At 39.6% G+C, this 72,089-nt stretch overlaps 1 protein-coding gene and 1 pseudogene across 6 annotated transcripts; one reads left to right on the top strand and one right to left on the bottom strand.

The window, feature by feature from the left end:
- Positions 1–1,778: 1,778 nt before the first annotated feature.
- Positions 1,779–1,879, bottom strand: LOC112813046 (U6 spliceosomal RNA; annotated as a pseudogene).
- Positions 1,880–13,548: 11,669 nt separating this feature from the next.
- Positions 13,549–70,424, top strand: ZFX (zinc finger protein X-linked). 6 transcript variants are annotated; one of them, XM_025857587.2, is made up of 8 exons: positions 13,549–13,570; positions 36,353–36,441; positions 39,384–39,953; positions 62,300–62,449; positions 62,669–62,812; positions 63,188–63,340; positions 63,875–64,015; positions 64,838–70,424. In XM_025857587.2, exons 2-8 carry the CDS (start codon positions 36,381–36,383, stop codon positions 66,019–66,021), a joined length of 2,403 nt encoding a protein of 800 aa, XP_025713372.1. In that variant the 5' UTR covers positions 13,549–13,570; positions 36,353–36,380; the 3' UTR covers positions 66,022–70,424. The 6 variants fall into 6 exon arrangements, with proteins under 6 accessions (XP_025713372.1, XP_025713370.1, XP_025713371.1 ...); XM_025857585.2 differs by lacking the exon at positions 13,549–13,570 and adding an exon at positions 13,642–14,129; XM_025857586.2 differs by lacking the exon at positions 13,549–13,570 and adding an exon at positions 14,394–14,502.
- The last annotated feature ends 1,665 nt before the right edge of the window (positions 70,425–72,089 follow it).

Raw genomic sequence — 72,089 nt, 5'->3', positions numbered from 1 at the left:
TAAAAAAAGAAAAACTGGTGTTTTGACTACATATTATAAAGCTAACAATAAAAAGAACTGTACATAAATGTACTCTAGTTGGTAGATACATACAGAAATATAGATATGTACATATAGGGTAGTATACTTAGATATATTTTCTGGCTCTGGCTTCTGAAATGTTCTAGAAGCAGTGCTACCCCAGCAGCAATGAGCACACCTAGCACCCAGATCTTTGTTCCTAAATATCATTTTCCAATAAATGGAACCAGTGCTCCTTAAGGAAATGGCTGCTTCTAGGCTTAGGGCAGGGAAGATATGAGTACAGAACATCACTAGGACCAGAAGAAGAGGACAATAGGAGCCTGCACCTGGCCTCTCCAGACCCCTGTGATGAATCATATACTGTGATGTATATTCTGACTTTTGTGCTGTTGCTATCGCATGTCCTTTCCCTATAAGAAACTGTACATTTGTAAGCCATGTCATTTTGGGTCCTGTGAGTCTTCTTTAGGATTTGAACCCTGCTTACATGCCACTGTTAGTACAGCTATATATTCAGTTTTTGTAAATGCTACATGACACTAGGAAAAAAAAAACCAGTATATTATCTAGTATTCAATACATGTTTCTTTCCAGGAAGCTATTAAATAACACTTATTAATCATATTATTAAGTGATATTCTATCTTTCTTCATATTTTGGCTTTATAAATTCCAGTGTCATTTTTTAAATGTCAAATTGTACTAATGTAAGGATTTTCATCTTTGATTTCTCTTCATTTGCATTTCTTTTATATATTTCCCTGTCCTTTACATTAATCTTTTTGTTTCATTCTGTTTCATTTAAATAACATAAAATAGAATTTTTTAATCCAATTTGGGAATCCTAATTTTTATTTATTTTTATCTTTTTTTTAAGATTTTATTTTTAAGTAATCTCTACAACCCATGTGGGGCTTGAACTTACAACCCTGAGATCAAGAGTCACATGCTCTACCAACTGAGCCAGCCAGGCACCCCTGTGAATCTTGTTTTCTTTTTGAATCTTAATTTTTAATAGGGGGATCGATTCCAATATATTTATTATGATGACTAATACTTTTTTTATTATTCATGTCATATTTTTTATGCTATCTTTTTTAAAAAAAGATTTATTTATTTGAGAGAAAAAGAGAGTGTGAGCAGAAGGGGCAGAGAGAACCCCAAACAGACTCCATGCTGAGCGCAAAGTCAACTCGGAGCTCGATCTCATGACCCTGAGATCACCACCTGAGCCAAAACCAAGAGTCGGATGCTTAACTGGCTGTGCCACCCAGGCATCCCTTTTTATTCTATCTTTAATGTTTCCTTATTTTTAAAATTTGTTTTATGATTTTTTAATCTGTTTTTCCCTTTTGAGTGTTTGCTTTTATCTTCATTTCTTTGGAAGCCATATATACTCCTTTTGGTACTGGTAAGTGTGACCTTTCTGTTTTTCAAAAGCATTCTGTGGGTAATGTATACAGTATGTATATGTGTATGTATTATTTTAATTCCAGTGTAGTTAACATAGTGTTATATTAGTTTCAGGTGTACAAAATAGTGATTCAATTCTGTACATTACTGAGTACTCATCAAGATAAGCGTACTCTTAATCCCCTTCACCTATTTTACCCATCTCCCTACCCACCTCCCCTCTAGTAACCATCAGTGTGTTCTCTGTAGTTAAAAGGCTGTTTTTTTGCCTTGTCTCTTTTTTCTCCTTGTTCATTTGTTTCGTTTCTTAAGTTTTACACATGAGTGAAATCTATGGTATGTAAAAATATGGAACGCTTCACGAATCTGTGTGTCATCCTTGCACAGGGACCATGCTAATCTCTGTATCATTCCAATTTCAGTATTTGTAACTGCCAAAGCAAGTAGAATGTACACAGTATTTTAATAGCAAGAAAGCTGTCAACAACTGTTAGGATCATGTCAAAAGGACTTAGGAGCCAACCTAAAGAAGTTTCCCCTAGTCACAGTTGGGATAATTTGAGCATCAATAAGAATAATTGCAGTGGATTGAAACACATGGAATATGTTTGAATCATGAGTTTATAATACTATCAAACAAACTTATTTTTCACCTTTAAAAAAAAAAAACTTGAAGTATTAACTTCCAAAATGGTGGGGTGAGGTCGGAAGACACTTTCCCTAGTGAAACAACCATTTAACTGGTGAAAATTATTTTAAAAACCCAACCATTTAAAGTCTCTGGGATTGTCCTAAGAACATGCAGCAAATAGAGAAACATTTATCCAAGAAAATCTACTGGTAAACCTTAGTAAGAGTAATGAACTTGTTACTTAAATGGGAGTCTGTGATATTTGAGCCACAAACTGCTTCCCACTTCCCAGCTCAGTCTGATGGAATCTCTACTTTTGTAAGATGCAGCCAAAGAGATGGGACTCCATTTCCTCCCAGTTCCCAGTCTAGGGCTATGGTTTCACGCCAGGAAGGGCAGGCCATCAGCATCTCTCATCACCCCAACTCTGTGTTGCAGAAGCCATATCCAGGCAGGTTCAAGGCAGAGGATTGGCGGTCCCATCCCTGTCCAGCCTCCACTGTGGGACAGAAGTTCTCCTGCACGTGCAGCAGGCTGTACTACTGGGACCCGATCACTACCGCTCCAGCTTGCTCACAGGGCAGAGGTTCCATATCCTGAGGAGCAGGACAAGGCTGGGGGCCGCTATCCCCAGAAGAGAGACTCTCTCCTTCTTCCAGAGGGACTGGGCTGCGATGACCTGAGCCCGGAGCTGCGTGTGCCCACGTGGAAGGAGCCTGTCTGCTACAGCCTGGGATGGAAGAGAGCTGAGGCAGCTGGAGAGCAAAGGCGTCCTGACCAAATCGATGGAGTTCTTGAATCCAGTCAACAACCTGAAGGCCGGCACCACGGCTTTACTGGAATGCCGTGAGCTTCAGATGAGAGAATTCATGGAAAGCACCAAGGAGCGTGCAGAACACAAGGGCAGCCCTCAATAAATGATGAGTTTCCTCCTGTCTTAAGGACTGCAGGGGTTTCTGTGGTGAAAAGTTGGCGTTAAAAACTGTGGCCCAGCTGTGCCGGTGTGTAGGGAGGTAATTTTCCCCGAGGTGGGGTGAGTTCTTTCAGTCTGCAGATAGAGATGTTCCTCGAGCTCAGGAAAACCTTTTCCCAGAAGATCTTGCACGACTGCATCTCTTGGCTAGCAACAGCGAGCACCTGTCCGTCTCGGCGTTGGTCGTCAGATCTCCGTGTCTGCCGTCTCTCTCCTCCACCTGTGAAGGCTGAGTCCCCGGGGGCGTGGACGCGGGTGACCGTATTCAGCTCCACAGCGGTTGCCCCCCTGCTCTTCCCGCAACCTTCCTGGGCCACGTGAGGCCCCGCGAAGGACTCTGAGCCACTGGCTGCCCCCAGCCCGGCGGCGCGGGCAATGGGTTCCTGCCCCTTCCCGGCCCCACCGTCCTTCTAGCGCAGCTGCGTGCGTGTGAGGCGTGGCTTCTCGGCCACCGGCTGGGAGCAAAGTCAGCGGGCGGAGCCGCCGCGCTGCCCACGGAGCCCGGGAACCCCTGCTGCTCCGCGCAGAGACCTGGCCCGGGAGCTGGTTGGAAATGCAGAGTCTCGGGCCGTCCTGGCCCCCGCCGCAGCAGAAGAGCAGGTTCACGGCACACACACACACACACACACACACACACACACACACACACACACCCTGCCCCGGGAGTGGGTGGGTGGGGGCGGGGGGCGTTGTGTGCCCGTTAAGTTCCAGAAGCTCTGCTCCAGAGCCCAGGTTACGGCTCTGTAACCCTTTTATTCCGAATCCAGCGGTTCTGGCTACGCGCGGGGTCACTCTACAGCGAAGACCGTCCCAGACTCCTCACCAGACCGCATCATGGCATGCTCTGACTCGACTTCTGACTTCGTTTTCTTTTCTTTTCAAGATTCTGTGTATTTATTTGTCAGAGAGAGAGAGAGAGCGCGCGAGAGAGAGCATGAGCGGGGGAGGGGCAGAGGGAGAAGCCGGCTCCCCGCTGAGCAGGGAGCCTGACTCGGGGCTCGATCCCAGGACCCCGGGATCATGATCTGAGCTAAAGGCAGTCGCTTAACCGACTGAGCCACCCAGGCTTCCCCTGACTTCATTTTCATGTGAATTTGCCCTCAACGTAGTGTCATTACCGTAAAGTGGGGACTCCGCTGCCGGCCACTGGAGTCTTACACGCACAATTCACACTTTACCGAAACCTTAATTTCACTCAGATTCCTGCTGTGTCCTCGGCTTCCTTCACCTTTGAGAGAATTACGAAACGTTCCACATTTCTGCCAGCTGCTCCTTCCTGTTCTCAATCTGGGGTGTTTGTTTCTGTTTGCTTTATGTCTGTGTGCAAAAATAAGCAAAAAACATTTGTGGTTCATGTAAACATAGAGCACAATTCAAATTTGTTCCATATGAGATTCTCTGATGAGGAATTCTTACGTTCTGTAATTGGTGAGGATATTTTTGCTTTTAAACTGTAATGTTGAATTATCACTTCTTTTGGCATATTTATTTAATGTATTTTGGGGTGAAAAGTTATTATGTCATTAAAAAGGAGTCTTTGTTCAAAATGTGACAGATTTTTCAAGAGCTGTTTTAGCAAATGTTGCTAACTGAAAGATCATTCTGTAAGGTAGTTATGTTCTTGGCAAAAATTAAAAAGTATGAGCACATCAAAAGTTAGCCAAGAAATGGGGATTTGGGAATTCTCTTCTTCTGCTGGAAGGAATATATATTCGTATAGTCATTTTGGAGAGTAATATTGAAAATGTGCCATATCCAGCAATTTTACTTCTTTATACTCCAAGAGAGACTGTTATAAATGTGGGCAAAGAGGCATTTACCAGGATATACTAATGTTTCTTAAAGTATATTGGTGTGTGGCCCAGTTGTCTATGTATCACCTGGGCTCCTGGTTAAACTGTAGATCCCTTAGCTCTATCCCATACCAACTAAAGATTATGGTCAACTAATCTTCGACAAAGCAGGAAAGAATGTCCAATGGAAAAAAGAAAGTCTCTTCAACAAATGGTGTTGGGAAAATTGGACAGCCACATGCAGAAGAATGAAACTGGACCATTTCCTTACACCACACACAAAGATAGACTCAAAATGGTTGAAAGACCTAAATGTGAGACAGGAGTCCATCAAAATCCTAAAAGAGAACACGGGCAGCAACCTCTTCGACCTCAGCCACAGCAACTTCTTGCTAGACACATCGCCAAAGGCAAGGGAAGCAAGGGCAAAAATGAACTATTGGGATTTCATCAAGATAAAAAGCTTTTGCACAGCAAAAAAAAACAGTCCACAAAACCAAAAGACAACCGACAGAATGGGGGAAGATATTTGCAAATGACATATCAGATAAAGGGCTAGTATCCAAAGTCTATAAAGAACTTATCAAACTCAACACCCAAAGAACAAATAATCCAATCAAGAAATGGGCAGAAGACACAAACACATTTTTGCAAAGAAGACATCCAAATGGCCAACAGACACATGAAAAAGTGCTCAACATTGCTCAGCATCAGGGAAATCCAAATCAAAACCTCAATGAGATACCACCTAACACTAGTCAGAATGGCTAAAATTAACAAGTCAGGAAACAACATATGTTGGCGGGGTTGCAGAGAAAGGGGAACCCTCCTACACTGTTGGTGGGAATACAAGCTGGTGCAGCCACCCTGGAAAACAGTATGGAGGTTCCTCAAAAAGTTGAAAATAGAGCTACCCTACAACCCAGCAATTTCACTACTGGGTATTTACCCCAAAGATACAAATGTAGGGATCTGAAGGGGTACGTGCACCCAGATGTTTATAGCAGCAATGTCCCTAATAGCCAAACTATGGAAAGAGGCAAGATGTCCATCGACAGATGAATGGATAAAGAAGAGGTGGTATATATACACAATGGAATATTATGCAGTCATCAAAAGGAATGAAATCTTGCCATTTGCAACAATGTGGATGGAACTGGAGGGTATTATGCTGAGTGAAATAAGTCAATCAGAGAAAGACATGTATCACATGATGTCACTGATATGAAGAATTCTTAATCTCGGGAAACAAACTGAGTGTTGCTGGAGTGGTGGGGGGTGGGAGGGATGGGGTGGCTGGGTGATAGACATTGGGGAGGGTATGTGCTATGGTGAGCGCTGTGAATTGTGTAAGACTGATGAATCACAGACCTGTACCTCTGAAACAAATAATACATTATATGTTAAAAAAAAGAAGAAGATAGTAGGAAGGGTAAAATGATGGGGGGGAAATCGGAGGGGGAGACGAACCATGGGAGACTTTGGACTCTGAGAAACAAACTGAGGGTTCTAGAGGGGAGGGGGTGGGGGGATGGGTTAGCCTGGTGATGGGTATTAAAGAGGGCACGTATTGAATGGAGCACTGGGTGTTATACGCAAACAATGAATCATGGAACACTACATCAAAAACTAATGATGTAATGTATGGTGATTAATAACATAATAAAATTTAAAAAAAAGGAAGTAAAAAAGAGTAGCTAGTAACCAGGGACATAGGTAAATCTCTGACTATCCATAGTTATTTTCTAGAATTTAGTCAAGTTCTCTTAAAGTTTACAGTGGAAAATCACCAGTTCTTTTTGGTGAAAACTAATCACCATTTCTTTCATACCCACATTAATAATTTTCCTGTGTATGTTTTAATTTTAATCAATCTTACTAATATTTACATTAAATGCATATTTTAAGTGTAAAAAAATTAAAACTTCTAGGAAGTGAGAGCCAGCAAGCTGCATCTTTAGCAAGATATTCCCTTGCAAATTTGAAAACCATTGCTGTTTTCTTAATCATAAGTGGTCTAGTTTTATTTATTTCATTTTTTAATTATGCTAATTCTTTTGAAAATAAGTGTTGTTATATGGTCCACAGAAAAGTGAGAAGGGAGGCAATTGAATATCTGTAATGCTTGCCCCACTCCAAAGATTATGTGAAATGTGAAGGTGATTTTTTCTTTGTATGTTTATTTTTGTTTGTTTTTTAAACTTGCTATGGAAAATTTCAGATATATACACAATGAGAATAATGCATCAAACCCCAATGTGCCCATCATCCAGAGTCAACATTTGTCCTTTCATGGCCAATTATGGTTCATTTATATCCCCTACCCACTTCACCCTCAACCCCTATACTTCCCTCAACCTCCCTTATTATTTTGAAGGCCATCTCTGATAGCATATCATTCTCTTTATTGAAGTATAGTTGACATACAGTATTACATTAGTTTTAGGTGTACAACATAGTGATTCAACAATTCTATACATTACGAAATGCTCACCACAGTAAGTGTAGTCACCACCTGTCTCCTTACCATGTTATTATAGTATTATTGACTATATTCCCTGTGTTATACTTTTCATCTCTGTGACTTATTTATTTTATAACTGGAAGTTTTACCTCTTAATCCCCTTCACTTATTATGCCCATGTCCCTGCCCAATTCCTCTCTGGCAACTACCAGTTTGTTCTCTGTTATTTAGGAGTCTCTTTATGTTTTTTGTTTGTTCATTTGTTTTGTTTTTTAGATTCCACCTATAAGTGAAATCATGTGGTATTTATTTTTCTCTGACTTATTTCACTTAACACAATACCCTCTAGGTCCCATCCATGTTGCTACAATGGTAAGATCGCATTCTTTTTTATGGCTGAGTAATAGTCCATTATATATATATTTATCTCCTACGTCCTACATCTATATATAGATGATATATATATCCTGAATTTTCTTTATACTTTGATCTATCAATAGACACTTAGGTTGCTTCCCTATCTTGACTATTATAAATAATGTTGCAGGAGCTCCTGGCTGGCTCAGTCAGTGGAGCATGAGACTCTTGATTTTGGGGTCAGGAGTTCGAGTCGCATATTGGGTGTAGAGCTTACTTTAAATAAATAAGTACAATGTTAAAAAAATTAAATAAATAAATAATGCTGTAATAAATATAGAGGTGCATGTATCTTTTCAAATTAGTGTTTTTGTTTCCTTTAGGTAAATATCCAGAAGTGGTATTACTGGATCATTTGGCATTTCTATTTTTAATTTTTTGAGAAACCTCCATAACTGTTTGTCACAGTGGTTGCACTAATTCACATTCCCACCAACAGGGCACAAAAGGGTTCCCTTTTCTCCACGTACTTGCCAACATTTGTTGTTTTTTGTCTTTTTGACACTAGCCATGCTGAATAGATATAAGGTATCTCACTGTGGTTTTGATTTGCATTTCCCTGAGGGTTAGAGATGTGGAGCATCTTTTCATGTGGCTGTTGGCTATCTATATGTCTTCTTTGGGAAAATGTCTGTTCAGGTCCTCTGTCTGTTTTTAGCCGGATTGTTTGTTTTTTTGGTGTTGAGTTATATAAGTTCTTTATATATTTTGGATATTAACCCTTTATCAGATATGTCATTTGAAAATATCTTCTTCCATTCATTTGGATGCCTTTTTGTTTTGTTGAAGGTTTCCTTTGCTGTGCAAAATCTTTTTATTTTGTTGTAGTCCCAATAGTTTATTTTTTATTTTGTTTCCCTTGCCTCAGAAGATATATTTACAAATATGTTGCTAAGGCTGATGTTGAAGAGATTATTGCCTATATATTCTTTTAAGAGTTTTATTGTTTTAGGTCTTACATTTAGGTCTTTGGTCCATTTTGAGTTTATTTTTGTGTATGGCATAAAAAAGTGGTCCAGTTTCATTCTTTCGCATGTAGCTTTCCAGTTTTCCCAACACCATTTATTGAAAAGATTGTCTTTTCCCCATTTTATATGCTTGCCTCCTTTGTCTTTGATTAATTGACCGTATAAGCCCAGGTTTATTTCTGGGCTCTCTAACCTGTTGCATTGATCTATGTGTCTTTTTTTGGTGCCAGTACCATACTGTTTTGATTACTATAGCTTTGTAGTACAGTTTGAAATCTGGGATTATGATACCTCCAGCTTTGTTCTTCTTTCTCAGAACTGGTTTGGCTACTCAGGATCTTTGGTGGTTCCATACAAATTTTAGGATTATTTGTTCTAGTTCTGTGAAAAATGCTATTGGTATTTTGATAGAGAGTGCATTGAATCTCTAGATTGCTTTGGGTAGTATCAAAATTTTAACAATATTAATTCTTCCAATCCATAAGTACAATATATCTTTCCATTTGTGTCATCTTCAGTTTCTTTTATCAGTGTTTTATAGTTTTCAGAGTATAGGTCTTTCATCAGTAGCATATCATTTTATCTGTAAATATTTTGATAATGTATCTCTAAAAGATAAAGACTCTTTTTAAGATATAATCAAATCATCATTACACCTAAACCAAATTAACAATAAATTGTTTATATCAGTATATATCCAGTTCATGTTGACAACAATCCAATGTTCATATTTCTCTATCTCATTTTTTTTACACTTGTTTGAATCAAGATGGAAATAAAGTTCATACAGTGCATTTGATTAATAATATCTTTTAAGTCTTTTCTTATTTATTGATTTCCCCTCAAATTTTTTGCTATAGTTTATTTGTTGAAGAAAGCAGGTCCTATAGTATTTACCACCATCTGAGTTTTGTTGATTGCATCCCTGTGATTTCATTGATATGTTTCTCTGTTCCCTGTGTTTCCTGTAAATTGGCAGTTAGAGCTGAGTTGATCAGGTTCAAGTTTGATTTTTTTTTAAAGATTTTATTTATTTATTAGACAGAGAGAGACAGAGAGACAGCACAAGCAGGGGGAGAAGCAGGCTCCCGGCTGAGCAAGGAGCCCGACACAGTACTTGATCCCAGGACCCTGGGATCATGACCTGAGCCGAAGGCAGCAGCTTAACCAACTGAGCCACCCAGGCATCCCAAGGTTTGATTTTTTTAGTTGATGGCTCTGTGTACTTTTGTCATGAGGCATATGTGTAGTTGTCGCTCTGGTTAGCAGCCATTGCTGATCATTGCTTAGATCCATTAATTCACCTGGGGTTGCAAAATGGTTCTATTCTAATTCCATCAAGTCTTTTTCATGTGTTTGTAGAATTATTAAAAGAAAATTTCCTTCATCAGCTATTTGTTTAGTCTGAGGAACAGTTCATAAAGGATCAGTGCTTCACCTTTCCCTTTACTGGTTTTCAGAACAATGAGTTGGTTCTCTACCATTCTGCAAAGGTGATCATTTTTTAAAATTCAAAATATCATACACATGCCATAAAATTCACTCTTTTAAATTGTACAATTCACTAGTCTCTGGTATATTCACAAAGGTGTGCAATCAATCATTTTTAAAAGTCTCATTATAAACTCAACAAACATACTTGATGTGTTTCATTCCACAGCAGTTATTCTTTCGACATTCAAATTTTTTCATCTTTAGCCAACTAGAGCCTTTAAACTGGTCCCTGAGACCTTTCGACACACCCCTAGTAAGCTTTGACATTTTCTTTTCTTGCTTTCTGTTATGAGGAGATATTCCTGGTTTGCTATGTACTTTTCTGCTCCAGCCCAGGAATCAGTCATTTCTTCCAGAAACCCTGGTTCCTTTAGTGGAAAATTGTATATAGAGGCCCCAGGCTCGGCACCGACAGGTCATTGTTTCTAGGCCTCACATATTGATTTTCACCTTTTTAGTGGAGCTAATTTGTTTGCTGTGTTCTGTGATTTATAATCCATGAGAATTTGGCTATTGGTGACTTTCAGGAACTAAACAATGTCTTATTCAACTAATGACTTGTGTGAAAAAAATAGTTTGAAAATCACCTAATTGTCAGTCACTGTTTATTTTAAAATTATTTCCCTTGGGGAGGGTGTGTGGCTTAAAGGCTCAGATTAAAAATTCTTGACATTAATTATAGCCAGCTGAATTCCAACATGATGCAACTTGCTCATGTTAAGATAAGTATAACTTAAGTATCAAGTATCAGATAAATGGTTCATTTTTATAGGGCATGCTTAGTTCAATAGAACTACGGCCTTTCTAGGGGAAAGTGAATATTTTTCAACCTTTGGGATATAAAATAATGAATTACCACAACTTTATTCAAGAAGGTTTTTATTTTCTAAGGCAGTAATTTACCATTTCCCATTTGGATTTCCATCAGTCAGTGATGTGGAGTGAAAATCAACAGCTTCTTTCTTCTTCTTGTTCTTTTCTTTTTTTTTTTTTTTAACAGCTTCTTTTCTGACTAATCTTTCTCTGCAAAAGTGATTGAAAGGTCTTGTATTATTTCTGGCTCAAGGACCTATAAACATGTCAGGGATTTTAGTTAAGTTATTAAAACACTGTCAAAACCTTGAGTAGATGCTTTTAACTATCTGATATACATTAACATCTCTGAAGGAACAAATAAATTTTAGCACATAACCAAAATCCATTTGACTGCATTGAAACCATCTATTTTGTATTCACAGCATATGCCTTTGAAATATTCTGCTCTCCATGTACCTAAATAAAATTTCCTTTTATTGTGTGCTTATTTAAGCGAGAAAATGAAAGCACTTAAGAATGTTTTTATTCTGCCACACACAGCCTCATTTGCAGTTCCCCAAGGGCAAGCACCACATCTTTTTACTCTCTGTGCCCAGAATTCTATAGGTCCCAAATACCAAAACATTGAACACAAGTATCAATGCAAGATAGGCTGTCCTTCAAGTGTAAGGTGTCAGGTCCTTAATCACTCACTGCTTGGTTACAAATGCTTTCATTGATCTTAGGTGTCCTCCAGGTCCTACTGTGAATATTTTCATAAACTATGTTTTGTATGTTATTGTAACATTGAACAATTTCTGATCTCTGCTTATACTTTCTTTGTTCCTTTATCATGAGTATTTTATATTGAGTGTACTTCTAGTGAAATGATTTTTATCATACACTGTTGTTTATGGCCTTCCATAAATGGATTTAAAGTACAAATTACTTTCCCTTTTTTGACAACTTATAGTTGAGCTCATCTGTACAATCATCTATAGAATATTTGTTGTATTGCAATAAAGTTTTAGCTGATATAATGAATAGAACTAGGGCATTGTTTCCTAACAAAGTTAATAGTCTCTTATGTATGAAACGTAATGGCAAAGGGCTCTTGAAAAGTCTGAAGACCTAAACTACTTCTGGACTTTTAAATTGAGGAAACATCTTTTTCATTTATGATCCTTGATACTCTTTTCTGAAGTGCATTATACTGGTGTACTTAGAAGTATTTGATGGTAATTGTGGAAGAACTAATAAGAATGCTGACATTAGGTTTTTGTATTCATGCTGCTTATAGCTACATGGTGACGAGGCCCCATTCTTGACATACCATAGCATTAAATGGAGGCCCTTGGAAAGTACTTAAAACACTGGTTATCATTTTTTTGAAATTATATTAGTGTGCACACACAAGCTATTTCCCATATTTTACTTGAACAAATACTAGTTTTATTTACCTTTCTGTGAATAGCCTGTATCACAACCTAATGCAATTTTCTAGAAATGTTGAAGACATGCTGTCATTCATCATTTTTGAAAGGAAATTTAATCTCTTGCAAAAAAACCAAAGGTAAAGCCTGGAGAGGAGAATTACCATCTAGTATGTCCTCAGAGATTTGTTATTATACCTTTGTCTTTCCTTCTTGAAAGCATTTTATAACTGTAAAATGTCTGAGGGAATGGACAACTTGCATTCTGGGAGTTTTAAAAAGTTATGACAGGACCCTAAATACATGGCCTCTGTATTTGAAGAGACTTCACACCGATATGCTATTTGCTTTATAACCTTTGTGTTCTTTACTGTTTAAAAATCTCTTTAACATTTAGTGAATTAAAGAAATAAAACATGTCAGATTCTGGATTAATGTAAGGATTACAATGCTTAACGTTTAACTAGTAAGTTGTAAACATAGTTTGGGTCCCAAGTTCAGTATGGAAAGAGCATAAAAATTTAATGGAAACGCAAATACGCATTTTTGGAGTTGATAAATGCTTGTTTATCAAATACATATTTTTCTTTTTCTCCTGTCTTTTTAAACTTTAAAAGGCTTAAGTAGTTTGTAAAAAACATCCATACTCAATTCTGCTACCTCTCTATATTAAAGACTGTGAAAAACTCATTACTTATGAAACAATTACACAAGACTTAAATTTCATAGGCTCCCAAACTCTGAAATAGATATATAGAAAATATACATTAAAAATTTCTGTTTATTGCAATGTGCGAAACCAGTCTGAAAAGGTAACCCTTTTCCTCATCTTTGTATCCTCCAAACTAATAAAATCATTTAGGTCCTCTGACTGAATGCTTGTTAAAAAAAAAATTAAACAGTTTGGTAGTAGCTGTAAGATAACCCTTCTCCCCCTCCTCGTGCCCACACACCCATTTAGACTGGCAAGCCTATTTTCATTTTATTTCAAAGATTTTTTTTTTTTTTTTTTTTTTTTTTTAAGCCAAGGCAGGGGACGCCGGGGACTGCTAAATTTATCTTCTCCAGCCACAGGGATGAAGAAAACACATTTACTGCGGGCGGGGGTCTGAGGGCCTGCAAACAACTCGAGCAGGCGCCTCGGCCGAGACAGGCGCGGAGAGGCGGTAGGTCTCCGGGGAGGGCCCGGGGGGTGGCCGAGGCCCACGGGAGATGGTGGGGGCGGCCAGGCCGGGACGGGTGCGGGCCGCCCGCCTCTCCACGGGGTCGGCGGACCGCGGCCCCGCGCGGGCTTTACGGCCGAGGCGGCGGCAGCGGCGCGTGTGTAGCGGCGGCGGCGGCGGGCGGGAGCGCGGAGGAGGTGGAAAGAAGGGGGGGCGCTGTCACGGAGACTCCGGCCGCCGGAGACCCCGCCGCAGCGAGGCCACTGGGCTCCCCGGTCGCGGAGCGTGAGCGGCGCCGACCCGGGGCGCCAAGGGGACACACCGGGCGGAGGAGGGGGCCTATCTACCCTTCCGCATTTTCCTGGGTCTCTCTCCCGGGCGGTGACGTGACGTGCTGACGGCGGGCCCGTGCCGGGGAGCTGGGCCGCTTTTTGTCAGCTCCGAGCTCGGCCCCTCCTCCCTCCCTCCGCCCGCCCCACCAGCCGGAGCCCGGCCCAGTGCTCCAGAGAAAGGCCGGCCTGCAGCACCCGCCACCGTCGCCGACCGCCCGCACGCCCGTCCGGTGAGTTCCGGGCGCCGCCGCGGCCGTGGGGCCTAGCGCGCGCGCAGCGGCCTGGTCCCGGCCTGGTCGGCGGCCCGCGAGGCGCCCTTCCGCGCTAGGCCGGGCGGTGCGGCGCGTGGCGCCGAGCAGGCCCCGAGGAGGCCGCAGTTAGGCCCGGGGAGGAGCCCGGCTGCCCCGAGCGGCGGCGGAGGCGCGCTCCGTGAACGGGCGGGGGTTGGGGGAAGGTCGCCCGGTGGCCCGGGAGGCGGCGGAGGGGCGTCGGGTCGGCGCCGCGGCCTGCCCGGGGCACCGCGCGGGGGCGAGGCCTGGCAAGGAGGCGAAGGCTGCAGGCGTGAGGTGAAGGCCGCAGGCCGGCCGGGCCGATTTTCGCTATGTAAATATCGGCGAGGGGGGGAGGGACGGGGGACAAGATGGCGGCGGCTCGGCGCCTGCTGCAGGGGACGATTGAGGGGGTTGTCGGGAGGGGGAGCCGCCATCTTGAAGGCGGCGTCTGAGGAGAAAATTCCGCTACAGCCCGTGAGGGGGGGTCGGAGAGCGGGTGGCGGCGGCGGCGGCGGCGGCTCCGGTGACGGGCCCCCGAGGCCCGGCACGGCAGCGTGTGCGCGCGGAGGGGGCGTGCTCGCTCCCCAAAGCGGCCATTGCCCTTGCCGCCATGATGGGCGCTCAGGCTCTAGGCGCTTGGCGGCAGCGCCACCTTGCTGCCCTCCCTCTCGCAGCCCCGTGACTGGCTGCTGCTTCCGCTGCATTTTAACTGAGCTGCCGCAGGCGGCCATCTCGTCCCTCACCGTCCCTGGCCCCGCGCCTTTCTCCCGCTCCTGTAGCAACCCGGGGGCTGTCGGGACGGGTGGCAGCCCAGGCATCTGGGCTCACTACGGCAAATGGAACCCCACGACATTTTATTTTTACTCAGCGTCGTACGTGGCTATTATGGTGCTGCCCTAGATGCGGTTTTCCAACACTCACTGCTTTTTCTAGTACCTAAATAAAGAAATAAAAATAAATTCGATAGGAAAGAAGTTCTCATCACTCTTTTATCCAACAGGGGGCAAAGTGTAATTTGCACAGCACGAAAACGAATACATTTTTAAAGGAGTCTTTTCAATTCATTTATTTGAAAACTTTCTTGAAAAGGTCCATTTAAGCTATTAATGATCTGTTGGTATTAACTTATTTTTGAGGAGTAAGAAGGGCAGAAAGTTTTTTATTTTCTTAGTGCTGCAGTATTTATTCATCTGCTTGCCATGTTTTTTAGTTTATTTGATTTGAAAAATGCTTAGGTAGCATTCTGTCCCTTAAAGGACTTTTGATTGCATACTGCATAACTCCCCAGTAAACTTGGAACTCAGTGTTAGCGATGCACTGGGCTGGCTGATAAGAAAGATTAGAAAGGTTCTTGTAATGCATACGCTGGCTGCAAGAAGTTCGTTGCTCAGAGGCGGAGGAGACGTGGTGAATTGCACTCAAGTGCTGCGGGAAAGGTACAACCAATTACTGGGGTTTCAGAGGAAGGCAGAGTTTCTATTTGGAGCATGAGGAAAAGATTTCTGAAGTAGGTGACATTTTGAGGTTACTTAAGAATGGGTAGGACTTTGTTAAGCAGAGGTGGGGGCTGGGGAAAGGGCACTTCAAGGGTGAAGTTTATTCACAAAATAGTATTTGGAAAAAAACAAAACTAAAAGCAGCAAGTATTTGTAGTTTGGCAGGAGTCGATGGTGAAGGTGGGAGGGTGGTGGGAATCCTGGCTAGAAAAGGTGGAAGAACTTGCTTGCCAAGTGGAGGGGCTTATATGATCGGGCTGCCCCGGGAAGCCCTCACGTAGAAGGATGACGATACACCTGAGCTGGGCTTCATATTTACTTAGTTCCATTGGACTAGGAAAGGTTTCAGAGTTGAGAAATAACGAGAGTAGCAAGTGGATCAGTGTTTTCACTACCTGACTGATTATCAAAAATGTTCAGAAGTTAAGCCAGTTTTGCTGCTACTTCAGTGATCCGTTTGTACTAGAGAGCTGCTCTTTTCTGTCCTAACTTCACTCCAAATAACGTTTAGTTCTGAGTTATAATTTCTGTAGTAAACAAAGAGGGAGAGGTTTCTAACTTTTCATTTACCGTGGTTGAAAATTGCAGCACTAGTGCTCTGGATTCCTTATGAAAATGAGCAATGAACCTGAAAGTATTCTCATGGTGATTTTTTTTAAGAAGTCAGTTTGAAAAGTTAGATTAGAAGAAAGATTACTCAAAAGGCAGCAGCCTTCAGATGGCCTTTTGCAATCCCTGTTCTTCCCCCCGTGAGAGTAACTACCCTTTTGTTTGAGAGGGAACTAAGGCTGTTTGCTAAGCCAAACCTTCTCATGTTTTGATTAATATTTGACTGTCCTAGATGGACGTGTGGGGAATGTGTTTCCTTGAATTTTATGATCTAAATCTATAGGGTAGCATCAGTATTGACTAGAAAGTTGTTTCAGTTTTTCCATTTTCCTGGACCGCAAGAGGTCAGAGCACTGATGCTCTGGGAGAGGAAGGAAGGGAACTGAAGATTCTCATGTTTAACATAAGGAAGGGGCCATGGTTTAGGAAAGTTGGAGAAACGCTGCATTGTAGGAGGCTGACTACAAGTAGGTTGCTAAGCAAGTGGGCTGTGGTTGTTGAGGTGGTAAGGATAAACATAAACTTAGAAGAACCAGTTGCTTTCTATCTTGACAGCTGGGAAAGACATAGGAGAGCTGTAAAAAAGAACTGTCTAGCTGCACACGCAGTACAGCAGGAGTAGGTGGTTAAGATTGAGACTCAAGTTGTATAGTTAAGAAGACAGATCATGTGTAGTTTAGAAGGATTTCTATCGGAAACCATTAAGTATAAAATGTTTTTGCCTGAAAGGGTAGACCTTGATGATCTGGGAAACTGGTGTAACACCTTATTACCCAACCATTCTGGATAAGTGAGGTGTTAGTTCTTAATTTATGTGTATATTTCAGATAGGTTCAAGTTTCCTTTTTTAAAAAACATGCCCACAGAGCATTAAAAAATAATTTTTTTTCCACACTGCTCTTTGTAAATGCTTCCTCTCTAACCCCATCCGGACTCGTAATTATCATCAATGACCTTGCTTGTGTTGTGTTTGTGTACACTGGTGATTCCAGACTATTTTTCTACTCTCACACGCTTCCACCCGTCCTTGAAACCCCTCAGCCCCACGGAGATTACCTAATCTCTTACTTAAACCAGAAAGATAGACAACAATCTGATATAAGCATTCGAGTTTCCTTCCTTTCTACTGCATACTCTTCCTCTGTCTCTACCTAGGCTTTCCTCCTGTTCTTTTCGCTGCAGGAAGAATTGGTCTCCTTCAGGCCCACAACCCCTCTGCCCATCTGCTCCACCCGTCCGTCCGGGACGGGGCTCTTTCAGTGATTCTTCTGCTTGCATCATTGCCCTCTCTGTGCCTTTCCCTCTCCTTAGAAACATTCCTAGGTTTGCTTATCCTAGAAAAACCTCACTTGTCTTCTCATTCCCTTCACCAGTACTTTTATTTCTTTTCATTGCACTTATATTCCTGAATCCACTATTTCCGAAATTGGGAAACTTTCACAACATGTCATTGGGTGTATCAAATAAAGGTGTTCTTTGTTTCAGAAACTTTCTGTGCTTTCTCTGTCTTCTGTCATGGTATTTCCCTCAAGGTCAGTGCTCTGTCCTTTTTCTTGAATCTTCTCCCTTGGTTTTAATGTCCCTTTACCATGCCTACCCTCTTTTCTAATTTCTCATCTAGCATTTCCAGTTGCCTACTGACCATCTCTACCCAGGTGTGTTACTATCTCAACATTTGGCTGAAACCAAATTTATCTGGTATATTGTAGATGTCCAGTACTATTTATAGAGAGTCTTTTTTCTTACTTGTTTTTTAACCCAGAGTTCCTCAAACAAGTCTTGCTGTCTCACTTTCTTTTTCTTATTGGCACTATTGTTTTTCCAGGCTCATTCTTTGTCTCATATCAGTGTGGGCAACTTTAATTTGGCATTTAACCTATTAAATTTTAACAGTGTGCTTATATTTTTGTCATCTTTTCTGAACCTGAATGTAGAGGCAGGTTCTCCTTTATTATCCTTGAGCAGTACTTGGCATATGGTCATTATCTCTAAAAACAATGATCTCAGTTATTGGTTATAGAAAACTTTTTGTAGGTGATTAGTTTTCAGGTAGTAAGGCATCTAATCTGTGTGTCCTTTGACCAAGGAATATACATATTAAGGCATAATACATGAACTAGGTAACCCCTGCCCCCACTGCTTAACTTTTTGGGGTTAATATGGCCAATCTGTTCTTATTCCTGTCAAATTATTTTTCCAAACAACTTTTTAAATAAAAACCTAGGTTTCTTGGGGTGCCTGGGTGGCATAATCAGTTAAGTGCCCGACTCTTGGTTTTGGCTTAGGATCAGTCCTTGCATTGGGCTCCACACTCAGTGTGGAGTCTGCTTGAGATTCTCTCTCCCTCTCCCTCTGGCCCTCCTGCTAGGATGTGCTCTCTCTCTAAAATAAAAAATCTTTTTAAAAAGTATTTTTATTTATTTGAGAGAGAAGGGGAGCACGAGTAGGGGGAAGGGCAGAGGGAAAGGGAGAAGCAGAGGAGCCTGATGTGGGGCTGATCCCAGGACCCCCAGATCATGACCTGAGCCGAAGGCAGATGCTCAACCTACTGAGCCATCCAGGTGCCCCTAAATAAATAAATCTTAAAAAAAAAAATCCAGGTATCTCATAACTATATTTTATTCAGAGGAGGCACAAGAGCTTTTCATAAAGCTCTTGCACAACTTTTGTTAGATTTTTTTGCTAGATACTATGCAGTTTTTGTTGTGAATAGGATTTTGTTGCTAGTTATTTTTAGGAAAATTCAGTGAGAAGTATAGGATTTTTTAAAATATATTTAAGATTTTTAAATTGTGAAATATTTCAGAACTCCTGAAAAGCAAGCATCACCCAGATTTTTAACAGAACTTAATCGTTTATTATATATTTGCTTCATAACTTTTTTTGTTTAAAGAAAATCTCACAGATCCATTTAAAGAGTGCCCCTCCCATCCCATTCCTGTCTTTTCTTTGCAAGAAGAAACAATTGTCCTGATATGTAGGTACCAAAACCATTATCAGGTATTGGTTTTTGTGTTTTTAACTTTACATAAATGGTATCATACTGTGTATGTCGGTTCATGTTTTGTTTTTTTTTCCACTTAACATTGTGTTTTTGAGGTTTATCCATTTTGTGTGTGGGTCTAGTTCAGGAGTTCTCAGAGTGTGCTCTAGGAATTCCCAGGGATCCATAAGATTCTTCTGGCTGCATTCTTGTGTGCACTGCATGAGTGCTGTACAGAGGCTGCGTGATACATGATGTCATAATAGGTTGAACACAGAAGCACTTATGGGAATCCAGCTGTTCTCTATTAAGCCTGTCTTTAAAGAGATTTGCAGAAATGTAAAATAATACTATTCTTTTCACTTATTTTTTTGTTTTGAAAAATAATTATTTTAAAATAAGTTTATGTACAGTTGGCTTGTTTTTAACAAATTAATAAATATTTTTAAATGTCTCAGATTTGATTTCTAATATAAATATCTGTCAATAGAACCCACATAAAGAAAAATTCTTTGGGGTCCTCAATTTATAAGAATGTAAGGGGGTCCTGAGACCAAGAAGTTTGAAAACTACTGATCTAAGTCATTATACTTGTATTTCAATGTATAAATATACTGTGGTTTATTATCTGTTCTTATGGAGCAGCCATTATGTTGTTTGTAGTTTTGTGCAGTTTCAAACAATGCTGCTGTGAACATCCTTACACAGGGTTCTTCTCTCTTGAGATTATAGATGTAGAATTGCTACATTCAGGAGTGTGCATTTGTCAACTTTACTGGGAATTGTGGAATCATCAAATTGTGTTCCATTTGACACTCCCACCAGCTGCATATCAGCCTCTATTTATGGAGACTACTGCCAAAAGATTAGCCTTTGCAATTTTTTCCAATCTGTTGAGTATAAATTGTATCTCATTGCTGTTTTCACTTTGCATTTCTTAGATTACTATTGAGGTTGAGCTTTTTTCCTCACGTATTTATTGAGCATTTGAATTTTCTGTGATTTGCTTATTTTATCTTTGGGTCCATTTTTCTGTTGGGTTGTTTCCTTTTTCTCATTGATTGATGGATATTCTTTTTATATTCTGAATACTAATGATTTGTAATTATAAATACTGAAAATACCATTTCCTGTCTGTGGCTTATCTTTTAGCTTGTTTGTGTAGGACTTCTTAATGTGAAGGTAGTCATTTTTCTCAATTTTTTTTTTCCATTGATGGCTTATGTTGTTTTGTATCTGCAAGAAGTTCTTCCCTTACCCCAAGGTCATACTGATACCGTACTTTTTCATATTTAGGTCATTAATTCATCTGGAATTTTTTTTCTATTGTGTGATGTAGGGATCTAACTTTATTTTTTTAATATGGATTCATTGAGTAATTCTGCCTTTCTCCCCACTGATTTATAATGAAACTCCTGAGGTTTATTATATTCTCATATATACACATCTGTTTCTAGTTTCTCTCTTCTGCTTTCATTAGTCTGTTTAACTCTCTATATCTGTATCACTCTGATTTAATAATGATAGCTTTATAACTAAAATTTTTTTTTTTTTTGCTTTATGTTGTTTTTCTTCAAAACTTTTAAAGCTATTTTTATTTTTGGGTCAGTTTGTCAATGTCTATGAAAAACTTGGATTTTTATTGTATTTGTGTCAAATTTATAGAATAAATATATAGACACATGTAGAGTGTATACATACTAAGTAGTGGAGCTGGGATTTGAATCTGAGCATGCTCTGGTGCTTTTCATAAAGCTCTTGCACAACTTTTGTTAGATTTTTTTGCTAGATACTATGCAGTTTTTGTTGTGAATAGGATTTTGTTGCTAGTTATTATTTTTATTTAGTTATTGCTAATGTATAGGGAATACTACGGCCTTAGGTGTATTCATCATGTAACCTTGCTGATTTTTGCTCTTGCTGTATTTCATAGATTCTGAGATGCACTTTTCTCCCCTATATTTTAGAATTTATAAAATCAAAATAGGTTTTCGATAGGTCACCTTATAATCACTGTCATTCAGGCAGCAGTCATGATACAGTTCTCATTGCATACACATGCAAACACTTGGTCAACACTCTTCATTTTGTCCTCACTTAAATGAGCATGTGCATTGTTGTGTTGTTATTTCATGCCAAACACTACAGCTGAAGGCAGAAATTGTGAAGTGGATATCTGACTGGAAAGAAAATCCTATAGATAATAATGGAGCATTTTAAGAAATGCTGTGTCACCAACACTCCTGTTGGCAGAAGACAATATTGTAAGAAAGATTGGATAGCTTTGAGTAGAAAAGCAATCCATGGTAGGACCCTGAATGTGAAGTTTTAGGAAAATCATACCAATTTCTTTTTGCTTTTATTTTTCCTTCTATATATGTGCAAGATATGATAAAATATAAGTCTAAAAGAATGGACTCAATCTAAAATGAAAATTTTAGATAAAGTGTGGCATCAGTTTTTAATTGGCAGTGTTTTTTCTTAGTTGTATGGAAAACAAGGGTGCATCTTATAGTTGGTAGTATCTTTAGATTGAATGAAACGTGCAAGTGATAGTTTATAATTCTTTTGCATTTTCTAAGTAGCTGAGTGTGAATAATGAAGGTTTTATTTCTTCTTTTCCATTAGATTTTGCCTCCTGTTTTCTTTTTTATTATTTTTTTTTGGATCTGCATTGACTAATGCATTTAGCACAGTGTTGAATGGAAGCGTTGGTATCAGGCATCCTTCTCTAGACACTTTAATGGAGTGCTTCTAATATTTTAACATTAAATATCATGCTGTAGTGGGGTTTTTTTTGAGGGGATAGATGTTATTAGTTTATTTTCTGCTTATCATTTTAGAGTTTTCGTCTTGAACAGTTTTTTTTTTTTTTTAGTGCTTTTGCTGCATCTGTTGGTGCAATGAATTGCACTGATAGTTTTTTTTTTTAACTTTTTTTTAAGATTTTATTTATTTGAGAGAGAGAATGAGAGAGAGAGAGCATGAGAGAGGGGAGGGTCAGAGGGAGAAGCAGACTCCCCGCTGAGCAGGGAGCCTGATGCGGGACTTGACCCTGGGACTCCAGGATCATGACCTGACCCCCCGGCACGCGTTTAACCAACTGGCGCATCCTTGTCTTAGTTTGTTATTAATGTAAGCTCCATGCCCAGTGTGGAGCCCAACCTGGGGCTTGGATTCATGACCCTGAGATCAAGACCTGAGCTGAGATCAAGAGTCAGACCCTTGGGCGCCTGGGTGGCTCAGTTGGTTAAGCGACTGCCCTCAGCTCAGGTCATGATCCTGGAGTCCCTGGATCAAGTCCTGCGTCTGGCTCCCTGCTCGGCAGGGAGTCTGCTTCGCCCTCTGACCCTCCCCCCTCTCATGTGCGCGCGTGCGCGCTCTCTCTCATTCTCTCTCTCTCTCTCTCAAATAAATAAAGAAAGAAAATCTTAAAAAAAAAAAAAAAAAGTCAGACCCGTAACCAACTAAGCTACCCAGGCATCCCTAGGTTTTCTATTTTAGACTGTCTTTGGATGTCCTGGATATTTGCATCGCTTTGTTATTACCAAATACTTTTCCTTTTTGGTGTAGTCTTTGTTTTGTTTCGATAACAAGCTTATGCTAACTTCATAGGATGAGTTATATTTTAAACAAGTTGTATTTAATAGAGATGCTCTGTTTCCTCAAAGTCAGGTAGAATTCATCTGTGAAACTGGTATTTTTTTCTGATTTGGTTTTTGATACAGTAATAGTTTCATGATGATAAGTCTTTTTGGCTTTTCTTGTTTTTTTTTATTTGTACAAAAGGAACAATATTTTAGAAATATATAAATTTTCAAATATACTGGTATAAAGTATAGGCTTTGATAATGACTTCAAAATATTAATTTCATTAATTTTTTTTTCTGACCAGTACTACCAGTAACTTGCCTATATTATTAAGGCTTTCCAAATAGTTCTTTTATTGATCCTTTCTGTTCCTAGTGATATTAATATTTCTTTCCTTCTACTTTATTTGCATTTATTCTGATATTTAAAAAATTTAAGTTGAAGGTTTAGCTCATTAATATTTAACCTCTGCTCTTAATATGCCTTTAAAACTATAATTTTTCTCTGAACTATAACTAGATGCTATGATTTTGACATGAATTCATTTTTATTATTTAGTTCTTTTTTTTTTTTTTATTTGAGGGTGAGAGAGAGAAAGCACAAGCAGGGGGAGCTGCAGGCAGAGGGAGAAGCAGGCTCCCCGCTAAGCGGGGAGCCCAATGCAGGGCTCGATCCCAGGACTCGGAGATAATGACCTGAGCCGAAGGCAGATGCTTAACTGACTGAGCCACCCAGGCACCCCTATTTAGTTCTAAATATATTGTGATTTTCATAATTTTCCTATTGCCCATTGAATTACTTAGAACTTTGTTTTTAAATCTGTGGGATTTTTTTTTCTGTTGTTTCTGTGACATTTATTTCTAATACTCTTGCATTACAGTTGGTTAGCATTGATATGCAAAAATTAATTATATTTCTCTATACTAATAATAAACAATTTGAAAGTCAAATTTAAAAGCCAGTACCTATTACTCAACCATAAAAAAAGAATGACATCTTGCCATTTGCAACAACATGGATGGAGCTAGAGAGTATTAAGCTAAGCGAAATAAGTCAGAGACAAATACCATATGATTTCACTCATATGTATAATTTAAGAAAAAAAACAAAGGAGCAGAGGAGGAAAAAGAGGCAAACCAAGAAACAGAGTCTTAACTATAGAGAATAAACTGATGGGTTACCAGAGTGGAGGTGGATGAGGGGATGGACTAAACAGGTGATGGGGATCAAGGCGTGCACTTGTGATGAGCACCGGGTATCGTATGGAAGTGTTGAATCACTGTATTGTGTACCTGAAACTAATATTGCACTTTGTGTTGACCAGAAATTAAATAAAAACATAAAAGCTTTACTAAGAAGTGGTGGGGAGAGATACAACATCCCTGGTTCAGAAGTATCAGTATTACAAACAGGTCAGTTGTGATATGTAAAGATTTGATGCAATGCCAAACAAAACCCCAACAGGACTTTTTTTTTTTTTTTTTTTTTTTGATCAGTTCTCAAATTTATAGGGAAATGCATAGGGTCTGGAATAGCAAAGGCGATCTTGGAAAAGAAGTTGGAAGACTTACACTACTATATATCAAAGCTTATTATAAAGTTACAGTGATTAAAACAGTGGGCACAAAGCCAGATTGATCAGTGGAATAGAACAGTCTGAAAGAAGACCTACATATATAAGGTCAGCTGATTTACAACAAAAGTGTATTGGGATTTCAATTGAATGTAGAGGTTAATTAAGGGAGAATTGATACTATTCAACATATGAAGAACAAGACTTTTTTTTAAGTTTTTATTTAAATTCCATTTAGTTAACGTACAGTGTAATATTAGTTTCACATCTACAATACAGTGATTCAGCACTTCCATACAACTTATTTAACCCATCCCCCCACCCACCTCCCCTCTGGTAACCATCAGTTTTCTCTCCTACAAGTCTGTTTCTTGAGGCACCTGGGTGGCTGAGTCGGTTGGGCATCCGACTCTTGGTTTTGGCTCAGGTCATGATCTTAGGGTTGTGAGATTGAGACCTGTGTCAGGCTCTACACTCAGTAGGGAGTCTGCTTGGGATTCTCTCCCTCCCCCTCCCTCTGTGTCGCAACCCATCCCCACCCCCCACACTCATTCTCGCTTGCACTCTCTCTCAAAATACATACATACATCTTTTTTTTTTTGAGTCTGTTTGTTTGCCTCTCTTTTTCCCCTTTGCTGGTTTGTTTTATTTCTTAAATTCCACATATGAGTGAAATAGTATTTGCCTTTCTCTGACCTATTTCGCTTAACATAATACTCTAGCTCCATCCATGTCATTGTAAGTGACAAGATGTCATTCTTTTTTAATGGCTGAGTAATATTCTGTTGTGTAGATATACCACATCTTTATCCATTCATCAGTTGATGGACACTTGGGCTGTGTCCATAATTTGGCTGTTTAGATAACGCTGCTATAAACATTGAAATGCATGTATCCCTTTGAATTAGTATTTTTGTATTTGGGTAAATACCTAGTAGTGCAATTGCTAGATCATAGGGTAGTTCTATTTTTAATTTTTTGGGGAACCTCCATATAGTTTTCCACTATGGCTGTACCAGTTTGTATTCCCACCAAGAGTGCAAAAGGGTTCCCCTTTATCCACATCCTCACCAACACCTGTTGTTTCTTGTGTCGTTGATTTTAGCCATTCTGTTGGATGTGAGGTGATAATCTCATTGTAGTGTTGATTTGTGTTTTCCCTGATGATCAGAGATGTTGAGGATCTTTTCATGTGTCTATTGGCCATCTGTGTTTTTTCGGTTTTTTTTTTTTTTTAAGATTTTTATTTATTTATTTGTCAGAAACAGAGAGAGAGCATAAGCAGGGGGAGCAGCAGAGGGAGAGGGAGAAGCAGGCTCCTCACTGAGCAAAGAGCCCGATGTGGGACTCGATCCCAGGACCCTGGAATCATGACCTGAGCTGAAGGCAGACGCTTAACGACTGAGCCACCCAGGCGTCCCAAGCCATCTGTGGTTTTTTTGGAAAAGTGTTTCTTCCTGTCTTCTACCCATTTTTTAATTGGATTATTTCTGTTTTGGGTGTTGAGATTATTTTATATATTTTGGATACTAACTCTATCAAATATGTTATTTGCAAATATCTTCTCCCATTCTGTAGGTTACCTTTTAGCTTTGTTGACTGTTTCCTTTGCTGTGCAGGAACTTTTTATTTTGATCATGTCCCAACAGTTTGTTTTTTGCTTTTGTTTCCCTTGCCTCGGGAGACATATCTAGAAAGAAGTTGCTTTTGCCTATGTCAAAGAAGTTAACTGCCTATGTTTTCTTCTAGGATTTTAATGGTTTCATACCTCACATTTAGGTCTTTCATCCATTTTGAATTTATTTTTGTGTGTGGTGTAAGAAAGTGGTCCAGTTTCATTCTTTTGCATGTAACTGTCCAGTTTTCCCAACACCATTTGTTGGAGAGACTTTTTCCCGTTGCGTATTCTTTCCTGCTTTGTCAAAGATTAATTGACAGTGTAGTTGTGGGTTTGAAGAGCAAGATTGATTTATCTATATATTTGTGTTTTTTTAATCACACTTAAGAGTTTTCAAGTATTTTTATCAATGGGATTTAAGAAAGCTTTTGTCTTCAAGTCTATTAATTTTGTACCAGCACGCTTTATAAAACTCATACTGATGGTAGTTTTTCAGTTGATTCCTTTGGATTTCATAGTTAGATCATATATAAATGAGTATAATTTTTTTAAATAATAATTGTATTTTACATTTTATTATCTTACCTAATTGCATTGGCTATAAATTCTCATGTAATCTTAATGATAGTGTTAATGGGTGTCCTTGTTTTTTTTTTGAGGGAGAGAGAGCGAGTTGGGGGGGAGGGACAGAGGGAGAGGGAGAGGGAGAATCTTAAGCAGGCTCCACGCCCAGTGCAGAGCTCTGTGCTGGGCTCAGACTCATGACCCTGAGATCATGACCTGAGCCAAAATTAAGAGTTGGTTGCTTAACCGACTGACCCACCCAGGCACCACGGGGTGTCCTTGTCTTAATTTGACTTTAGAAGGAATACTTTTAGTGTTTTACCTTAATTTAATCTATGTCTTTTTTTATAAGTTGATGCATCATTCTCCTATCCAAAAACATGTTTTAACATGCACTAGTTTAAGATTTGCTTATACTCGTGTGTTTATAATTTATAAAATTGTTGTAGAATTCACCCTTTAAAAATGTACAATTCAGTGGTTTTTAGTAAATTCAGAGTTGTGCAACCATCACCACTAATTTTCAGACATTTTATCACCCCCAAAAGAAATCCTGTGTCCATTAGCAATCACTGTCACCAACTCCCATCCCTCACAACCACTAATCTACTTTCTCTCTGTATGTATTTGCCTATTCTTGACATTTAATACGTGGTCTTTCATGTCTGGCCTGTTTCACTTAGCATATTCTTTCTGAGGATCATCCATGTTGGAGCATGTATTTGTATTTCATTCCTATTGTATTTTTTTAAAAAGATTTTATTTATTTGAGAGCGAGAGAGCGCACGTGCACAAGTGAGCATGAGCTGGGGGAGGTGCAGAGGGACAAGCCAACTCTGCTGTGCATGGAACCTGGAGCCTGAGGTGGAGCGCTGTGGGGCTCTCTTCCACGGCTCAGTCCCAGGACCCTGAGATTATGACCTGAGCCGAAGTCAGATGCTTAACTGACTGAGCCATCCAGGCACTTCATTCCTGTTTTTTTTTTTTTTTTTTAAGATTTTTTATTTATTTATATGCCAGAGAGAGCACAAGCAGGGGGAGCAGTAGGCAGAGAGAGAAGCAGGCTACCTGCCGAGCAAGGAGCCCCATGCAGGACTCGAACCCAGGACCCTGGGATCATGACCTGAGCCAAAGGCAGACACATGACCCACTGAGCCACCCAGGCATCCCCCTGTTGTATTTTTTAACTGTTAAGAAAATACCTTTCTGGGGCACCTGGCTGGCTTAGTAGGTACAGCATGTGACTTTTGATCTTGGGATTGTGAGTTTGAGCACCATGTTGGGTGCAGAGATTATTTAAAAGTAAAATCTTTAAAAAAATACCTTTATATTATAATGTAACTGAGTAGTTTTTTTTAATTTTTTAAAGATTTTATTTATTCCACAAGAGAGCAGGAGCAGGGGGAGGGGCAGAGGGAGAAGGAGAAGCAGACTGCCCGCTGAACAGGGAGCCTGATGGGACGTGGGGACATGAGGCCCGATCCCAGGACCCAGAGATGAGGACCTGAGCAGAAGGCAGACACCTAACTGAGCCACCCAGGTGCACCCTGGGTAGTTTGTTTTAAATAAAAAGTAGATGTTCTAGAGTATGGGAAATGAAAAGGGGACAAAAAAGGAGACATCCTAACTCACTGTTAAATTATATTCCTGCTCAAATCTGGAGAAAATACTACCAAAAACAGGGGTGCCTGGGTGGCTCAGTCATTAAGCATCTGCCTTCATCTCAGGTCATGATCCCAGCGTCCTGGGATCGAGCCCCACACCGGGCTCCCTACTCCGCGGGAAGCCTGCTTCTCCTTCTTTCACTCTCCCTGCTTGTGTCCCCTCCCTCTGGCAAATAAATAAAATCTTTAAAAAAAAAAAATAAAAACTCTAGTGCTTGGTGTTGATAGCACATCAGTGCAACTAGGTTCAGAGGGTACTTTGGCAACTCTTAGTCTGAGCATGAATAAGGGCTTTGGAAAAATAAGGCATTAAGAAGACGTCATTTTAGGACCAAATTTTAATAGATTTTGAAAGTTCAGACTCTTAGACTTTAACCAAAACTGTGAAGTTATTGATTGGTTCAGAATGGTTTTATGGAAAAAACTAATCTGTAATAAAAACTTGGCATTGAAATTTTGAGCAGGTGTACAGAAGTTCCAAGTAGGACAGGGCAAGGAAGGACAGGGCTCTGACATTTTCAGCAGCAAGCATTTTTTTCTTCCTCTTATTGTCACAGAGGGGGGGCAGGGTTGTTTGAAAACAAAATATACTATTCTTCAGGAATGGAATTTGAAATAAAGCTATTAGATTAATAATGTTAATTATGTACATGTTTTTCCTTAGTTTTTTTTTTTTTTAAGATTTTATTTATTTGAGAGAGAGAGAGAACGCGCACTCGCACAAGAGCAGGGTGAGAGGCAGAGGGAGAGGGGGAGAGAGAATCCCAAGCGGACTCTGAGCTGAGCTTGGAGCCCAAGGCGGGGCTGGCTTGATGTCATGACCCTGAGATCATGACCTGAGCTGAAATCAAGAGTCAGATGGTTAACTGACTGAGCCACCCAGGCACCCCTCTTTCCTTAGTTTTTGAGTAATTGATCTGTCAAGTGTTGATAAGAGTTGTAACTTGTCACTACTATTGATTTCTTTTTATTTCTCTCATAGTTTTTTTGTTTTTATATATTTCCATGTTTTATTTGACACATACAAATTCATAATGATTTCAGATTCAAGATAGACTAGAGAACACACACATTCACTTTTTTTTTCCTTTGAAAATTATATTGAGGAAGAAGTAGAGAAATCCAGAGAAACAAAAAAACCTGAGAGGTATGCCACTTGCAAACCAGAATATGGCGAGTTTCTGGTTGAATAAAGCAATTGGGAATCAATTAATGGCAAAACCCTAGGGAGCTTAGTGAACCTGTAGCCTTATTCAAAAAGTCAGAAGGACCATCCAGAAATTTCATTCTGCATTATTCCTGATCTCAGAAGCAGGGATGTCCTAGGAGAAAGAGCAAGCTGTGGTCACAGCCAGTTAATTAAAGGTATGAAAAGCTAAGTCATTTACCTATTAGTATAGATGTCTTCTCCTGTGGTTTTCTTCCTGAGATAATGCCAGAAATTCAGTGCTCTGATTTACAAATTGTCCATAGGAAATTCCAGAGTGGGTACTGTGGGGAGAAAGGGGCAGTGCTTTAGGTAGCTTGTAGCCAACCTGAGGGTTATTGGACTTCTAGTAGTGGAAAGATGGGATGCTTGTCCATCATTGAAAGAAAGCCTGGCTGTTTACATGGTTCTTTCTCTCCCTTGGCCTCATTCTTCCAGACTCTAGAGCTCTCAATGTGGTCATAATTTAGGTTTATTTTTAGGCAAACAGGGATTCTCAACTTGAGCTGAGGAAATACAATCCAGCTATCAGAATGTAACTTTGGTCTTGACCTTCATCTACAGATATTGACAACCTAGAAAAATCATGCTTTTGAGGAAAATCAGCAGTTCAAAAGGGCCACCAAATCTAACCAATTTAATAATGAGACAGCAGAGGAGATGGTTTAATTTAGAATACACAGTTAACTTCAAATCTTCAGAGATATTTGGGAAGATACTGTATCTACCCAAAAAAGGAGAAAAGATTGCTGTGGAAAAGAAACTAAGTTTATTTTGATATTAAAATATGACCTTTTAGATAAAAATTCAGTAGATGAAGATCAAATTAGCTAGCTTAGAAAAAAGAGTTTAGGGGTTTTGAGAATGTAGAAAGAAAATATGAAAGAAAATTTAAAGAAAAATTAAAGAAACATGGAGGGTAGATTTAGGAGTCCTTACATCATATAGTAGAAATTCTAATATGAATGAACAGAGAAAATGGAAGGAAATACAGAAACAACAGAAGAAAATTCCTTGAGTTCAAGAAGGGCTCAGGTCTTTTTTTTTTCTTTTTAAGTGATCTCTCTGCCCAACATGGGGCCCGAACTCATGACCCTGAGACCAAGTCACATGTTCTTAAGACTGAGCCAGCTCCGCTTCCCCTAGGATGGCTCAAGTCTTTTCTTGTTTTTTAAAGATTTCATTTATTTTTGAGAGAGAGCGCACAAGCAGAGGGCGCAGCAGCAGAGGGAGAAGCAGGCTCCCCACTGAGCAAAGAGCCTGATGCGGAACTTGATCCCAGGACTCTAGGATCATGACCTGAGCCGAAGGCAGACGCTTAACCTACTGAGCCACCCAGGCGAACCAGGGCTCAAGTCTTTCAATTGGAAAGGCCCCATTGAGTTCTGGATGTAAGACAACCAGAGTTTTTTTAGAGAGGTAGCAGTGAAAATAAAGAGTTGACGAATTTAAAAGTGGCTAGCTTAGAGGCAAATTTAATTTAAGGGCTGAATTGGTAAAAGAAGTGAAATATAATTCCATACTTGAAAATTAGGTATCTGAAGAAATAATGGCCAGCATCGAACAACGTGGGGAAAAAACTGGAAAGAAATGTAGCTTAAGAGGGAAGATGTTAATTAGGATTTAAACGTAAATTTTCACCAGTTCCACTTTTGCTCTAAGAAAAATCTCAGTCAGTAGAGAATGCAACATGATCTCGAGGTTGCAAGTTCGAGCCCCATGTCGGAGGTAGAGTTTACTTAAGAAAAAGGAAAAAGAATTCTCTTAGATCTGCTTTTTGCCTTTCTTGCAGCTTGAGCAATTCCATTTACTGTGTATAGCACAGTTTAATTCTCTGATTTTGACTTAGGGAGAGGAACTAGGATTGAGTCATAAAATTAAAAAGCAGTGAGTTTTTGGGAGGCCAGAAGCAGAAGAGTAATTCTTGTATGCATAATAGCTGCAAAAAGCAAAGTAAATATGTAAGCACCCTGTTAACTTGCTCAAGAAGGGGGATCATTACAGTGTCTAGGCATCAAGAGATCCAAGATGGAAATATATTCGCTATCCCTAATTTAAGATAAATGCCCTTGCTATACCTATTAACTTGGTATGGTATTTTTATTGCTTTATTATAAAGAATGGAAGAAAGTTTTTGTGAATTTTTTGAGTTTCTCTCAACCCATTATTTCCCTTAAAACTGTATGTTTTTCTCTTGTGAATTCTTCCACACCATGTTTAGGATCATGATTTTTGCAACTGGGAAGAGACTATTTTACTGACCTTGAGGTGAGAGTGGCGTCCCAGAAGTATTTTTGAGGACATTTGGTAATCAGACAAAACTTTAGTATGTGTTCACCTAAATTGTTAGAGTATTGGTTCTCTGAATCATTCTGCTTATTTCTCTCCAGATTCAGCTCTGGGCTTGGTTCTTGCAGCAAAGGCAGGGGCAATTTCAGTTATGTTATTAGTGCACATTCCCCACTCTTAAGTTTTTCACAATCCTGAGAACTCTTCTAAGTAGCTTCTGTTCTAAGAACATTGGTTTCATTCTGACAGAGAGAATTACTTTTAAATTCTAACCCCACAGGGGTTACAAAGTTGAAGGATAGTCATCTCCCCTTAGGAGTACAAAACGTGTTTTTTCCTGATTAGAATTTTGTAATGACAAAATAGAATGAAAAATAATCAGTCAAAACTGTTTAATAATTACTGCTCACCTATGTCAAAAATAAGGTGAGTGGATACCCACCATTTGGGCCAGAATATCTGTTAGAAAATAAACGGATAGGATGTAAAATGATGGGAATAATGGCAGATAAGCCTTGTGATAGCTGGGGTTAACATTTTAGAGCAGCTTGCATATAGGGGAACTGCAAGCGGGAGTGCTATGATCAAAGCGGTGCTTCAGAGGATCAGTGTGCAGCAGATGCAGATTGCAGGAATGCCTGCTCAGGACTTGGCCCCAGCCCTCACGTGTTAACAGGCTTCCTCGTCGTTTGTTGTGGGAGTGGCAGAAAGGCCAGTGGCGAGGCTATTTTCATCCCCTGGTGCTGGGTTGGGGGTGGGGGGAGGCGGGAATGGGGAAATAGGAAGCTGAGAGTAAGCGGTGACGCTGGGAATAAAAAGAGAGGGACAGATTCCTGAGAAGTTGTGGAGAAGAAACGGAGAAGGTCTGACAACCTGACTGAATTTAAGCAGGAAGAAGGAAAAGGCCATAGTGGTCATGTCAGGAGAAAGCAGGGTTCTATCCTGATGGAAATATTCCACAGGCAGTCTGGTGGAAGTGTTAGGTGCTACCCTGAGTATGTGAATTTGGGGACTCATCTTTGTGTAAATGGTAGTTGAAACCGTGGAATAAAAAGCAGAAGAGAAGAGGGCTGAGTGTACCTTCTGGAGCAAGGCTGCAGTAAGGAGTTGGGGAGGCAGAGTAACCAGCCGTTGGGAAGGTGGGAAGAGAAATGAGGGAAGGAGAGAATTTTGGAATCCAGGGGAGTGATTATCTGTCAAACTCTAATAGAAAAGCCAAGGAGAATGAATACCCAGCAAAAGAGTTAGTGTGTAGGTTGAGAATTCTTAGAGCTGATGGGATTGGGTTTATGTAGGGAAACTGGAGAGGGGGCCTTAATACCTTAACGGATCCTGATTGCTCTCTTAATTGGCTTAATTTCAGGTAGTAGTATGGCATTATGTTTAGAAGATTAATTTACTATTTATCATTTTATAATTACATTTTTAAAGTGGGGAGAAGAGAAAGCATTATGGTTAGAGGTGATTTTATTTATTTATTTATTTTTTAAGATTTTTATTTATTTATTTGATAGAGACACAGTGAGAGAGGGAACGCAAGCAGGGGGAGTGGGAGAGGGAGAAGCGGGCCTCCCACTGAGCAGGGAGCCCGATGCGGGGCTCGATCCCACCACCCTGGGATCATGACCTGAGCCAAAGGCAGACGCTTGACAACTGAACCACCCAGGCGCCCCTATTTTTTATTTTTTAAAGATTTTATTTATTTGCGAGAGAGAACATGAGGGGGGGAGGGGGAGAGGGAGAGGGAGAAGCAGACTCCCTGGTGAACTGGGAGCCACACGAAGGGCTTGATCCCAGGACCCCGAGATCATGACCCGAACCAAAGGCAGACCTTTAACCGACGGAGCCACCCAGGTGCCCCGCCAGAGGTGATTTTAATGGGGAGAGAGCAGTTGACAACTTATTCAGAGCATGTATAGTTTCCGTTTTTCACAGTTGAAAAATTTTTTGTTCCTTTTAATTTGAAGCAGTTTGAATAAATAACACAAAACATGTCCTTCCTTGAAAATGAATAGAATATGTCTCAGAGATGACATGTTGAAAATCCATTTATTACATTAATGTTATTTGAGTTTTTCATGGATATTTAAGAACTATTTATATGTAAGTTTAACATCTGAAAATAAGATACGTATAAATAAATATTTATTGCAAACAAGTAAAATCAGAGTGAAAGGATAAAAGTGCTGTAGAAATTCAGAGGAAGGAGAGATTATTTTCAGCTTTTTCTTTTTTGGTGGGGAAGGAGACTTGGGGAAAAGGTCTAAGCAGAGTTGATAAGGGAAAGGTGTTCCAGGTAGAAGAAACCCTGAGCTCAGTGTAGAGCTGGGGTCTTATTAGGGACATGGGACATTTTTGTTTGGCTGAAGTGTGTGCATGCAGTGGTGGGGGGAGGTGCTTGAAGGGAAGGTAGGGGAGAGAATGATGGAAAGATAATTTGGGGCCAGAATTTAGAAGGCAGGAGTGTGAACTTTATTTGGAAGCAGCAGGGAGCCGTTAAACATTTTTCAACAGAAAAATGACACCATCTAGCTGATGCTTTAGAAAAATGACTCTTGGGGCACCTGGCTGGCTCAGTCGGAGCATGGGACTTTTAATCTGGGGGTTGTGAGTTTGAGCCCCATGTTGGGTGTAGAGATTACTGAAATAATAAACTTTAAAAAAATTGCACTTTCTGTTATTTGAAATTTTAGTAAGAAGCATTCAGTACTTATATCATCAGCAAAAAATGATAAATGTAAGAGAAAAATGCATCTGAATGGTACCATTTAGGCTGGATTAGAAAGTGAGAAAGTAGATAAGGAAACCAATGAGGGAGGCGGTTTATGCTGTATTTACAACATGAGTAAACCACAATCCCTGATTAGTGATTAGTATTAAATAGTGTATTATTTAATTGGTTAAGTTTTTGGTCGGTTTTTTAAAGATTTACTCATTTTAGAGAGAGAGCGAGAGCGCATGTACGTGAGCAGGGGGAGGGGCAGAGGGAGCGAGAATCCTCAAGCTAACTCCCCACTGAGTGCACAGGAGCCCGATGCAGGGCTTGATTCCACAACCCCAAGATCATGACCTGAGTAGAAACCAGAGAGTCAGCTCCTCAACTGACTGAGCCACCTAGGCGCCCCAGGTTTTTTTGGTTTTTGTAAGTTTGGGCTTAAGTAGAAAAGGGAGCATTAAGGTCATTGGGTTGTCTTGTAAAAACCTAAGGCAGATAAGGTTCTATAGCTGGACTTCAGAAAGGTCTAGAACCTGTTGGTAAACCTCCCCTCCCTGCTCCCTCTACTTTATTTCTCCGGGCATTCTCTGGATTCTTTCTATTTTTTATTTGTAAACCTTACCTCACTAGTCTAACCTAAAGTTGGAAAATGTCCTTCCTCATCTCCTGTGTTAAAGCCAGTGGTGGTAGTGGTGGGGAGAAGACTGACCCTTGTTCATGGTTTCAGATTCTCAGGGATAGGACTTTGATTTTGTTATGCTCACAGATGAACTTGTTTTTACTTTTTTATACCTAGTGCCAGTCAGCTGTGTCCTGGAGAGCATAAATACACTGTGGGAATTTACTTCTCTAGATTGGAGGGTCAGTTAAGAGGGGTCAATGTAAGTTAGGCAGAATTCCCAAAGGGTGTTTACTACAGTCATACATTTTGATTTTTTACAGTTGTTTAATGTATTGGTTGAAAGATAGACTACATTAAATTTAGAGAAGTTATAGGGAAATTGTGCAGAAATTTCCCCCCAGTAAGCTGTAGAGTATGTTTAAATTGAACTTTAATAAAACTGGTTACCATTCTGGGAATATGGGTTATACAGACTGAGAGGAGACGAGAGTGCTAGGGTGCTGGAAATGTTCTAGATCCTGATCTGGGTAGTTTAGTGATTATACAGGTTTATGCCTGTGTCAGAATTCATCAAGATTCATCAAGATGTGGGGCGCCTGGGCGGCTTAGTCGGTTAAGTGTCCGACTCTTGATTTCAGCTCAGGTCATGATCTCTGGGTTGTAAGATCGAGCCCTGCTTTGGGCTCCGCGCTCAGCGGGGGAGTCTGTTTGAGATTCTCGCTCTGCCCACCCCCCACTCCGCATTGTCTCTTTCTCTCTCTAAAATAAATAAATCTTTAAAAAAAAAATTCGTCAGGATGTGTATACTTGATGTGTGAAAGCAGTATCTCAATTAAAAAGCTAGGTACAGGGGCTCCTGGGTGGCTCAGTTAAGTGGCTGCCTTCAGCTCAGGTCGTGATCTCCGGGTCCTGGGATCAAGCTCCACATCGGGCTCCCTGTTCAGTGGGGAGTCTGCTTCTCCCTCTCTCCCTCTGCCTGCCACTCCCCCTGCTCCCCCCCCAATAAATAAAATCTTAAAAAAAAAATGGCACAACTGACTTGTTTGGTTTATCTGCCTTTCCTGTCATCTAGATGCCCACATATCGTCGGACATCAGTTAAGTTCTCTTTCATTTTAGATAGATAAATTTTTGATAGGTGTTCATCTCTCACATAATTTTGAGTGTTTCAGAAATGTAGATATCATGATGAGATTTTTAATAACATGATATTAAAAAAGTAATGCTTGGTTTACTTTTTTCTGATTTAGGAGCTGTGACTGATGAGAATTAAAGGCCATGGATGAAGATGGACTTCAATTACAACCACAAGAGCCAAACTCATTTTTTGATGCAACAGGTATAACTTGGGTCGTTCTGCTTCCCAACTACCAAATTTGGAGTTGGCTATCAAGTGGATGAATTGCTAGACTCTGACATTGATACTCACACTTAGGTATCTTTTTATCCTGTCACACCTATGTTTGTTAAAATGAGCACATTATTATTCCTGTCCTTAAAAATGTGTTTCGCTCACAACCAGTATTCATGTTCTTCTCCATAAGAGCAGCGGTATCAAAACACCAGTGCTCTCTTCAGTTATTTGCATCTTGCCCAGTTACGGTGCTAAGTCCGGTTACTTCTCCCTTTGAAAATGTTCCTTGCTTACATATCCCTTCATTCTACTTCCTCCCGCATAGACATTCTCTTTCGTCTCATTCTTAGTCTGCAGTAACTTTTAAATTCTTTTCCTTACCCTTAGTCTCTTTTGTCCAGCCCACCAATTAGAATACATCAAAAAATAACATGTAGATTGTGTCATTTGTCTGTTTTCCATTACCCAGCAGGTAAAGTAAAAGCCTCAGGCCCTCCACCTTCTGACCCCATCCTACTTTTATAATGCTGTCTCTCACAAGGTGACAAAAGGAGCCCTCTGCTTCAGGAAGACAGAGTCTTATCTCACTCTCCAAACTACAAGGACTATTAAATTCATGAAATTCTAAAAATAGAAAAAAAATGTATTCACAATTTCACATTACCTGTGATTCCAGTTGTGTAGCATTGTAAAGTGATTATGCTAGGTTTTATAATGTAAAATGGTTTTTTATCACACTAGCTAGCTACCCTTATAAATAAAATGTTGACTAGTTTTCCATTGGACTTGAAATGATCATGTTGCAGTATATTAAAGAAATAATGATTAACTTTATCAGGAAATTAAATATTAATGATTTTAAATTTTAACTTTTCCTTCAGTCTCTTAATCCAGTGGGGGTATATGTATTTTACTTAACTTGGAATAGTCTTTTAATTTACATTCGGTAACTTCAGTTTGATAATGATAAATGCAAAGGTATAATTCTCTCTTCATTAGAACATGAAATATAATTGATGTGCTTGAAAAAGAGACTAAGCTCTTTGGAGAAAAACACACACTATTTAGTAGCTTAATCTTGCCACAAGTGAGCCTGGGTCATGGACTAAGTGGTGGATTGAAAGGCTATTGCATTTTAGCCCTGATGTTAACACTTATGGTGTTTGTTTATCTTTGAGCAAGTCACTTAATCTGTCAGGGCCTCCGTTTTCATGTCCTAATAATAATGAAACCTCTCATTACAGTTTTTCAGAACACTTCCCATACATTCCCATTTGATCATCACAACAGTCCTGTGAGGTATGCATGGCAGATACTACTGTCCTCATTTTACTGATGAGGAAACCGAAACTCAGAGGTTAAATGACTTGCCCAAGGTCACAAAACGAATAAGTGTCCAAACTGTACTCTCTGATTTAGATTTTATAACCAGTCTTCTTGCTACCAAATGCTTTCATTTTCATGTCTGCAAAGTGGAGATTACGGTGATCTGTTGCTGATGTTAATATTGAGAATATGGAAAATAAATGAGTATAAAGCATTTTGTAGAAGTCCTATAGAAATTAAAGCAAACATACTCTTTATTATTTCTAGATGTAATTAAAATGGATATTAACTGGCTGTAAGATTTCCTACATTTTTTAATGATATTTTTGGCCCTTGTTGGTCATTCGTGTTTGTTAAGCAAAGCCAAATGTCTCTGAGGACCTGGCCAGTGACACACAGTCATTGAGTTAGGCAGCTGCTTGGACTCAATCTGGTTTGAGTCACATCCAGAAGCACTCATCAACAGAATAGCATTTTAGGTTAAGACTTTTATAAAACTTTGCTTTTCTCTAGACCAGGATCCAAGATACTGGATTTGTTTTCTTTTATCCTATGTTTTTGGCAAGGACATTTGATTTTGATTCCCATTTGTGGCATTCATTCAGATTAATATTTATGGAGCACCATAATCTGTGCAAACTGTGTGATCTTGGTGAAGTCATTTAATCTCAACGGGGCTTCAACTGATTCAGCCTTCTACCTTTATTCCTTAATTGCAGAGTGGACTAGAGTAAGGGTCTTATATTCTGAGAAGCTGCCTGGGGGATTGGGATATGGGGGGACAGGAGGAGGCTGGCTGGAGACGGAATACCCTGGTGAAGTTGCGTCAGGCCCCATTCCAACTAACCTTGGCCTCCACCACTCCAGAGCAGCTGCACTTCTATGCATCTCATCTATCCACAGAGACTCCCTAGCCAGTTGTCTTTTCTCCGTAACTGTGGCCTTCTAGCCCTCTTTTCATTTATGCCCTGATCCTTTTATATCCTAGATTCAGAGGATAATTTCTAAATTTCTGTAGTCATAAATGGAGGATATTGGTGAGATATTTTCTAGAACAAAGGGGGAGAAAGGGGTAAAGACGGAAGGGGTAAAAATAGATATATGGGAGAGGTGGAAAGAAGAAAAAATAAGAATTGAGGAGAAAGATATGGAACAAGAAGGAAAAAGGAATGAAAACACATATAATGAAGGAAAATGGTGTATTTGTCACCTGAACTGGCATTACTTACTTTTATAAACTTCCCTTAAGTACCTTTGCATATGGGATTAACTTCAGTGAGCCTAGAATTTTACTTTCATGAGTGTGTGTGTGTGTGTGTGTGTGTGAGAGAGAGAGAGAGAGAGAGAGAGACTGGCTCAATTGCCTTGGTTTTCTGTATTTCCATATCACTTGATTTGGGATGAGAATAAAAGTTCTTGTATTAAAAATTTCTGTTTCTGATATGATTCAAAAATAGTTTCCCTCTTTAATCTGTGTTAGTGTTTGAGAAAACTGAGGAGCTAGTCTGTTTTACTGGTAGGAATTAAATAACATTTACATTATTTGAGGTAGTCATGCACACCTACCTGAAATTTGTGATTTTAATTTTTTTTTTTTTAAGGAGCTGATGCTACACACATGGACGGTGATCAAATTGTTGTGGAAGTACAAGAAACTGTTTTTGTTTCAGATGTTGTGGATTCAGACATAACTGTGCATAACTTTGTTCCTGATGACCCAGACTCCGTTGTAATCCAGGATGTTATTGAGGATGTTGTTATAGAAGATGTTCAGTGCCCCGATATCATGGAAGAAGCAGATGTATCTGAAACGGTCATCATTCCTGAGCAAGTTCTGGACTCAGATGTAACTGAAGAAGTTTCTTTAGCACATTGCACAGTCCCAGATGATGTTTTAGCTTCCGACATTACTTCAGCCTCAATGTCTATGCCAGAACACGTCTTGACGAGTGAATCCATACATGTATCTGATGTTGGACATGTTGAACACGTGGTTCATGACAGTGTAGTAGAAGCAGAAATCGTCACTGACCCTCTGACAACGGACGTCGTTTCAGAAGAAGTATTGGTAGCAGATTGTGCCTCTGAAGCAGTCATAGATGCCAATGGGATCCCTGTGGACCAGCAAGATGATGACAAAAGCAACTGTGAGGACTACCTTATGATTTCCTGTAAGTCTTGGGGTACCGTGATTGTCAGAGGTATTTTTGAAGGCTGTCTTTCCTAACTTACATCAGGGGTGAAATTTTCTTGACTTCTATAAAATTAAAGTAAATCTCGTAGACCTCCCTGCATTATTGTTTCAGTTTGGAGCCTGTAAGATAACTCAAAATTAAGAAAAGTGAAATGGTGCAGAGTAGAGTTATTTCTCTATAAGGACACAATAGAAAGATGAGATTTCTTCAGTCTAGAAAGACAAAGACGAAAAGGAGTAGAACTGAACTTTTGAAATCATGAAGGATGTGACTAGGCTGTTACAAGCCTTTATTAGAATTAGGAATCCTCTTAAAACTAAAAAGGAGTTCAACTTGGAAAAAAAATGTATAACCGAACTACTTATATTCTTGTATATGGATGTACGGTGCTACTTATGTACTACTTATGTACTTACTCTGCTTACATGTAAAATGCTGTTTATATAACAGATAGCATGGAAAAGAGCTCTGGCATAGTATTGAAAGTTTAAATGATTCCAGAACATGATTTTCAAGTATGATGGACTCATAGTAGGTTATTGAAGAAAAGTAAGGTGTTTTGGAACACACTTGAACATTTTTAACTTAACGTCTGGAAGGATAGCTGTATCTTCTTACAACATATTTCTTGGTACCACTTTCAGAGATAAAATCCTCAATTGGATAGACCACAGTTCTGACCCAGTATGGGGATTCTTGTACCTTTAGGAACTAAACTTTAAACAAAGACTCACAGACTATTTGCTTATATAAATTCACAAGACTATTTGCTTTGCTTGAAAACCTGTTATAATAGAGGAATTTCACATAGCGTATATTGGAGTCCACCAGCATTTTAGGCAATACCTTTTAAAAGTTCCAGATTTTGGAAATCTGAGAATTCTTTGTGTGAAGAGGAAGAAAACGCCTTCATTCAGCACATGTGTTTGGGCTCCCTACTATGTGTTAGACATTGTTGTAAGTAGTGCAGATATGGATAGGTGATAAATAAAAAATACATAAAACCATTGTCTTTAGAGAGCTTACGGTCTACTGCAGGAGAGAAAGAGAGGTTGCACTGTGATGCAGAGGCGGGACCAAGTTGCTGTGGAGACAAGATGGAGTTGCTGACCTTTGAACTCAAGGATGAGTTCTAGTTTTACCAGGTGAAGAAGGGCATGAGTTGGGAGGGAGACATTCCAGGCAAATTGTATAGTATGTTAAAAAAAAAAAAAAAAAAAAAAGTCTGGCCTTTGCTGGGAATGATGGTAACTTTAGGATGTACTTGTATATCTTTGTGTACTTCCTGGTTAATTCATTAGAACAAATTTCTTTAAATAGAATTGCTAGATCAGAGGGTGTACACATTTATAAGTCTGGTGATATTGCCTCAATATTTTGCCTAATAATAACTCCCCCACCAGGTTTATGAGAAGGTCCATTTCCCTACACAGCTAACCAACAAGGGTATTATTTTCCTTTTTAGTTTTTGCCAGTCTCACAGGGGAAAATAGATAGCCATTTGAAGTTTGAATTTATTTTAGCAAGATAATTTTGGTAGTGATACAGAATAAGAGTAGATGAGGGAGAGACTAGTGGTAGAGGTTAGTTGAAATGGTTCATTCATGAGATAAGGAAGATCCTAAGTACCTTCACAGGAATGGGGACAGAAAGAGGGAACTAGATTCAAGAGAGTGTAGGAAGTAAAATGAATGAGACTTGGTGACAGAATAGGGGTGGGGATCTGAGGGAGAAAGAATTCATGGAGGACCCTAAGGTTTCTACCTTGGGGGATTGGGTGCCTGGTCATGCTGTTGCCTGAGAGGTGGAGATTTGGTGCAAAGAACATGATTTAGGACATGTTAGAAGTTTGAGTTGCTTGCTGGGGACAATCTGATGGATGTTTTTTCTAGACAGGTGATAATATGAATTTGGCGCTTTTGAGAGAGTTTGTGGCTAGAGGAAGAAATTTGGGACAACAAAATATAGATAGTATCCTATGTGGAAATGGGTGGTGGTTCCTCAGAGAGTACTTGTAGAATAATGAGTATGGATCCTTTAGATATTTAAGAAGTACACAGAGGAGGGCGCCTGGGTGGCTCAGTTGGTTAAGCGACTGCCTTTGGCTCAGGTCATGATCCTGGAGTCCCAGGATCGAGTCCCGCATCGGGCTTCCTGCTCAATGGGGAGTCTGCTTCTCCCTCTGACCCTAACCCCTCTCATGTGCGCTCTCTCTCATTCTCTCTCTCTCTCAAATAAAATCTCTAAAAAAAAAAAAAAAAATACGTGGAGGAGAAGAGCCCATGAAAATCAGGAGGTTTTGGGAAGTGGAGGAGAAAGAATTTCTAGAAGTGTCATCACTGAAAAGAGAGAATGGAGCTGTTCCATCGAGCAATTAGGAGGTCATTTGTATCTTAATTAAAATAGTTTCAATAAAGCAAGGGTCAATGGAGAGGAGATAGAAGAGATGAACCATAATGGATTGAGAAGTAGGTGGAAGTGAAGTAGGTGAAGCAATTTGTATAAATGGCCATTTTGGTCAGAGAAGGGACAAAAGAGGCGGGAGTATAGCTTTGATGTTTGGCTGGATGGTGAAAATGTGTTGAGCATACTTATAGTCTTATAGGTGCAGGACACAAACCATTGGGTAGAGAGACTAAAGATAAGGGAAGGGTTACCAGATGGAGCAGTTCCAGAGAAGGGGGAGGGAATGAGGTCCAGGGCAGCAGTGGAGGACTGTTGGGTGAGGCCTAGAGAGGAAGAGTGAGTACCTTCTCTGAGACAGAGGCAGTAAAAGGAGCTTTAGAATATTGGGAGCAGCAGGCGCCTGGCTGGCTTAGTTGGTAAAGCATGTAACTCTTAATCTCAGGGTTGTGAGTTCGAGCTCCACAGTGGGTGTAGAGATTACTTAAAAATAAAATCTTTAAAAATAAATAAAGGGACACCTGGGTGGCTCAGTCAGTTAGGTGTCTGCCTTCTGCTGAGGTCATGATCCCAGGGTCCTGGGACTGAGTCCTGCGTCGGACTCTTTGCTCAGAGGGGAGCCTGGTTCTCCCTCTGCCTGCCACTTTCCCTGCTTCTCCCTCTCTCTCTCTCTGACAAATAAATAAAATATTTAAAAAAATAATAAAAATTAAAAAAAAATGTTGAGAGCTATTTTCTTTGTGCAGCAAATTCCTCTGCCAATATAGGATGTATAGAGGTTGTGGGTGGAAAGCTGAAGAATAGAGGTAAAGAGTTGAAAAACCTTACTTAGTCTTAAAAGGAGGGACCAGGGCAGGAAGCTTAAGAATTTACAGGATGGATTATTTAGCTGCATTGAGGGGCCAGCTGAGATTGGGAGTCTTCAGTTTGTATGTCAGATGTGCCGTTCAGTATGAAAATACCATTTTGAAATACCACTGCCAGATTTTCTTTTGCAGGACCAGGCAACCCAGAGGCAAGGCTGGAGAAAGTAAGGAGTTGGGTTCATCGTGCTTTATGAGGGCAAGAGGATCTGGTGAAATATTTAGGCGAAAGCACTCTTGGTTCTCCTTCACTTCTCTTTTCACTTAAACTTGTTTGCTAAGGAGTAAAATGCATAGCATTGGTTTGACCTTTAGCTGCATACTATCTCTTGCCTTTATTATTCTTTTAGGAAGTTCAGCCCTCCAAGAATGTCATAAAAAAAAAACCAAAACAGTAAAAGTTGATTTAGTAACGGTTGACATGGTATACTAGATTTTTTTTTTGAGATTTTATTTATTGAGAGAGCGCACACATGAGCAGGGGTAGGGGTAGAGGGAGAAGCAGACTCCCTGCTGAGCAGGGAGCCGGACACAGGGCTCATCCCAGGACCCTGGGATCACGACCTGAGCCACCCAGAGACCTCCCCCGCACCGAGTATACTAAATTTTTACACTGTATTAGAGTCCAGTCTTGTAAGATTTTCATTCAAAATCTTGTAGTCATCTTTCTTTTAGGCTCTGGGTTTCTGCTAATTTATATAGATTTTAATGTTCCTAAAGTAGTAAATAAGGATGGACACAAACTGCTATTGTTGTGTATTTTTGTATATTTTATATATGTATATAAGTATGTATTTTAACAATACAGTGATAGTTTATTCCTTTTTTTTTTTTAAAGATTCATTTTAGAGAAAGTGTGTGCGAGTGGTGGGTGGGCAGAGGGAGAGAGAGAATCCTGAAGCAGACTCCCCTATGAGCATGGAGCCTGATGGGGGCTCGATCCCAGGACCCTGAGATCATGATCTGAGCTGAAATCAAGAGTTGGTCACTTAACTGACTGAGTCACCCAGGTGCCCCTCTTCCTTCCTTTTAAAATAGAATGTCACATCCAAGCTCAAAGAATACAAAGAACACACATACACAAGTTACCTAATACCCCTTTTTTACTATAATGAGATGGTTTGATTGCTTTTATTTATTTATTTATTTTTTAAAGCTTTATTTATCTTTGAGAGAGAGAGAGGGAGAAAAAGAGAAAACGTGAGTGGAGGGGCAGAGGGAGAGAGAATCCCAAGCAGACTCCATGCCAAGCACGGAGCCCGACACAGGGCTTGATCTCACGACCTTGAGCTAATGACCTGAGCTGAAACCAAGAGTCCGGTTCTTAGCCGGCTGCACCATCCAGGCGCCCCTGATTGCTTTTAAGTTGGGTTTAGGGATGGTGACTTTTTGGGGGGAGTATGGTGACTTTTGGTAGTATCTATTGTTCTTTTGCAGGTACTTCTTCATTTTTCCTCCATTCCACACCATCATCCCTTTTCCTTTCAAAGTATAGTCATGTTAAAAAATTTAATTTACTACTGGCTTTGGAATCAAACCAGTTGAATGCTTTGGAATTAATTAGCATTTCTCTTGTTTCTGCCTCCCAGTGCTGCATTTCAACTTAAAACCTAAATTGATTTCAGAAGTTTAGGATTGACAAAGGCTTTGTGGTAAGCATATAGAGGAACTATGGTCTGATTTTCTCCATGATAGAGAATGCAGAGATGCCATTATTAGCAGTCAACTTTAATGCTTTTCGTAACATGATGAGCGATGGTAGTATTATCTCTGAATTCCTATGATACTTATTCACCTCACTGGTCAGAGAATATGAACAGACACCTAAATACTCTTCAAAAATTTCGGTAAGTCATTGGATCTAAGAGCCTAATAAACAGCTTTTATAAAGTCTTTAGTGTCTATCTTGGCAGATTTTTTCCCTCTGAAGGTCTCATTTAAAATGACGAAGTAGCAATCCTCATTCTTTATAGTGTCCTGATAGTGTACATAGACACAAATGTTCTTTGTCACAGTAGAGCTGCCTTTGAGGCCAGGATGACCTCTTTATCTCATCTTTGCAGTCTAGATGTTATGATTGCTTCTGAATTTGATGGTGTTTCTTGAAAATAGGAACTATCCACTGCTTCTTAGCCATTGAGTATCTTCTTCATCAAACCCTGTGCCTATTAGGTGTGAAATAAATATTTGTTGAGTATATGAAGACTATAGCTGCAAGTCTTTGGGCATCATGCCACATCGAAGGTATTAATAATACATTTCTTCCCTACCAAAAGCTATTGGTTCTCACTTGCTTCTGGTTAGGCTAGATATGGTGGTACTGCTTTATGGCACTGAAGAGTTTTCTGGGTCTCTGAGAAGTGGAATGTTTGAGTCATCCATGTGTTGACCAAGTTGTTTTTTAGTTCTCCTTTAATCCGAGACAGCTGCCAGACATCCCTAATTTCTTTGCAGTGGTCTTCAGCCTCCTGGAGTTTGACTTTGCAGCTGCATAGTCAAGATGCTATTTTGTCAAACATCAGTTTGTACAATAGGGAAAGTTGGAGAAGATCTGGTGATGATGAGTCAGGCACTGCCTTACAACAGCTGCATGAAGTAGAATATTCTCTGGGTGCCTCTGATATTAACATGATCAACAAGAAGTCACTCTTTTAGTTAGAACAGTTAGTTAGAAGATGAGCAGGACCTAGGTATTCCATTCTAATCCTAGATTCAACTTGTGTTGAAATAAACTTTTTTTGGTAACAGCTTTAGCACATGTAACAGCATGTAACATATGCCATACCGTTTGCCCATTTGAAGTGTGCAATTCAGTGGTTTTTAGTGTATTCACTAACTTGGGCAACCATTGTCAGACTTTAGGTAATTTTAGTTAGCCCGAGGAGAAACTTCATACCTTGTGGCTATCACTCCCGTCAACCCTCTCTGTCCCGTCCAAGTCTAAGCCACCCCTAATCTACTTTCTGCCTGGATAGATTTGCCTGTTAGGGATATTTACTATAAATGGAATCCTGAAATACATGATTTATGACTGGCTCTTTTCACTTAGCAGAATGTTTTCAAAGTTCATCCATGTTGTAGCAGGTGTCAGTGCTTCATTCCTTTTTATTACTGAAGACTGTTCCATTTTCTGGGTGTACAGGGTGTACATTTTAGTCCATTTATAAGTTGTTTTCTTTTTGGCTGTTGTATCTATGATATTAACATTTGGATATTAACATTTGTATTCAAGTTTTTGTGGACATCCATTTCATATGTGGAATTGTTGGGTCATATGGTTTAACCTTTTAAGGAACTGCCAGACTGTTTTCCAAAGCAGCTGCACTATTTTACATTCCTACCAGTGGTGTATGAGGGTTCCAGTGTCTCCACACCCTTTGTGGCACTTGTTAATACTGTCTGTTTTTTTTTTTTTTATCATAGCCATCCTAGTGGATGTGAAGCAATATCCTGTTGTGGTTTTTGATTTACAGTTCCCAGATAGTTAATGATGTCAAGCAGTTTTTCATGTGCCTATTGGCCATTTGTATATATTCTTTGGAGAATTTTCTTTTCAGATGCCTTGCTCATTTTTAAATGGAATTATTTGCCTTTTTATTATTGAGTTGAAAGAATTCTTTGTATATTCTAGTTATAAGTCTCTTACAAGATAAATGACTTATAAATACTTTGTCCCATTCTGTCAGTAGTCTCCTTCCTTGGTAGTGTCCTTTGATGTACAAAAGTTCTAAATCTTGATGAAGTCCAATTTATATATTTTTCCGTTGCTGTACTTTTGGTGTCATATTTAAGAAACTGTTGCCTCATCCAAGGTAATGAAGATTTACACCTGTGTTCCTTTTAAGAGTTTTAAAACAGCTTTGGTTCTTGCATTTAGGCCTTTGATCCATTTTGAGTTTATTTTTGTGTCTGATGTGAGGTAGATAAGGAGCTAACTTCATTCTTTGGCATGTGGATATTCAGTTGTCCCAGCACCATTTGTTGAAAAAACAATTCTTTCCCCCATTGAATGTTCTTGGTACTCTTGTTGAAAATAATTGCCTGTAAATGTGAGGGGTTTATTTTTTGAACTCCTAACTCTGTTCCATTAATCGTCTATCCTTATACTAGTTCCATGCTGTCAGAGTGCGTAGTGAATTTGCAAAATTTACTACCCTAAATATTAAAGTTTAAATTTTTAAGTCCAGGCAAAAATGCATAATTCAGTTTTAAAAGGTGTAACACAGTAAGTGATGGCGACATTGTATGTTGTTATGGAAAACACGGGTACGTCAGGTATGTTTGCCTATCTTACAATAACATCAGAGGAAACAACTAATAGGCCTCTGGAGCATGGGATCCTTCCTGTCAAAAACTGAACACTTGGGGCACCTGGGTGGCTCAGTTGGTTAAGCGACTGCCTTCAGCTCAGGCGATCCTGGAGTCTGCTTCTCCCTCTGACCCTCCCCCCTCTCATGCTCTCTCTCTCTCTCTTTCATTCTCTTTCTCTCAAATAAAATTAAAAAAAGAATTAAAAAAAAAAACTGAACACTTAGCCATAGAGTCTGTTTTCTAATGTAAACCTACATGATACTTCATTTCTAATATATATTTTAATAAAATACGTTATTTAAGTTACTTAAGTTATTTTAAGTAGTTTTAAAATAGATAAATTAAGAAAAATTGTAGCAAATAATTTAAACTTAGAGCCCTTTAAACTAGTTTGGTTAAATGAAAGTATGTCATAATTTTTAACATGTTGATTATAAAATTGGAAATTTTACTTTGTGCAGACCATAAGTTTAATAAAAGTATTTTATGACAGTGAGTGTGGAGTAATAATATAGCTGTCTTCTCTCCATTTAGTTGTTTTTATATACTAAGGCTAAAGACGTTTTCACTAAGATAAAGTTGATTTCAAAATACTATTTTCTACAGTATGCAACTGCTTGTATAAAAGCTGAATGTTAATAAATTATTAGATTGGTTAGTTCTTAACTAATGCTTATTAAAGCTCTTTTGGTCTGGTGGCATTTATATGATTTAAGTCCATTTGAATTAGTATTTCAAGAAGAGCTTGGTGCTCATGTGTGGAAAATGCTTTCAGACTCATCAGACCTGTTTTCTAAATGACCTTTGAGTCAATTTGCATTTCCATCAGGAGATGGAATTAAGTTTGTGTAGTGAGGTTTGTTGTTAATAAAGCTCACTTTTCAGGGGGAAAATGTTTATGACTATATTTGTGGTTTGACTGTTACCAAGTCAAAATGGACAACTTTAAGAAAAAATTTTTTGACTTAAGCTTTTTTATCCCAGGAAAGATTGTAGATTTGTAACAAGTTGGTAACAATAAAAATAGGTAATAGTAAACCTTCAATAAATAGTATCTGTGTGCCAGAACTTATTATACATTATTTTCTTAACACCTTATAATGTTGGTGTTATCACTCTTCTTTACATATTGGGTAACAGAATCAGTTTAAGTAACTTGACCAAAGTTACACATCCAGCTAGCATTAGGTTGAGGATGTGAAATCAAGTGTGTTTTATTCCAAAGTATCTACCCTCCACTCTCATACTGCCTTTCTTCGTGTGTGTGTGTATTTATATACATATGTGTATAAAGCTCATACTACAAAGCAGTAGAGTTTGGCTTAAATACTGCTTATTGGTGGATGGAGGAGGCAACTAGAATTCAGTGATTCTTAAAACTTATAATATATTATTTTAAAAATTTACAATATTATTGAATACCCAGTTTCAGCAGTGTTAGGAGATAATTTAAGGGGCTTAAACATTTTCTTAGTTAACTCATAGCAGAAGCCACCCAGACAGCCTCCAAACCCTATTCCATTGTTTTTCTACCTAAAAAATAGATTTTTTTTCAAACTTAGGTTTAAATGAGAAAAGGAAATCATACATAAACTGTTATTTTTACTTTTGCTGATGTTTACTTTCCTTGTGTCTTCATTCATTCAAAAACATTTCTTGACCAGCCACGATAAGCTAGGAACCTTGTTAGCTGTTAGAGATAAACAGTGCAAGTCTCTGGCTTTTTAGAGTCCACAGTCCTGGAGGGAAGACAAACAGAAACAGATCATTACAGTTGATTGTGAAAAGATACATAACTGAAAATACAAAGTATTTTGGAAGCACTAAGGGAGGAAATGGGGGGGCTGGTATACTTCTATGAGCTACATGCTATGAAAGCACTATAAACCAGAGTTCTGTGGAAACTTGGTTGAAGACCTGAGTCTCTGTATTTCATCTCTACTCTTAACCATTTCCCTCTCTCTCATATTGTTTTGAAGCAAATTCCACACATTTCATTTGTAGGTATTTCAGTATATATATATATGTGAAGGACACGGATTTTTTTAAAAAAATGAAACAATATCATGGTCACATATTTAAAAAAATAATTTGGGGTGAACTCAGTTTGAAGGATGAGTGGGTGGGTAAGGCAGGAGGAATGGCAGAGAGGAGGGAGGAGGGCCTAATTTAAAGGCAAGGAGATGTGAAAGATCTTGGAGTGTTCGGAGACTTACTCTTTGTAGTGCAAATAATATCTTTGGTGAAGAAAATGGAGGAAATGGTGAGAGATAAGATTGACAAGATAGGCAGGGCCCAAATCATAAAGGCCCTTGAATGCACTAAGAAGCGCATTTTACCTTGTCGATGTGGGGAGCTGTTAAAGGGTTGTATGCAGATAATAATAACACGGTTAGGCTGGTAGTTTGAAAAGATCATCCTCATGGCAATGTTGAGAGCATACAAGGTAAGAGTAAAATCAGAAACAAAAAGTGTGCTATGGGAGATTATAGTAGTTCAGGTAAGAAACATGATGATAGTTTGAAATAAGGTTCTATCGGTAGAGTTTGGCAGAGAACTGCTTCATGACATATTTAGGAAGTAGAATTTGGATTAAATTTAGGTTTGAGGAAGAGGGAGAGTTCAAAGCTCCCTTGCTGGTTTCTGGCTTGTGGAGCTGGGCAGATGGCGAAACCATTACCAGAGGAGGAACATGTTGGGATACACTGAAGATCTGTCCACAGGGTTGCTGCCTGCAGCTGTCCACATGGTGCCCTGGCCTTCTAGTTGAGGTGTTCTGCCCAGTTGGTCTCCTAGTTAAGCACAATTTTTGGTCATAGTAGATATCTAATAAAAAAATGGTTCTGGGGGAGGAGGATGCCTGGGTGGCTCAGTCGGTTAAGTGTCCGACTCAGTTTCGGCCCTGGGCATGATCTCACGGTTGTGAGATTGAGCCACATGTTGGGGCTTAAGATTCTCCCTTTCCCTCTCCCTCTGTACCTCCCCCCCAAAAAAATATGGTTCTGGGAATGAAGAAATAAGTCCAAACTTCTATGTTTAATGCATAAACTCGGAGGGTTAATACAATCTTACAATTTATTGATTCTCAGGGCTATTAGCACAGGAGACATGGTAAAATATTTGTTTATTCCTTTGTTCTGTGGGCAGATTGTTGGATGTTTCTGTATCTTACCATTATTTTTATATATGCACTCTATCAGTTTTGTTTCTTAACCATTTGGTAAACCACAGAATGAAATTTTAGAGTTTTAAAAATACATATCCTCATGGGAATGTTTCTGAAATGTGAGAAAAGTCTTAGAGAAGACATATTGAATAAGCTTTAAGCTTGTTCTGATAAAATTCACAAAGATGTCTGTTAATCCATCTAAAATTATTGTCTTTACTGTGGGCACTCTGAAACTTACTTGGAAGCACTCAGGTAAGGCACATTTATTGTTGTCCTCCCCTCTCCCCACCAAAAATAAGATTGGGTAAAAAGTCTGTATCTTGAAAGCCTTAGAAGCAATTGGAGCTTCAGATTAGCCTTGTGACTCATATTTACTGTTTATCTGCTTGTGACCTAGACAGAATTGTCCAACAGCTTGCCCTTTGAACAGATCTATGATTACTTTGTGGGATAATGGGGGTTGGGCAGGGGAGAGAGGAGGAGAGAGGGAAAGAAAGAACATGCAAAGATCTCTAAGAGATCTTCGAGAAATTCTTAAGTGTATCAGTGCCTGCAGTTTAGAGTCAGCCAGCTTTCCATTTGGATGCCAGCCCAGCTGCTCATTAGCTGTATGATTTTGAGCAAATTACTGACTTCTCTTTGGCCTTTGTTTTTTTATTTGTAAGATGGCAGTCCTACCACCTGACCTGTGGGCTGGTTGGGAGAATTAGAGATCATACGGAGCAGGCACCCAGCACAGAGCCTGCCTGTCAGTAATGGCTGATCATTGTTGTCCACACAGAGCCTCTCTGTTGGTGGCATCAACTGGGCAAGCAGGACTAACTCTGGACTGGCTTCACTTAAGACCTTCCTGTTGTCTGATCAGGGAATCCTTGGCTGAAGGCAGGCACAAGGTGGAATTATAGTAGTCATTCCTTTCTTTTCTCCCTGAATTTATAGTATTAAGAAATCAGTTCCTGGTTAACTAGATTTAGTTAGCAATATTTTAGACCAGTTCAGTACAATTTGGCAAATATTTTTCATAAGTTCTCTCTGACATCATGTTAGAGATCACTATAACTTAGGACAGACACTTCAATGGCTCTGATCCTTTAATTCCCCTTCTATAGAATAGGCTAATTTCATTAAATCTTTGAATGTCTCCAGGAAAGTTTCAAGAAGTAAAGGAGATCAGGTTATCACTAATTCTCTGAAATCTTTTATAGGCTATATAATAAAAATAAGATGGAATTTTAACCACAGAAAGAGGGTTCCTAAGGAGGAAGCTAAGAAAGGGAGGCCCAAAAGTGAATTTATAAGTTTATTTATCTACTAGAACATCTGCTTACTCAGCAGAATGCTTCCTGCAAGTTAACTTAGTCTTAGGTGCTCTGGTTTCACATCTGTAAAGTGGAGATAAAACACCTTAAGTCATGGAGCTGTTGTCATTGATTTCATGATAAAATAGAGGGACACCACTGACCACAGTGTCTAGGACATAACAGTTGCTCATGAGCTCAGGTATCCTTTTAAGGGGAACTGCCCATCTGTGTTTGTTTTTTTTTTTTAAGATTTTATTTACTTGTCAGAGAGCACACAAGCAGGGGCAACAGCAGGCAGAGGGAGAAGCAGACTCCCCACCGAGCAGGGAGCCCAATGCAGGGCTCGATCCCAGGACCCTGGGACCGTGATCTGAAGGCAGACGCTTAACCCACTGAGCCACCCAGGCGTCCCTAGGTATTTTTACTATTAAGTAGCCACCTGCCCACACAGGAAATCTAATAAGACACTGAATAATACCAAGTTTTTACTGTGTAGTTTTTTTCTTTTGATTGGGTTTTGGGTTTAGAAGTTTAAAAATTGAAGTGATTTAAGTAGTAAGACTATTGGACTTACCAGAGAGTAAGTTAGAACAGGCTCTTGGTTCAGAGAACCAAATTCTTTCTTCGATAGCAGTACCGACTGTAGGGTCTTCTGAAAAGCCTGATTTCCCTCCTTGATGTTAATCCTAACATTCACACCTAGGGATCTTGTTAAAACTTTAGAAAAGATTTGTGTATTCAGACTGTCCCTTGAAATAAATTATTTAGGATGTAAAATCATCTTTATTTTTCTTTCAAAATTAACCTGTTTTAAGATCTATCAGGTAGATAGCTTCTGGTTCTGGAAGGCAGGGATTTAGTGACTTAATCTATGTCCTCCTTGTGGGTACTGGTCACAGTTTATAGACTTGAAGCTTAATTAAACTTTGTGTTTGAAACTGATTCCATCCTCGTAGCATGGGTTTTCCTTCTTAATTGTGCTTTCTGAGAAATCTATCCTTAAGTTTGACTTACTTCTCTGTCCACTTAGGTTTTTCTTTGAGTCCTCCTTTTCCCAGTGACTCCCCTCCTGAAGCTTTTTTCTTTTTTAAAAGATTTTATTTATTTGTGAGAGAGAGAGAGCACACACGCGCGAACGAGCATGGGGGAACGGCAGGCAGAGGGAGAAGCAGACTCCCCGCTGAGCAGGGAGTCCAATGTGGGACTGGATCCCAGGACCCTGGGATCATGAGCTGAGCCGAAGGCAGACGCTTAACGACTGAGCCACCCAGGCGCCCCCCTTTTGAAGCTTTTTATGTTTCTGCTCCTTTCTGAAGTAGTTGCTTTCTAGGCTTAATGCAATACAGACATTTTTCTGAAATTTTCCTTTTCTCGTTTCCTGAGATTAATCCACTGTTTTATGGATTCCCATGCCACCCTCTTTCTTGATTTACTCCCTTATTGTACTGGACCACATATGAAATAACTTCCTAAGGAGTATAGATTGTGTACTAAAAATATTTTTATTCTACCCTTAAATGTGATTGATAATTTGGTTAGGTACAGAATTCTAGGTTAAAGAGAATTTTCCCTGAGAACTTGTGATGCCATGTTTCACTGTCACCTAGCATCTAGTGTTAACAGTTTAGGAGCCTGATGTCATCTTGACTCTCATTCCTTTGTAGTTGTTTCATTTTATTCTGAAAGCTTTAAAGATCTTTTTATCCCTCCTGGTCTGAAATATCATACAGTGGTGCTTAGTTAGGTGTAGGTTTTTTTCTTGCATTGTGTTTTCATGCATGATGAGCTCTTTGAATCTAAAGAATCTTCAACTCTGAAATATTTTTATTTATTAATACAATATATTAATTGCAAGAAGAATCTCTGAAAGAAACAGAGTAAGTGTATCCCAACAATTGTCTGAACCTCTGTGTTCCAATATGGTAGTCATTAACCACATGTGGCTAATTAAAGTTAAGTTTAATTAAATGAAAATTAAATGAAATTAGGTATATAGTGTCTAAGTTGCACCAACCACATTTCAAGTGCTGAATAACCACATGTAACTGCAGATATGGCTATGGAACATTTCCAATGTGATCTTTTTTAAAAGGCAAAGAGGAGATGCAGAAGTTCAAAGAATATATTACAAGACAATAGAGGCAGATAGAAAGTAAACTTAACAAAATTCAGAAAGAAGCTGAAGAGAAAAATAAAAATATGATCAAGATAAAAGCTACCATAGAAGCAACTATAAGAATAAATCTGCCTGAGTAAATAAGCATGGGCAGAGGATCCAGCTTTAGGAAATCACAGAAATGGTTAAAAAAAGGTACAAAAATGAATATGGAGGAGATGGCTAGACACAGGAGACAGAGGAGGCAAACATGTAAGGAGAATTCTCAAAGAAGGGAACAACCAATGAACTACAAAAATATTTATAGTGGAAGAAATTTTTCCTAAAATAAAGATTGGAATCTTCCAGTGAATTTTCCTGAAATAAAGATCAAATCTTTCTTGTTTTAAGAAATTGACAGAATGATAAAACCAGCAAGTCATAATCATAGTGATGTTTAGTGAAATTTAAGGATAAAGAGTTATGAGGACATCTGCACAGAAATACTCAGTGTTTGAAGACAGTGGAACAACTCTTCAAAGTTCTGAGAAAATGAAACTTGAGAATTTTATACCCAGCCAATTTATTCTTCAAGTGAAGGCCACAGACTGACATTTTCATGTCAGCCCTGTTTGGTAATGAATCTAGCAAACCAAAGGATCATTCAGTATAAAGAACTCTAGAATGGAGAAACTGTGATAAAAGAATTGGTAGTGAGCATTGGCATTCCTTTAATATTTAAGTAACTATAAAATATTTGGGACAGGGAGGGGCACCTGGGAGGGCCCCACTCTTGATTTTGGCTCAGGTCATGATCTCATGGTCGTGAGACTGAGCCCAGCATTGGGCTTCATGCTAAGCGTGGAGCCTGTCTAAGATTCTCCCTCTCCCTCTGCTGAACCCCATCCCCTGCAGGTGCATTCTCTCTTTCTCTCAAAAAAAAATGAAAGGAGGGTAGGGGAGTATATTGATGTGTTCATTTCCATATCTTTCATAGTAGGATGACAGTAGATACTGGCTTTAAAATTGATTCATGGTGCACCTGGGTGGCTCAGTTTGTTAAGGGTCTGACTCTTAGATTCAGCTCAGGGTTGGTCTCGGGGTCGTGAGTTCAAGCCCCACATCAGGCACTGCGCTGTGCATGGAGCCTGCTTGAGATTCTCTCTGTCCCTCTCCCTCTGCCCCCCCCCCACTCTTGTGCATGCATTTTCACTCTCCTTAAAAAAATTGATTCATGTATTATAAGCAAAGTATGACTCTAAATGTTTTTGTAATATATTTTTTCATCTTTAGAGGGTTAAGAACTAGTAACATAATATCTAAACATTTACTTGAAGATCAGCATTCATATATTTAAGAAATGAATGTTAAATCTTTTCTGTATATCAGAATGTACTGTAGACACTTGGGATACATCATTGAACAAAACAGATGCCAGTGCTTTTCCCTCCCTTATGTTCTAGCAGAGGTACACAGACATAAATAAGTGATGTAGTATAAGTGATAACCTTGGGAAGAAAACAGGGGTATGAGAAAGATTTTGGGTTGCAGATGTGGTCAGGGTTTGCTGAGATGACATTTGAGCAGAGGCTTAATTTTGAGATATCTGATAGACATCAAAGACATGTACAAATCTGAGTTCGGGGAAATAGGACTAGAATGGAGATGCAAAACTGGGAGTTATTGGCATATAGATGAAATTTAAGCAATAAAACAGAATGACATTGCCAAAGGAGTGATTGTAAATAAACCAAGACCAAAAACAAGCCCTGAGGTTTGCAACATTAAGAGGCTAAGAGGCGGCTCCTGCAAAGGACTGAGGAGGCATGGCAGGTGAGGGAGGAGGAAACCAAGAGCTTACATCCTGGAAGCCAAGTGAGGAAAGTGAATCAGAGTCAAATGAATGCTGAGAACGGGTGACCTTGAAGAACAGTTTTGGTGAAGTCATGGGCCCAGTTGACGTGAGTTTAGAGGATATGGGATGACAAGAATTGGAGAAATGGGATCAAGAGTTTTTGTTTTAAAGGGGGAAAAAGAATTGTTTATGTACTGATGAAGGTGATCCAGTAGAGGCGGCAGATGCTAGAGCAGTAAAGAAGGGGGCAGGCTTTAGCTAGGAATGGAGGTGATTTGTCTTGCTTACAGGCTGGATTTAGTTGCTGGTAGGTGAGTAGATCTGATAGTCAGTGAATCTTCCAATTGTTTCACTTGTTCTCAGTAAAATAAGAAAGAAGATCATCAACTGAGAATGAGGATGGGGAGGTGAAATTATAGATTTGAGGAGAGAGGATACTAGAAAATAAGAGAGAGGGAAAGTAGCAGAAAAGGTTTGCTTCAGGTTCAGGGTCATGGATTTAAAGTGAAGCCATCAGTGTGTGTGCATGTGTCTGTGCTTGTGTGTGTGTGTTTGCCGTCAGATTTAGCGACATAGGCCCTGGTGTAGAGGCAGGGAGGAAAATTGAAATCTGGCAAGTCTGTGGTTCTCTCAAGCCAGTATGATGGAATGAAAGGAGGGGGAAGGCAAGAGATTGGAGAGCAAGGGAATGAGATTGACTGTGGAATTCAAGTTGTTTGAGGTCAAGTAAATTATGATGTAATAATTTTTGTTTAAAAATGGCATATTACAATATCCAGTTTTCATTAAAATATGTTCACTCGTCCTTTTATTTATAAATATGCATAGGGAAATGTCTGAAAAATGATCTGTAAATTGATAGTTCTAGGTGGTAGAATTTTGATCACATTTTAATTTTTTTTTTAAATACTTTTTTTGGGGGGACCTGGGTGGCTCATTCAGTTAAGCAGCTACCTTCAGCTCAGGGCATGATCCTAGGGTCCTGAGATTGAGCCCCCATGTCAGGGGCTGCTCCACCTGCTTGTGCTCTCTTGCTCACACTCTCTCAAATAAATAAAAATCTTTTTTTTTAAAGATTTATTTATTTATTTGAGAGAGCGAGAATGAGAGAGAGAGAGTACATGGCGGTGGGGAGGGTCAGAGGGAGAAGCAGGCTCCTCGCCGAGCAGGGAGCCCGATATGGGACTCGACCCCGGGACTCCGGGATCATGACCTGAGCCGAAGGCAGTCGCTTAACCAACTGAGCCACCAAGGCACCCTCAAATAAATAAAAATCTTTAAAAAATACTTTTCTTAAACAGTAAACTGTATAATTTCTACAACAAATTATATACAAGTACAAGAAGTATAAGGGAATAGAAATAAAAATGTATTGTTTAAGTTCAGGGCACACAGGGTAGTCTAGGGCCTGATAGGGGAGAGAAGATTGAAGGCAGAAGGCACTTTGGTCAGAGGTCGGTTGCTAGACTGTGCAGTTTGTATTTTATTTGATAGGAAATGGGGTACCATTCTGAGCCAGAGAGTAAGGCAACTGGGTCTTTGTTTTAGGAAAGCTGATGTCTAGGGGTATTTGGTAGGAAACGTAGGAAGAGAGAGATCAAATGGTACAGATCTTTTCTTTCTATGATGTTAATTTGTTTTTGTTTTTGTTTTTTTTAAAGATTTTATTTATTTTATTTATTTGACAGAGACACAGCAAGAGACGCAGACAGAGACACAGCGAGAGAAGGAACACAAGCAGGGGGAGAGTGTGAGAGGGAGAAGCAGGGTTCCTGCGGAGCAGGGAGCCTGATGTGGGGCTTGATCCCAGGACCCTGGGATCATGACCTGAGCCGAAGGCAGACGCCTAACGACTGAACCACCCAGGCACCCCTATGATGTTAATTTGTACAAAATGCGATTCCACTGCAATCCAATATCATATTTTTTTGTCTTGGTAAAAATTATAAAAATTTGTCTAGAAACTTAATTGAGAATAACAAAACAATATTACCTATGTCATAAGGTTTTTGTGAGGTTACATTTTAAGGGCTTATCATGCTTGGCATGAGGTATGTGGTCAGTAAATGTTACCATTATCCATCATGACCACCATCCTTGTTATATAGATTCTCCATCAACTTAGTTTTACTGATCTTTTAATTAGATCAGCATTCGTTTAACAGTTTACTTGAGGGGCACCTGGGTGGCTCAGTTAAGCATCCAACGCTTGATTTCAGCTCAGGTCTTGATGTCAGGGTTGTGAGTTCAAGCCCTGCGTTGGGCTCCACGCTGTGCGTGGAGCCTACGTAAAGAAAAAAACGGGTGCCTGGGTGGTCAGTCATTTAGGCGACTGACTCTTTTTTTTTTTTAAAGATTTTATTTATTTGAGAGAGAGAGAATGAGAGATAGAGAGCACATGAGAGGGGGGAGGGCCAGAGGGAGAAGCAGACTCCCTGCCGAGCAGGGAGCCCGATGCGGGACTCGATCCTGGGACTCCAGGATCATGACCTGAGCCGAAGGCAGTCGCTTAACCAACTGAGCCACCCAGGCGACTGACTCTTGATTTTGGCTCAGTTCCTGCTCTCAGGGTTGTGAGATGGAGCCCTGTGTTGGGCATTGCGTTGGGCTCCACGCTGGGTGTGGAGCCTATTTAAGATTCTCTCTTTCCCTCCCCCTCTGCCCCTCCCTGCAGGAGCTTGCACGCTCTTCCTCTCTCTCTTAAAAAAAAACCCAAAACCAATTTACTTGAAGTGGTGTATTTCCCACCCACACCCCAGTAATTTTTCTTTTCCAGAAACTACTGGGTTTTTTTTGAGATCTTAACTATATTTTTAGACACCGTGGTATCTATAACATTGCAAATAAGTATCCCTCAATTTTTAGTCTTTAGGAGAGTTTACTGAAGCTCCCTTCAAGTAGTATAAGGTATTGCCTATATTTTGCTATAGTTTTGCTGTTACTAATGAGATCATCGATATAAGTCAAATGTTCCTCAGTTTTGAAGTTTAAAATACTGGATGAGGGGCGCCTGGGTGGCTCATTTGGTAAAGCGTCTGCCTTCAGCTCAGGTCATGATCCCAGGGATCGAGCCCCATGCCGGGCTCTCTGCTCAGCGGGAAGCCTGCTTCTCCCTCTCCTTCTCCCCCTGCTTGTACTCTCTCTCTCTCACTGTCAAATAAATAAATAAAATCTTTGAAAAAAAAAAAGGTAAAAAAATAAAATACTGGATGAATTGCAAAGATTATTATTATGTAAGGCTTGAGGAAACTGTGATGCCAATTTTACTTTAACACAAATAGAAAAAACTGGGAAGAAAATTTCCTAACATAATGATGGAATCTCTGGTTGGTGGGACTATTGGTGATTTTTTTTTTTAATTCTAAATTTTATACAGTAAACATACATTTCTTAAAAAATCAGAAGATGAAAATAAAGGTCTGGGTTCTAAAGACAGGTACCTCTTCTCTCTCCCATCCCTCACTCATTAGTTCACTGACTTTGGGCAAGGCACATACCATCTCAGAGCCTTTATTTCTTTATCTGGAAAAGGTAAGGATCAAATAAAATTTAAAGTACATAGAAATGATAAGGAAATAGCAAAATGCCATGCAAATGGTAGTTATTATTAGAAGTAGTCTTAATTTCCAGAAATTATGCTCTTCTATTTTGGAGAGGCCTTGTTCCAGAGCTCTAGCTCTTCATCACTACATTAGAAGAAGGCATTTAGGCGGAAATCGTACATATGATTACTCAGTTTTATCCAAGCCTTCTTTGTTTTTAGAAATTCATTTTTATGGTAGCTTTAAAATCACAGAGAAATTTTGAGTCCTTAACAGGACCATCAAAGTTTTTTTTTTTTTTAAATCACTTCTGTAATTTTTCATATTCAGAGTAATTTCATAAGTTGAGTTAGTGGGGCAAATTCTCAAGGTGAATTCTACTTTTGTCTAATAATAGAATAGCTTTGCTTGGCTCAGGTGAGCCTGTATATTTGAAATGTGTTTTCCCCACACACTTATGAAAGCAAACAGAAAGGTCTTTTCCTCCAAATTATAGATAAATACATGCCATTTTGCAAGCTCCAAAATGATTAGATTTTTCAGTCATCAAAGGCTTTATCTTATGAGTACCAACAAGCTAAAATATGCCAAAACAGCTAGCCTGACCTTGTTCTTTGTAAACATGAGGACATTTGATTTTCCAGTACCTGTTAGAATCAGTTTTGCCAAACATTGCCAAAAAAGGGCAAGCTTCATCAACAAGATCTAACTGCTCAGAGATGAGTGTTCTGAAGACGTAGCAGGTTTAGTCAGGTCTCTCCAGCTAGTTTGGGGGGCTCTTCATTCTTGTTATCGCTACCTCACTTGGAAATTGCAGAGCTATTTTTAAGAAAATAGCCTTGGCTCAGTCAGCTTTGTATGTCATAAAAATATTAGCTTTGAAAAGGGTTAAGTACACATCAGGCCAGAAATAAGGACCTAATGCCAATTCTTTCCCCTTACAAATCATTTTTATAAAAAGCATAGTCAAGATCCTTGAATTTAGGTAGTTATGTGCGGAGTTCAGGGAACCTCTCTGTTTTCTCAGACCGCAAAGAGTTTAACCACCTGGTCTCTTTGGACCCTCATGAAGCTTGTCCTGGATCAGCTCATTTTCTCCAGCTTCTTAAGCTCTTCACCCAGTTTGCCATTTTCTCCCTGGTAACCAAAGCCCTTGCCTCTGGTTTCATACCCACGGTTGAAGCCACCAGCCACGAACTTCTCCAGCTCCCAGCATTACAGCCTTCCTCCTTAATACAATGTAGCTCTGTTTGCATCCATGTTTACCACTTCAAGTCTCAGAAGGATTGCATATTGCTCCCTCTGTCTAAGGAGAATTTCTTCATCTTTGCCTCTAAATTTCATCTTCCCCTTTTCCTCTGAGATCTTGATCCAGAAGTTTTCCCGTGTCCTCTGGCTTCAGCTTCTTCCCGTCTGTTGTATTTGCTCCCACAGACTGAATATGCTTGAGTGTTCTTATCAGTTAAACAGAAAAGTCTTTGACCTGTATCCCATTCTAGTTACTGACCCTTTGTTCTCCATTTTAAAATTAGACTTCTTGAAGAAACGCACACCTTCCATTGAATCCTCAACCCACTTTAATCTGACCCCATATAGCCTTTACTACACTGCTTTTCACCAGGAGCGTCAGTGACTTCCAGGTTATTATAGTCCGTACACACATTCCCCCGTGACTAGGGTGTGTGCTGAATTATTGCTGTGGACCTTACCAGGCTTCTTAGAGTTTATAACTCCCTCGCTTCCTTCACGATCCTCCACCAGCCTCTCCAGCTTTCCCTTCTTGGGTTCCTTTGTGAACTCTTCTTGTCCCTCCCTTAAACTGTGATGTTCCCCAAGATATCCATAGCACACTCTTACCTCACACTGCAGGTCCTCACTGTGTGATCTCAGGGCTAGTTAGCACAGAGCTGTTGGCTCCCAAATCTGTGTGTCAGCCTTCAGCTTTTAGACTCAAATATCCAGCACCTGTCCTTACATCTCATTCATTGAGTCATTGGCTCATCAATATTCTGAGCATCTACCATCACCAGACTCTTGTCTTAAAAGACTAATAAAATGACGGGTTCTGCTCTATCAGTGGGAAAGATGGGGGAAAGTCCCTGATAGTGACAATACAATGAATTGTATACTCGGAGAGAAACAAGCAAAGGGTGCTGTGAATATAAAAGAATGGGGACAGGCACCGGTCTGAGAGCTTTTAGGGATGTTACCTCTCAGACCTTAAATTAATTGACCATGCAGGAAGAGAGAGCCTTTTCCTCATTTCTCTGATTAATATTTCTTCCCCCAGTCACTCGGTCACCTAAATCAGAAACCCCATAGTTATCCCTGGCTCCTTTGTCATGTTCAGTTTTGACTCTTAGGCCTGGTGTTAGCGAACACAGTGATCTGCCATTCTCACTGCTCTGGAATCTCTAAATCGCTCCACATATCTGGCTTCACCCCTACAGATTCTAATTCTGTAGTGCCGCTGGGCTGGGGCCTGTGTTCTTTAGTTCCCTAAGAGCTATTGACACCTGACCAGATTGAGAAACCTCTGACCTACCATTTTCAAGTCTGAACCCCTCTGCCTGGTTGCACAAGGCCCTCCATGACCCCTGCTTTGGCCTAGCAGTCAGCCACATTTCCCACCATGCTCTGCGTGTCCACGGGTCTAGGTAAAATCATCCTATTTTGTTCGAATCCTGTTAGGGATGATATTTGTACAAAGGACTTTGCAAAACAGTAACATTTTATTTAAGTATCTGCTAGTGTTATTTGTAATGTATTTCCTGCCTTTTCAGTGGATGATGCTGGCAAAATAGAACACGATGGTTCCTCTGGAATGACCATGGATGCAGAGTCGGAAATCGATCCTTGTAAGGTGGATGGCACTTGCCCTGAAGTCATCAAGGTGTACATTTTTAAAGCTGACCCTGGAGAGGATGACTTAGGTAAGAGGAAAGCTTCGGCATAGCATGCATCCTGATGAGACACTTCAACCTGATTTCTTTTGGGTGGTTTAGATTGCGGACCTTTGAAATCTTTTCTGAAGATAACTTTTAAACAAGGATTTCCATGTAGCAGTAGAAAAATATATGACATGTGTTAAGTCAGATGGGTGGAAATGAAGTTTTCAGATAAATTCTCGGAGCTGTCATCTTCCCTGATAGGTGGCACCGTAGACATTGTGGAGAGTGAGCCTGAGAATGACCATGGAGTTGAATTACTTGATCAGAATAGCAGTATTCGTGTGCCAAGGGAAAAGATGGTTTATATGACTGTCAACGACTCTCAGCAAGAAGATGAAGATTTAAGTAAGTAGGTGGCCTTTTTGTGGGAGAAAGTTTTGTGTTTCTGTAGCTCTCTTTTTAACTATGGTCAGTATTTGAAGGAAAACAAGTAGCATTATTGTAGAGATTATTATGCTGCCATGTTCCAAGGGCAGTCTCGGTAACCTGTTATGGATGCATAGAATGTTGCTTTAAAAACAAGTTGAGATGAAAGCCAAGAAATGAATGATTCATTCAACAAATATTCGTTGCCTGCTTAGGACTCTGTGAAAGCTGTGTTATAGGTGTGTAACACTTGAACCTTCCTTCTACTTGTCTGCTAACTGAATTCAAATAAAAACGTCTTTCCTGTGATCTCTGTAAACCTGGTCACAAAATTTGATATAATTTCCTACTTAGATGTCGCGGAAATTGCTGATGAAGTTTATATGGAGGTGATCGTAGGGGAGGAGGATGCGGCGGCGGCGGCGGCTGCCGCCGCGGCGCACGATCAGCAGATCGACGACAATGAAATCAAAACCTTCATGCCAATCGCATGGGCAGCAGCTTACGGTAAGTCACGTGGCGGCTCTTCGAACGGAGTTGGCTCGCGCACGTGAATTCATGACTGGAAACGGTGTCTGTGGCCTTAGGTTTCCGAAATAGGAAACACCACTACCCTGTAAGGGTTACTTGATTTGAACAAGAAGAGAGGAAGATGATAAAGTCTACCTTTTGTCTTTATTTATAACAGGAATTTCCTTCATGTGTTTATTATGTAGAAGGAAGTACCGCAAGAAGTATGCAGGCTTTCAAGCTGAAACTTTTCATCTTGATTGTATCTGGCCCATGACTTTACAATTTGGGGAGACAGCATGGGAGTTCAAGGGGCAAAATGCTGACATGTGTTTTTTAGATTTGGAAGCGAGGCATTTCCTACCGTCTCACTATAATAAATGTGGTCCTAAAACCCATTACCTAGAATGGGGACTTTCTGTCATTCATGAGTATCATGGCTTACTTTTCGTTGTTATAGTTAATAAAGAATCCCTAATTTTTTATAATTTATAATACTGTATAATTTTGTTTTTTAATGCGCATTGTTAGGTAATAATTCTGATGGAATTGAAACCCGGAATGGCACTGCAAGTGCCCTCTTGCACATAGATGAGTCTGCTGGGCTCGGCAGACTGGCTAAACAAAAACCAAAGAAAAGGAGAAGACCTGATTCCAGGCAGTACCAAACAGGTGAGGGCACATGAGTCCCACAGCGCAGCGTGCTTGGCAAGCTCTCAGATGGAACTCTAGTATGTATCCACGGAGGTGTTGTGATGGCATTTTAGCTGCTAGACCACATGTAAGCTTTTGTGTATGGAATTTGAAAATATAATTTTAAGAATTCAGTGATATTCATGAATGATTTCCTGGGATAAAAAGAAACAGGGAATGGATCAAACGTGGATGGGGAAAAAAATTTCAAAACTCAGGTGGTTTTTAGGTGGAAATGAAAAGAAATCCCTCAGACACATTACAAGCATTAACTGTTTTAAAAACTAAATTAATGCAAAGAATCAGATTATGTTACCTTAAGGCAGGCATAATTTCCAGAGCAGCAGGACAAGTACTTCAGTTTACGTGACCCTGTCCCTGTCTATTCGTGGATGGTGATTTGCATATTAAAATTTTTGTAGGTGGATTTAAGCTTTACTGTAAAGTGACACAAAATTAGGTTTTTCAGAATAACCAAAGCAGGAATTGTGATTACAAAACTTTGTTTTTATGAAGAATTTTCTACCGATTTCTAAACTGATAGACCTTTGATCACTAGTTGGTGGAAGTTACATATTGATTGATTTTTTAAACTGAATGAAGTTTTCAGACCAGGGTTCTTTTTATGACAGGGTTGCTCTATCTCTTATACTGAAAAGTGGTAAAAGGAATGTCACGTAGCAAATAGCTTAACGTGGGAATACTTGCCTAATAATGTTCAGAACACACACTTCAAATGCTTGCAGAAACCAAAATGGAACTTGGTTTGATCACTCATGCTCCTTTCTTTTCCTTTCCTAGCAATAATTATTGGCCCTGATGGACATCCCTTGACTGTCTATCCTTGCATGATTTGTGGGAAAAAATTTAAGTCGAGAGGTTTTTTGAAAAGGCACATGAAAAACCATCCTGAACACCTTACCAAGAAGAAGTACCGCTGTACAGATTGTGATTACACTACCAACAAGAAGATAAGTTTACACAACCACCTGGAGAGCCACAAGCTGACCAGCAAGGCAGAGAAGGCCATCGAATGCGACGAGTGTGGGAAGCATTTCTCTCATGCTGGGGCTTTGTTTACTCACAAAATGGTGCATAAGGAAAAAGGAGCCAACAAAATGCACAAGTGTAAATTCTGTGAATACGAGACAGCTGAACAAGGGTTATTGAATCGCCACCTTTTGGCGGTCCACAGCAAGAACTTTCCTCACATTTGTGTGGAGTGTGGGAAAGGTTTTCGTCACCCGTCAGAGCTCAAAAAGCACATGCGCATCCATACCGGGGAGAAGCCGTACCAGTGCCAGTACTGCGAATATAGGTCTGCAGACTCTTCTAACTTGAAAACACATGTAAAAACTAAGCATAGTAAAGAGATGCCATTCAAGTGTGACATCTGTCTTCTGACTTTCTCAGATACCAAAGAGGTGCAGCAACATGCTCTTATCCACCAAGAAAGCAAAACACACCAGTGTTTGCACTGCGACCACAAGAGCTCGAACTCAAGCGATTTGAAACGACACATAATTTCGGTTCACACGAAGGACTACCCTCATAAGTGTGACATGTGTGAGAAGGGCTTTCACAGGCCTTCCGAACTCAAGAAACACGTGGCTGCCCACAAGGGTAAAAAAATGCACCAGTGTCGACATTGTGACTTTAAGATCGCAGATCCATTTGTTCTGAGTCGCCATATCCTCTCCGTTCACACAAAAGATCTTCCGTTTAGGTGTAAGAGATGTAGAAAGGGATTTAGGCAACAGAATGAGCTTAAAAAGCATATGAAGACCCACAGTGGCAGGAAGGTGTATCAGTGTGAGTACTGTGAGTATAGCACTACAGATGCGTCCGGCTTTAAACGGCACGTTATCTCCATTCATACGAAAGACTACCCTCACCGGTGCGAGTACTGCAAGAAAGGCTTCCGGAGACCTTCCGAAAAGAACCAGCACATAATGCGACACCATAAAGAAGTGGGCCTGCCCTGACGATACTGCTACAGACATTTGTGGAGATGTTGGCCTTGAAGCGGAAATTTCATTTTAAAGCCAATCCATCTCGTTCACATAACAATACTGTATATTGATTTATGCTGTGTACAAATAGAATTATTGCTTCTAGTTGAGTTGGGTTTTTTTTTTACATTTTGTTTAATAGTGTGTTCTGAATTCTATTCAGTTTGTTTAATAAATGGGGGAAAGCAGCAACAAGTAAGTTGCTTTTAATAAAGTAATCCCTGATTCTATACTGAATTTTTCTATCTTAGAAGTTTTATATTTATTTAAATATTTACCTTGCTTACCTTGATGGTACTCTTCTAAGACCATTTAACTTAAAGTTAAGGTAACTTTAGATTGATAACTCTGAAAAGATTCATGTTGACTCATTTTTTTTTTCCCATAAAATTCTCACAATAAAATTGTCAGAGACATCTACTAACATAAATGGGAGATTTTACAGTCAGGTCTAATTATCCTAACATGGAAGTCATTTACTTGTCTTGCTTACTATTTTCAGACCACATGACAATGAAGGTTTCCATTTGAGCTTTTGCGTCCCTGGCATCGCTGAGGAAAGAACAGTGGCTGGGTTCGTGTTTACTTTTCGTTTTGTTCAGCAGACAAACTATACTTCTTTGTGGGCTTTCTTTGGCGTATTTACATCTTTTGTCAGCATAGCAAACTTTTAGAAAACTTCCTTGACAAATTTTGCTTGATGCTGTTGTATTTTGATTATTCCGTCTGTGCTGCTTTGTCTTGGAATGGTTGTGTGCTACAAATGCGATTATTGAGGACTGCATTTTGGAATCTCCTAGAGGTAATTCGTGGCTCGTAGGATCTTTTGCGACTTTATATATGTAAATGTACCCTGAATTATATATATGCACATATATAGAGAACATGTATCTGTGTGTATTGCTTATTTTACATATTTATACACACAACCCCAGTAGTAGTTAAGATCTATAATGAAAAGTATTAAATTTACAATAACATGAAAGATGCAGGGATGCATGAGAGAGCATTTTGTAAATCATGCTCTTCAGAGAGACTACTCAGGTGAAGAATTAGAAGGAAAATAAGGACACTAGTATTTTTAAAGAGTAAAGGTATTTTCTTTTAAATATCTTTGGTAATTGAAAAAATAGACGTTAAGATGTTTCTAGATAGAATGTTTTCATACAACTTCAGCTCCATGCCTTTATATTTTTCTGAAAAGCTAATGAGTATCCGGACATAACTCCCTCAGTTCTCTCTGAGAAGCCCATGAGGGAACTCTGCGTCACCCAGTGAGGGGGCTTAAGGAAACCACAGCTCCATGTCCCAGAGATTGGGTGCTAATTATGACTTACACTGGGCGGGTCCAGCCTGCTCTTTTATTTCTTAGTTACAGTTAGCAAACATTAAAAAACTGAACGCTCAGCTTGGCTTTGGTTAGAAGATAAAGGTGTGTTTAAGTGCATGAGGAAAATCTGAGGCCTTATTTGGAACATCACCAAGTCTTTCACAGTTTTGTCTGTCTTTGAGAGCCGACATTTTTTAAACAAACAGTTCTGAATCAGAGTCAGAAATGCATAAAATGAACTCGGTTAATTAGAATTTGATTATGTTAAGAGGGATCTTGGAAAATGGAAAACAGTTTTTGGGGTCCTTTAAATTGGCTGTCAGCATATGAGTATCTGGCACGTCGTAGGAGATTTAGGAATTTTCTTCCCACTGGATAGCTGCCTTGCCACTTCATTATGGTGCTCCATCCCCTTTGTGCTGTTAGGTTTTGACCTTTCATCTTTCCCTTTGCCATTGATATTTGTATTCAAGAATTATATTTATAGGGTTAGAAATCTAAATATTTGGTGGTTGGCAAGCCTCTGAAATGCTAGATTGATTTCGTCCAGTTGTAAATCAAGTGCTTTAGGCTGGTATGAACTCCAACCTGAATGCCAGTTAAAGCCAAGGCATGGGCCTATCCCAGTGGGAGCTCCTGTGCCCTCTTGGCTCACATACATGCTTTTTTTTTAAAGTAACTTACAATTGTGTGATTCATTGCCCCGCAGTACTATCCTTGAAAGCTCTGTCTGTTTTTTTGTGAGAACCTTTAAAAATCTCCTTCATTTTTTTCCCCAGAAATCATGTAAAAGAAGACACTTAAATGAAAGTGGAAATTTATTAACCTTAAAACATGCTGTAAAATTAGTACAGAAAATATAAATAATTGGTCATTTAACTATATTTTTTTAAATAAACTGAAAGATAAAGAACACAACACTCTACACACTTTATATTTCTCTTACATAGTCTGGAATCATACACAGTTATTTTCTTTTTAAAGCACAATATTGAAACCTTTAAAAGGTATTTAAGGGTTTGGTCAAGTGAATATGATAAAATGTATTTGTCTGTATAAAGAGAAAATGAAATTGTAGTCACTGTTATGTACTGACATTAGTTACAACCTAGTTTTAATTCTTAAAACAATTTTGATTAGCAAAGCTAAAAAAAATGGATGTTTCAGTTAAATGTTTTAAAGAGGTACAGATTTTTACAAGGACATAATATAAGTTATTGTTCTGTAGAAATATCCTATTAAATATTGTATGTCCCTCCCTCTGTACACTTTGTAAAAAAAAAAAGTAAAATACATAAAAAGAAAATCATATAGGGATGTGTGACATTATTGTAATTGTGTACTTGAGAATAACGTGCAAAAATAAAAATCAGAATATTTTCCTGTTAATGGATGTTTAGTCTATTTGATACCAGTACTAAGTTAATGCTTTTTCTTAAGGAAAAAAATGTACAGTTTTTGTAAACCTAATAAACATCAAAAGCAGTGGATTATTTTCATTTCCCCATTTCTTAATTCCTTTTATGCAGCAGTGGATTGCAAAATGCTTGATTGCTTTGAATTTTGTGACTTGATGCAAATACTCCTCATAGTTCAGCCCCTCGAACTTGCTAGTAATATATCAGGGAACTTAAGAGATGATTGGTGAGTCCTTTGATGAGCATGTCCTTGAAGTTCGTTTTTTTTCCTTTTATCTTCACAAGGGATTTGTTTCATTAGCCTCTCCAGTTCCCCTGAGACGAATTTGCCCTGCATAAATGGTTTATGAGAGCACTTAAAGGTCATTTCAGTATCCCTGCACAGCACACTTAATTACTGGGTGTTGTCCCCGCCTCCACAGCAGAAGCCCTGCCCTAGAGTGACACCTTTGTGCCAGGCTTTCATTCGTAGTCGCTAACATGCTGGAGAGTGGCCACCGTTAGAAAAATCAGAAGTTAGGTGAAAGTGACCAGGAGTCAAAAGAGAGTAACAGATTGATTTGAGCCATCTTTGAGTTTTAAAGATGAGATCCTTCAAGCTCTTCAACTGCGTCGGAACAAGTGTTTGCCTAATAGTTGAAACAGTAAATAGGGGTCAAAATTTGGGGTCAGTGGTCAAGAGAACACGGTGAGTGTCACTGTCCAGAGCCACGAACCGCACAAAACCGTAGCGTGTGAAACACTTCGTCGTACCAGAATGCCTGGTAGACAGCATCTTACCGGTCAGAGACCAGGCAGTCAGGTAATGTACTGCTCTGTTCTCTGGGAATCTCCGCATTAACAATTTTGTTGCCCACCAGTTCTAGGATTCATAAAGGAAAAGCGGGACCGGTCAAAATCTAAAAGGGGTGATATTTTAGAGCAGTGGTTTTCAAAGTGTGGTCTGGCAACAGTGGCAGCATCATAACCACCTGGAACTTTGTTAAAGATCAAATCTCGTGGGTGCACGTCACACCCACCGAATCGGGAAACAGCACGAGACCCGGTGATCTGTGTCTTGACCTGTCCTCCAGGTGATTCTGATGCATGCTCAAGTTTGGGAAACCCTTTCAGAGCACCTGAGGAACCGAAAAGATCACTGGTGCAACATTTTGTGTAGTAGACAAGAAAATCTCTCTCTCTCTCACACCACCCCAGCAATAAGCAGTGAGTGTGAAATGGGACTTAGTTGACACCTTTGGTTTACCTTTTTCCAAAGTGTGAGCCCTCCAGACAGTGTATCCTTTTTAGTACACATGTATTTCATAAATCTTGTATGGCCTCCCCGAAGTGAGACTCCTCAAGGGTTAATAGAATTCAGAGGAAGATTCAGCAAGTAAAAGAGAGAAGCTGGAAAGAGTGTTTAATTGGCCCATCATTACTTACTAATTCATATCTGAAAAACCATTTTGCCACATTCTGCAGCTGTTTAGATCAAGTCAAAATTAAGTTTGCCCTTTTGGATTTTGTTTTATCTTTCGTGTATATATTGTTTGCCTTTTTCATAAAATAATTCTTGGATTTGTTATATATTGTTTCCGTTATTTTGGACATCTTTGCTATTGTAAATAAATTCCTATTTTAAGTTATCCTAGTGGAGTGTTGGCTATAGAAAAGGCATACACATACAAACACACATAAACACACACATGGAAATGAAGAGGTTTAAATCCCCAACAAAGTATAAACTGGAAGTGATGTGACCCCTTCCGTTCAGCATTTCTAGCATCAATGAAAATATCACTAGCATCTGCACCTAACTCTGACTTTAAAATCATTTTTGTGACTTCTGAGGGAAATTCTTAGTTTGCCAAGTTTGAGGTCAACGTCAAGAATTACTTTCTTTTACTTGGTTTTTCCTGTTACTTTGGGCTCGTGTTACTTCTATTGCTGGTGTTGGTGAACACAAAGGATTTGGCGTTATGATCTGCTGCTACGGTAAAGCCACTATGATAACTTTGCTACAGAAAACCTGCTAGGGAAATTAAGATGGCATTTCCTCTTTCATGATGTGAATTACCACAGAAATATTCCAAATGCATTGATGAAAACAGAATATGTTATTTTGCCTTCCAAGAGAGGCAAGTTTCTGCTTTTCCTTAATGGCTGTGTTTGGTTTTAAATTCAGAAGCCATTTCTTTTTGCCTGAGCTGCTTTGAGATAAGGAGAGGTATTGCAGAGCCATCTGTTGGGGTTTTGGAGGTTCTAATTACACCCATTCTCCTCTTTGGGTTCTAACCACATGGGAAATAGACACAAACCACCAGTTGAATGTGAGACTTCTAGTAAAGTTGAATTGGGAAGCCCAGAGGCCAAATCTCTTGCCCCCCAGTCGAGGCCTTGACTCATGCAGCCAGTCACTCAAAGTCACCCCGAGCTATTGAGACCGCGTGGTCTCCCACCAGAGAAATGGAGCAAGTGGGAGAGAATGGCTGCAGTATCCTCGCCAGGCCTCCCAGGCTGGGAACTCAGGGAAGGCAGAGAAGACTTCCCTCCTGCCATCTTCGTAAAATAATAAGGCTTAGTCCAATTCCAGGCAGCCGCCTGACATTAGCTCACTAGCAAAATGTGAGGTTTTTACCTTTACCCTTAAATATTTGCTGTTTTCCCCTAAATAACTTCTGTTTGTCCCCTCTTGAGGTGGTTGTTGTGACAGACTTTTAAGTGTTTAGTTCTTGGGGTGCCAGGGTGGTGCAGTCGGTTAAAGCGTCTGACTTTTGGTTTCGGCTCAGGTCGTGATCTCCAGGTCATGATATCGAGCCCCGCGTCAGGCTTTGTGTTAAGTGCAGAGTCTGCTTAAGACTCTCCCTCTCCCTCTGCGCCTCCCCCCTCCCCCCCCCCCCTCCCCTCCAAAATCTTAAAAAAAAAAAAAAAAAAAAAGTTTTTTTCCCTGTTTCTTCTAGTACAGTATGCTTTAGTTTTTTTCAGAAAAATAACTTTTCAAGGGCAAATTTATTTATATTTAAAGCTGATAACTTTGCAAGTCTTTTTTATTACATATTTTTGTAACAAAATATAGAAAAATGATCACCCACAATGCTACTTGCTTTATTCAAGGAGTTCATCTTTGTTCATCTTCCGGTCTTAGTCCGTACATGTAAATCTTTTATCTGTCTTGTTACCATAGAATTGATTCTATGTTCAGGAATTTTCATTTCAAGCATCAACTGTTTCCATATCTATTGGTTGTCTTGAAGACTTTTTTAATGCACATTCGGTTTGGAGAGAATATGGAAAATTAAGAATGGTACTGA

The sequence above is a fragment of the Callorhinus ursinus genome, unplaced genomic scaffold (assembly GCF_003265705.2).
Source record: "Callorhinus ursinus isolate GAN/ISIS: 27379988/994484 unplaced genomic scaffold, GSC_fseal_2.0 scaffold16, whole genome shotgun sequence".
Classification (NCBI taxonomy): domain Eukaryota; kingdom Metazoa; phylum Chordata; class Mammalia; order Carnivora; family Otariidae; genus Callorhinus; species Callorhinus ursinus.
The sequence above is the reverse complement of the archived record's forward strand: the minus strand, read 5'-3'. Positions and strand labels throughout refer to the sequence as shown.

Excerpts from the sequence above, each read along its gene's own strand:
- ZFX (XM_025857587.2), top strand. The coding sequence starts at position 36,381 with ATGGATGAAGATGGACTTCAATTACAACCACAAGAGCCAAACTCATTT. Across the intron at positions 36,442-39,383 it reads CTCATTTTTTGATGCAACAG|GAGCTGATGCTACACACATG; the intron begins GTATAACTTGGG and ends TTTTTTTTTAAG. Across the intron at positions 39,954-62,299 it reads GGACTACCTTATGATTTCCT|TGGATGATGCTGGCAAAATA; the intron begins GTAAGTCTTGGG and ends CTGCCTTTTCAG.